This window comes from Pelobates fuscus, chromosome 2, assembly GCF_036172605.1.
Source record: "Pelobates fuscus isolate aPelFus1 chromosome 2, aPelFus1.pri, whole genome shotgun sequence".
Classification (NCBI taxonomy): Eukaryota; Metazoa; Chordata; class Amphibia; order Anura; family Pelobatidae; genus Pelobates; species Pelobates fuscus.
Window position 1 is genome coordinate 27,566,006 of NC_086318.1, and position 72,089 is coordinate 27,638,094.

Genomic DNA, 72,089 nt, shown 5'->3' on the forward strand with positions numbered 1-72,089 from the left:
AACATTTTCATTGAAAAAAATAACAACAACTCATGCTGTCTTCCACTGCTTTTAACGTTTGTCCAATATTGCTCTGGGTTCCATGTTTTTTGTTGTTTTTTTGTGGGAAAAATGTGGAATTTTGTGCTTTTGGCTTCTTGGCTAACACGTGCTTGGCCCCTCCCATATTGAAAATGCACGGTCCTGGAGTGGGTTTGAACTTACAAGCTTATGCAGGATGATATGTGTTTGAAATAATTCAAGACATGTCCCCGTGGACAAAGGATACAAGCAGTGTCCTTCTAATTTTTTCTTTGACCGATGCCAATTTCCAATGGGTAGTGTTCCCGCTCACTTCTCAAAAAGTTTGTGGTGACGTTTCAAATTGAAACCATTGTCACAGAAAAGTGTTTGCCTCACCCTTTAGACATGGTTTTGAGAAGCATCTCTATCTTGGGTTAATAGGCATAGAGCCACTGTTTTTCAGTTTGATTACTACAGGCTTATTTTCAACTTCTTAGAGAAAAAGCTACTGCGACCGTGTCATCTTGTACACAGTGAACTCACGTCCCTGGGTGGGCTTGAACCACCAACCTTTCAGTTAACAGCCGAACGCGCTAACCGATTGCGCCACAGAGACAGCTCTTGATGTCCACAGAGTTGAGGGATTTTTGTCTCTCGATATCTTCCCACTTATACAGTTCCCACTTTAACACTGCTTCCGGTAAGAAGTAGAGACAGCTGTGAGGATGACTACATTTTAAGCATCAGCAGAGTGGCGCAGCGGAAGCGTGCTGGGCCCATAACCCAGAGGTCGATGGATCGAAACCATCCTCTGCTAAACTGTTTTGCTTGGGTTTTGTTTAATCTTTGAGATTTAACTGGCAGTCAAATGTCAAACCCATTTTTGAGAGAAATTTGCTCTTTTGTGTTTTCCATTCTCTTTCTTTTCTTACCATTCTTATCTCAGCTTTTCTTGGTTTTGAGTCAAAGGGTGGTCGTTGGCTAGTTTCAAGAGATTTTGCATTTTTCCACTCTTTCAACATGTCTTTGTGATTAAACAGATTTTAGACTGTTTTCATGGAAATCTTCTTTTGTCCTCTTTTGACGTATTTAATGATTTCTTTATTTTTCTCTTCAATCTGCAGTTGGGGTGTGCATGTAAGGGTTTTTCGCAGGAAAGGTAAAGATTATTTCACATTTTTTACTTTTTTCACTCTTTTCTTTTTGGTCTGTGTATGCTTTGCCCATTTCATGTTTGGAATGAATCATTCTAGAGTGGGGTTGAAACACTAAACTTTTGGTGCCTGTCACTTGATCATAAGATTGATGCTGTCATGTTTTAAAGTTAATTGCTTGTATGTGGACTCTAAGCTTCAAGTAAAATTGCATTGTCTCATGATTTCACATGTTTGCTTGAATGGTCAAATTTCAAAACATTTTCATTGAAAAAAATAACAACAACTCATGCTGTCTTCCACTGCTTTTAACGTTTGTCCAATATTGCTCTGGGTTCCATGTTTTTTGCTGTTTTTTTGTGGGAAAAATGTGGAATTTTGTGCTTTTGGCTTCTTGGCTAACACGTGCTTGGCCCCTCCCATATTGAAAATGCACGGTCCTGGAGTGGGTTTGAACTTACAAGCTTATGCAGGATGATATGTGTTTGAAATAATTCAAGACATGTCCCCGTGGACAAAGGATACAAGCAGTGTCCTTCTCATCTTTTCTTTGACCGATGCCAATTTCCAATGGGTAGTGTTCCCGCTCACTTCTCAAAAAGTTTGTGGTGACGTTTCAAATTGAAACCATTGTCACAGAAAAGTGTTTGCCTCACCCTTTAGACATGGTTTTGAGAAGCATCTCTATCTTGGGTTAATAGGCATAGAGCCACTGTTTTTCAGTTTGATTACTACAGGCTTATTTTCAACTTCTTAGAGAAAAAGCTACTGCGACCGTGTCATCTTGTACACAGTGAACTCACGTCCCTGGGTGGGCTTGAACCACCAACCTTTCAGTTAACAGCCGAACGCGCTAACCGATTGCGCCACAGAGACAGCTCTTGATGTCCACAGAGTTGAGGGATTTTTGTCTCTCGATATCTTCCCACTTATACAGTTCCCACTTTAACACTGCTTCCGGTAAGAAGTAGAGACAGCTGTGAGGATGACTACATTTTAAGCATCAGCAGAGTGGCGCAGCGGAAGCGTGCTGGGCCCATAACCCAGAGGTCGATGGATCGAAACCATCCTCTGCTAAACTGTTTTGCTTGGGTTTTGTTTAATCTTTGAGATTTAACTGGCAGTCAAATGTCAAACCCATTTTTGAGAGAAATTTGCTCTTTTGTGTTTTCCATTCTCTTTCTTTTCTTACCATTCTTATCTCAGCTTTTCTTGGTTTTGAGTCAAAGGGTGGTCGTTGGCTAGTTTCAAGAGATTTTGCATTTTTCCACTCTTTCAACATGTCTTTGTGATTAAACAGATTTTAGACTGTTTTCATGGAAATCTTCTTTTGTCCTCTTTTGACGTATTTAATGATTTCTTTATTTTTCTCTTCAATCTGCAGTTGGGGTGTGCATGTAAGGGTTTTTCGCAGGAAAGGTAAAGATTATTTCACATTTTTTACTTTTTTCACTCTTTTCTTTTTGGTCTGTGTATGCTTTGCCCATTTCATGTTTGGAATGAATCATTCTAGAGTGGGGTTGAAACACTAAACTTTTGGTGCCTGTCACTTGATCATAAGATTGATGCTGTCATGTTTTAAAGTTAATTGCTTGTATGTGGACTCTAAGCTTCAAGTAAAATTGCATTGTCTCATGATTTCACATGTTTGCTTGAATGGTCAAATTTCAAAACATTTTCATTGAAAAAAATAACAACAACTCATGCTGTCTTCCACTGCTTTTAACGTTTGTCCAATATTGCTCTGGGTTCCATGTTTTTTGCTGTTTTTTTGTGGGAAAAATGTGGAATTTTGTGCTTTTGGCTTCTTGGCTAACACGTGCTTGGCCCCTCCCATATTGAAAATGCACGGTCCTGGAGTGGGTTTGAACTTACAAGCTTATGCAGGATGATATGTGTTTGAAATAATTCAAGACATGTCCCCGTGGACAAAGGATACAAGCAGTGTCCTTCTCATCTTTTCTTTGACCGATCCCAATTTCCAATGGGTAGTGTTCCCGCTCACTTCTCAAAAAGTTTGTGGTGACGTTTCAAATTGAAACCATTGTCACAGAAAAGTGTTGGCCTCACCCTTTAGACATGGTTTTGAGAAGCATCTCTACTTGGGTTAATCAGCATAGAGCCACTGTTTTTCAGTTTGATTACTACAGGCTTATTTTCAACTTCTTAGATAAAAAGCTACTGCGACCGTGTCATCACATTGAACCACCAACCTTTCGGTTAACAGCCGAACGCGCAATCGGTTAGCGCCACAGAGACAGCTCTTGATGTCTGCAGAGTTGAGGGATTTTTGTCCCTTGATATCTCCCCACTTATACAGTTCCCACTTCAACACTGCTTCCAGTAAGAAGTAGAGACAGCTGTGAGGATGACTACATTTTAAGTATCAGCAGAGTGGCGCAGCGGAAGCGTGCTGGGCCCATAACCCAGAGGTAGATGGATCGAAACCATCCTCTGCTAAACTGTTTTGCTTGGGTTTTGTTTAATCTTTGAGATTTAACTGGCAGTCAAATGTCAAACCCATTTTTGAGAGAAATTTGCTCTTTTGTGTTTTCCATTCTCTTTCTTTTCTTACCATTCTTATCTCAGCTTTTCTTGGTTTTGAGTCAAAGGGTGGTCGTTGGCTAGTTTCAAGAGATTTTGCATTTTTCCACTCTTTCAACATGTCTTTGTGATTAAACAGATTTTAGACTGTTTTCATGGAAATCTTCTTTTGTCCTCTTTTGACGTATTTAATGATTTCTTTATTTTTCTCTTCAATCTGCAGTTGGGGTGTGCATGTAAGGGTTTTTCGCAGGAAAGGTAAAGATTATTTCACATTTTTTACCTTTTTCACTCTTTTCTTTTTGGTCTGTGTATGCTTTGCCCATTTCATGTTTGGAATGAATCATTCTAGAGTGGGGTTGAAACACTAAACTTTTGGTGCCTGTCACTTGATCATAAGATTGATGCTGTCATGTTTTAAAGTTAATTGCTTGTATGTGGACTCTAAGCTTCAAGTAAAATTGCATTGTCTCATGATTTCACATGTTTGCTTGAATGGTCAAATTTCAAAACATTTTCATTGAAAAAAATAACAACAACTCATGCTGTCTTCCACTGCTTTTAACGTTTGTCCAATATTGCTCTGGGTTCCATGTTTTTTGTTGTTTTTTTGTGGGAAAAATGTGGAATTTTGTGCATCTCTACTTGGGTTAATCAGCATAGAGCCACTGTTTTTCAGTTTGATTACTACAGGCTTATTTTCAACTTCTTAGAGAAAAAGCTACTGCGACCGTGTCATCACAGTGAACTCACGAACCTGGGTGGGCTTGAACCACCAACCTTTCGGTTAACAGCCGAACGCGCTAACCGATTGCGCCACAGAGACGGCTCTTGATGTCCACAGAGTTGAGGGATTCTTGTCTCTCGATATCTCCCCACTTATACAGTTCCCACTTTAACACTGCTTCCGGTAAGAAGTAGAGACAGCTGTGAGGATGACTACATTTTAAGTATCAGCAGAGTGGCGCAGCGGAAGCGTGCTGGGCCCATAACCCAGAGGTCGATGGATCGAAACCATCCTCTGCTAAACTGTTTTGCTTGGGTTTTGTTTAATCTTTGAGATTTAACTGGCAGTCAAATGTCAAACCCATTTTTTAGAGAAATTTGCTCTTTTGTGTTTTCCATTCTCTTTCTTTTCTTACCATTCTTATCTCAGCTTTTCTTGGTTTTGAGTCAAAGGGTGGTCGTTGGCTAGTTTCAAGAGATTTTGCATTTTTCCACTCTTTCAACATGTCTTTGTGATTAAACAGATTTTAGACTGTTTTCATGGAAATCTTCTTTTGTCCTCTTTTGACGTATTTAATGATTTATTTATTTTTCTCTTCAATCTGCAGTTGGGGTGTGCATGTAAGGGTTTTTCGCAGGAAAGGTAAAGATTATTTCACATTTTTTACCTTTTTCACTCTTTTCTTTTTGGTCTGTGTATGCTTTGCCCATTTCATGTTTGGAATGAATCATTCTAGAGTGGGGTTGAAACACTAAACTTTTGGTGCCTGTCACTTGATCATAAGATTGATGCTGTCATGTTTTAAAGTTAATTGCTTGTATGTGGACTCTAAGCTTCAAGTAAAATTGCATTGTCTCATGATTTCACATGTTTGCTTGAATGGTCAAATTTCAAAACATTTTCATTGAAAAAAATAACAACAACTCATGCTGTCTTCCACTGCTTTTAACGTTTGTCCAATATTGCTCTGGGTTCCATGTTTTTTGCTGTTTTTTTGTGGGAAAAATGTGGAATTTTGTGCTTTTGGCTTCTTGGCTAACACGTGCTTGGCCCCTCCCATATTGAAAATGCACGGTCCTGGAGTGGGTTTGAACTTACAAGCTTATGCAGGATGATATGTGTTTGAAATAATTCAAGACATGTCCCCGTGGACAAAGGATACAAGCAGTGTCCTTCTCATCTTTTCTTTGACCGATGCCAATTTCCAATGGGTAGTGTTCCCGCTCACTTCTCAAAAAGTTTGTGGTGACGTTTCAAATTGAAACCATTGTCACAGAAAAGTGTTTGCCTCACCCTTTAGACATGGTTTTGAGAAGCATCTCTATCTTGGGTTAATAGGCATAGAGCCACTGTTTTTCAGTTTGATTACTACAGGCTTATTTTCAACTTCTTAGAGAAAAAGCTACTGCGCGACCGTGTCATCTTGTACACAGTGAACTCACGTCCCTGGGTGGGCTTGAACCACCAACCTTTCAGTTAACAGCCGAACGCGCTAACCGATTGCGCCACAGAGACAGCTCTTGATGTCCACAGAGTTGAGGGATTTTTGTCTCTCGATATCTTCCCACTTATACAGTTCCCACTTTAACACTGCTTCCGGTAAGAAGTAGAGACAGCTGTGAGGATGACTACATTTTAAGCATCAGCAGAGTGGCGCAGCGGAAGCGTGCTGGGCCCATAACCCAGAGGTCGATGGATCGAAACCATCCTCTGCTAAACTGTTTTGCTTGGGTTTTGTTTAATCTTTGAGATTTAACTGGCAGTCAAATGTCAAACCCATTTTTGAGAGAAATTTGCTCTTTTGTGTTTTCCATTCTCTTTCTTTTCTTACCATTCTTATCTCAGCTTTTCTTGGTTTTGAGTCAAAGGGTGGTCGTTGGCTAGTTTCAAGAGATTTTGCATTTTTCCACTCTTTCAACATGTCTTTGTGATTAAACAGATTTTAGACTGTTTTCATGGAAATCTTCTTTTGTCCTCTTTTGACGTATTTAATGATTTCTTTATTTTTCTCTTCAATCTGCAGTTGGGGTGTGCATGTAAGGGTTTTTCGCAGGAAAGGTAAAGATTATTTCACATTTTTTACTTTTTTCACTCTTTTCTTTTTGGTCTGTGTATGCTTTGCCCATTTCATGTTTGGAATGAATCATTCTAGAGTGGGGTTGAAACACTAAACTTTTGGTGCCTGTCACTTGATCATAAGATTGATGCTGTCATGTTTTAAAGTTAATTGCTTGTATGTGGACTCTAAGCTTCAAGTAAAATTGCATTGTCTCATGATTTCACATGTTTGCTTGAATGGTCAAATTTCAAAACATTTTCATTGAAAAAAATAACAACAACTCATGCTGTCTTCCACTGCTTTTAACGTTTGTCCAATATTGCTCTGGGTTCCATGTTTTTTGCTGTTTTTTTGTGGGAAAAATGTGGAATTTTGTGCTTTTGGCTTCTTGGCTAACACGTGCTTGGCCCCTCCCATATTGAAAATGCACGGTCCTGGAGTGGGTTTGAACTTACAAGCTTATGCAGGATGATATGTGTTTGAAATAATTCAAGACATGTCCCCGTGGACAAAGGATACAAGCAGTGTCCTTCTCATCTTTTCTTTGACCGATCCCAATTTCCAATGGGTAGTGTTCCCGCTCACTTCTCAAAAAGTTTGTGGTGACGTTTCAAATTGAAACCATTGTCACAGAAAAGTGTTGGCCTCACCCTTTAGACATGGTTTTGAGAAGCATCTCTACTTGGGTTAATCAGCATAGAGCCACTGTTTTTCAGTTTGATTACTACAGGCTTATTTTCAACTTCTTAGATAAAAAGCTACTGCGACCGTGTCATCACATTGAACCACCAACCTTTCGGTTAACAGCCGAACGCGCAATCGGTTAGCGCCACAGAGACAGCTCTTGATGTCTGCAGAGTTGAGGGATTTTTGTCCCTTGATATCTCCCCACTTATACAGTTCCCACTTCAACACTGCTTCCAGTAAGAAGTAGAGACAGCTGTGAGGATGACTACATTTTAAGTATCAGCAGAGTGGCGCAGCGGAAGCGTGCTGGGCCCATAACCCAGAGGTAGATGGATCGAAACCATCCTCTGCTAAACTGTTTTGCTTGGGTTTTGTTTAATCTTTGAGATTTAACTGGCAGTCAAATGTCAAACCCATTTTTGAGAGAAATTTGCTCTTTTGTGTTTTCCATTCTCTTTCTTTTCTTACCATTCTTATCTCAGCTTTTCTTGGTTTTGAGTCAAAGGGTGGTCGTTGGCTAGTTTCAAGAGATTTTGCATTTTTCCACTCTTTCAACATGTCTTTGTGATTAAACAGATTTTAGACTGTTTTCATGGAAATCTTCTTTTGTCCTCTTTTGACGTATTTAATGATTTCTTTATTTTTCTCTTCAATCTGCAGTTGGGGTGTGCATGTAAGGGTTTTTCGCAGGAAAGGTAAAGATTATTTCACATTTTTTACCTTTTTCACTCTTTTCTTTTTGGTCTGTGTATGCTTTGCCCATTTCATGTTTGGAATGAATCATTCTAGAGTGGGGTTGAAACACTAAACTTTTGGTGCCTGTCACTTGATCATAAGATTGATGCTGTCATGTTTTAAAGTTAATTGCTTGTATGTGGACTCTAAGCTTCAAGTAAAATTGCATTGTCTCATGATTTCACATGTTTGCTTGAATGGTCAAATTTCAAAACATTTTCATTGAAAAAAATAACAACAACTCATGCTGTCTTCCACTGCTTTTAACGTTTGTCCAATATTGCTCTGGGTTCCATGTTTTTTGTTGTTTTTTTGTGGGAAAAATGTGGAATTTTGTGCATCTCTACTTGGGTTAATCAGCATAGAGCCACTGTTTTTCAGTTTGATTACTACAGGCTTATTTTCAACTTCTTAGAGAAAAAGCTACTGCGACCGTGTCATCACAGTGAACTCACGAACCTGGGTGGGCTTGAACCACCAACCTTTCGGTTAACAGCCGAACGCGCTAACCGATTGCGCCACAGAGACGGCTCTTGATGTCCACAGAGTTGAGGGATTCTTGTCTCTCGATATCTCCCCACTTATACAGTTCCCACTTTAACACTGCTTCCGGTAAGAAGTAGAGACAGCTGTGAGGATGACTACATTTTAAGTATCAGCAGAGTGGCGCAGCGGAAGCGTGCTGGGCCCATAACCCAGAGGTCGATGGATCGAAACCATCCTCTGCTAAACTGTTTTGCTTGGGTTTTGTTTAATCTTTGAGATTTAACTGGCAGTCAAATGTCAAACCCATTTTTTAGAGAAATTTGCTCTTTTGTGTTTTCCATTCTCTTTCTTTTCTTACCATTCTTATCTCAGCTTTTCTTGGTTTTGAGTCAAAGGGTGGTCGTTGGCTAGTTTCAAGAGATTTTGCATTTTTCCACTCTTTCAACATGTCTTTGTGATTAAACAGATTTTAGACTGTTTTCATGGAAATCTTCTTTTGTCCTCTTTTGACGTATTTAATGATTTATTTATTTTTCTCTTCAATCTGCAGTTGGGGTGTGCATGTAAGGGTTTTTCGCAGGAAAGGTAAAGATTATTTCACATTTTTTACCTTTTTCACTCTTTTCTTTTTGGTCTGTGTATGCTTTGCCCATTTCATGTTTGGAATGAATCATTCTAGAGTGGGGTTGAAACACTAAACTTTTGGTGCCTGTCACTTGATCATAAGATTGATGCTGTCATGTTTTAAAGTTAATTGCTTGTATGTGGACTCTAAGCTTCAAGTAAAATTGCATTGTCTCATGATTTCACATGTTTGCTTGAATGGTCAAATTTCAAAACATTTTCATTGAAAAAAATAACAACAACTCATGCTGTCTTCCACTGCTTTTAACGTTTGTCCAATATTGCTCTTGGTTCCATGTTTTTTGTTGTTTTTTTGTGGGAAAAATGTGGAATTTTGTGCTTTTGGCTTCTTGGCTAACACGTGCTTGGCCCCTCCCATATTGAAAATGCACGGTCCTGGAGTGGGTTTGAACTTACAAGCTTATGCAGGATGATATGTGTTTGAAATAATTCAAGACATGTCCCCGTGGACAAAGGATACAAGCAGTGTCCTTCTAATCTTTTCTTTGACCGATGCCAATTTCCAATGGGTAGTGTTCCCGCTCACTTCTCAAAAAGTTTGTGGTGACGTATCAAATGGAAACCATTGTCACAGAAAAGTGTTTGCCTCACCCTTTAGACATGGTTTTGAGAAGCATCTCTATCTTGGGTTAATAGGCATAGAGCCACTGTTTTTCAGTTTGATTACTACAGGCTTATTTTCAACTTCTTAGAGAAAAAGCTACTGCGACCGTGTCATCTTGTACACAGTGATCTCACGTCCCTGGGTGGGCTTGAACCACCAACTTTTCGGTTAACAGCCGAACGCGCTAACCGATTGCGCCACAGAGACAGCTCTCGATGTCCACAGAGTTAGCTCTCGATGTCCACATAGTTGAGGGATTTTTGTCTCTCGATATCTTCCCACTTATACAGTTCCCACTTTAACACTGCTTCCGGTAAGAAGTAGAGACAGCTGTGAGGATGACTACATTTTAAGCATCAGCAGAGTGGCGCAGCGGAAGCGTGCTGGGCCCATAACCCAGAGGTCGATGGATCGAAACCATCCTCTGCTAAACTGTTTTGCTTGGGTTTTGTTTAATCTTTGAGATTTAACTGGCAGTCAAATGTCAAACCCATTTTTTAGAGAAATTTGCTCTTTTGTGTTTTCCATTCTCTTTCTTTTCTTACCATTCTTATCTCAGCTTTTCTTGGTTTTGAGTCAAAGGGTGGTCGTTGGCTAGTTTCAAGAGATTTTGCATTTTTCCACTCTTTCAACATGTCTTTGTGATTAAACAGATTTTAGACTGTTTTCATGGAAATCTTCTTTTGTCCTCTTTTGACGTATTTAATGATTTCTTTATTTTTCTCTTCAATCTGCAGTTGGGGTGTGCATGTAAGGGTTTTTCGCAGGAAAGGTAAAGATTATTTCACATTTTTTACCTTTTTCACTCTTTTCTTTTTGGTCTGTGTATGCTTTGCCCATTTCATGTTTGGAATGAATCATTCTAGAGTGGGGTTGAAACACTAAACTTTTGGTGCCTGTCACTTGATCATAAGATTGATGCTGTCATGTTTTAAAGTTAATTGCTTGTATGTGGACTCTAAGCTTCAAGTAAAATTGCATTGTCTCATGATTTCACATGTTTGCTTGAATGGTCAAATTTCTAAACATTTTCATTGAAAAAAATAACAACAACTCATGCTGTCTTCCACTGCTTTTAACGTTTGTCCAATATTGCTCTGGGTTCCATGTTTTTTGTTGTTTTTTTGTGGGAAAAATGTGGAATTTTGTGCATCTCTACTTGGGTTAATCAGCATAGAGCCACTTTTTTTCAGTTTGATTACTACAGGCTTATTTTCAACTTCTTAGAGAAAAAGCTACTGCGACCGTGTCATCACAGTGAACTCACGAACCTGGGTGGGCTTGAACCACCAACCTTTCGGTTAACAGCCGAACGCACTAACCGATTGCGCCACAGAGACTGCTCTTGATGTCCACAGAGTTGAGGGATTTTTGTCTCTCGATATCTCCCCACTTATACAGTTCCCACTTTAACACTGCTTCCGGTAAGAAGTAGAGACAGCTGTGAGGATGACTACATTTTAAGTATCAGCAGAGTGGCGCAGCGGAAGCGTGCTGGGCCCATAACCCAGAGGTCGATGGATCGAAACCATCCTCTGCTAAACTGTTTTGCTTGGGTTTTGTTTAATCTTTGAGATTTAACTGGCAGTCAAATGTCAAACCCATTTTTTAGAGAAATTTGCTCTTTTGTGTTTTCCATTCTCTTTCTTTTCTTACCATTCTTATCTCAGCTTTTCTTGGTTTTGAGTCAAAGGGTGGTCGTTGGCTAGTTTCAAGAGATTTTGCATTTTTCCACTCTTTCAACATGTCTTTGTGATTAAACAGATTTTAGACTGTTTTCATGGAAATCTTCTTTTGTCCTCTTTTGACGTATTTAATGATTTCTTTATTTTTCTCTTCAATCTGCAGTTGGGGTGTGCATGTAAGGGTTTTTCGCAGGAAAGGTAAAGATTATTTCACATTTTTTACCTTTTTCACTCTTTTTTTTTTGGTCTGTGTATGCTTTGCCCATTTCATGTTTGGAATGAATCATTCTAGAGTGGGGTTGAAACACTAAACTTTTGGTGCCTGTCACTTGATCATAAGATTGATGCTGTCATGTTTTAAAGTTAATTGCTTGTATGTGGACTCTAAGCTTCAAGTAAAATTGCATTGTCTCATGATTTCACATGTTTGCTTGAATGGTCAAATTTCTAAACATTTTCATTGAAAAAAATAACAACAACTCATGCTGTCTTCCACTGCTTTTAACGTTTGTCCAATATTGCTCTGGGTTCCATGTTTTTTGTTGTTTTTTTGTGGGAAAAATGTGGAATTTTGTGCATCTCTACTTGGGTTAATCAGCATAGAGCCACTGTTTTTCAGTTTGATTACTACAGGCTTATTTTCAAATTCTTAGAGAAAAAGCTACTGCGACCGTGTCATCACAGTGAACTCACGAACCTGGGTGGGCTTGAACCACCAACCTTTCGGTTAACAGCCGAACGCGCTAACCGATTGCGCCACAGAGACTGCTCTTGATGTCCACAGAGTTGAGGGATTTTTGTCTCTCGATATCTCCCCACTTATACAGTTCCCACTTTAACACTGCTTCCGGTAAGAAGTAGAGACAGCTGTGAGGATGACTACATTTTAAGTATCAGCAGAGTGGCGCAGCGGAAGCGTGCTGGGCCCATAACCCAGAGGTCGATGGATCGAAACCATCCTCTGCTAAACTGTTTTGCTTGGGTTTTGTTTAATCTTTGAGATTTAACTGGCAGTCAAATGTCAAACCCATTTTTTAGAGAAATTTGCTCTTTTGTGTTTTCCATTCTCTTTCTTTTCTTACCATTCTTATCTCAGCTTTTCTTGGTTTTGAGTCAAAGGGTGGTCGTTGGCTAGTTTCAAGAGATTTTGCATTTTTCCACTCTTTCAACATGTCTTTGTGATTAAACAGATTTTAGACTGTTTTCATGGAAATCTTCTTTTGTCCTCTTTTGACGTATTTAATGATTTCTTTATTTTTCTCTTCAATCTGCAGTTGGGGTGTGCATGTAAGGGTTTTTCGCAGGAAAGGTAAAGATTATTTCACATTTTTTACCTTTTTCACTCTTTTCTTTTTGGTCTGTGTATGCTTTGCCCATTTCATGTTTGGAATGAATCATTCTAGAGTGGGGTTGAAACACTAAACTTTTGGTGCCTGTCACTTGATCATAAGATTGATGCTGTCATGTTTTAAAGTTAATTGCTTGTATGTGGACTCTAAGCTTCAAGTAAAATTGCATTGTCTCATGATTTCACATGTTTGCTTGAATGGTCAAATTTCAAAACATTTTCATTGAAAAAAATAACAACAACTCATGCTGTCTTCCACTGCTTTTAACGTTTGTCCAATATTGCTCTGGGTTCCATGTTTTTTGTTGTTTTTTTGTGGGAAAAATGTGGAATTTTGTGCTTTTGGCTTCTTGGCTAACACGTGCTTGGCCCCTCCCATATTGAAAATGCACGGTCCTGGAGTGGGTTTGAACTTACAAGCTTATGCAGGATGATATGTGTTTGAAATAATTCAAGACATGTCCCCGTGGACAAAGGATACAAGCAGTGTCCTTCTAATCTTTTCTTTGACCGATGCCAATTTCCAATGGGTAGTGTTCCCGCTCACTTCTCAAAAAGTTTGTGGTGACGTTTCAAATGGAAACCATTGTCACAGAAAAGTGTTTGCCTCACCCTTTAGACATGGTTTTGAGAAGCATCTCTATCTTGGGTTAATAGGCATAGAGCCACTGTTTTTCAGTTTGATTACTACAGGCTTATTTTCAACTTCTTAGAGAAAAAGCTACTGCGACCGTGTCATCTTGTACACAGTGATCTCACGTCCCTGGGTGGGCTTGAACCACCAACTTTTCGGTTAACAGCCGAACGCGCTAACTGATTGCGCCACAGAGACAGCTCTCGATGTCCACAGAGTTAGCTCTCGATGTCCACATAGTTGAGGGATTTTTGTCTCTCGATATCTCCCCACTTATACAGTTCCCACTTTAACACTGCTTCCGGTAAGAAGTAGAGACAGCTGTGAGGATGACTACATTTTAAGTATCAGCAGAGTGGCGCAGCGGAAGCGTGCTGGGCCCATAACCCAGAGGTCGATGGATCGAAACCATCCTCTGCTAAACTGTTTTGCTTGGGTTTTGTTTAATCTTTGAGATTTAACTGGCAGTCAAATGTCAAACCCATTTTTGGGAGAAATTTGCTCTTTTGTGTTTTCCATTCTCTTTCTTTTCTTACCATTCTTATCTCAGCTTTTCTTGGTTTTGAGTCAAAGGGTGGTCGTTGGTTAGTTTCAAGAGATTTTGCATTTTTCCACTCTTTCAACATGTCTTTGTGATTAAACAGATTTTAGACTGTTTTCATGGAAATCTTCTTTTGTCCTCTTTTGACGTATTTAATGATTTCTTTATTTTTCTCTTCAATCTGCAGTTGGGGTGTGCATGTAAGGGTTTTTCGCAGGAAAGGTAAAGATTATTTCACATTTTTTACCTTTTTCACTCTTTTCTTTTTGGTCTGTGTATGCTTTGCCCATTTCATGTTTGGAATGAATCATTCTAGAGTGGGGTTGAAACACTAAACTTTTGGTGCCTGTCACTTGATCATAAGATTGATGCTGTCATGTTTTAAAGTTAATTGCTTGTATGTGGACTCTAAGCTTCAAGTAAAATTGCATTGTCTCATGATTTCACATGTTTGCTTGAATGGTCAAATTTCAAAACATTTTCATTGAAAAAAATAACAACAACTCATGCTGTCTTCCACTGCTTTTAACGTTTGTCCAATATTGCTCTGGGTTCCATGTTTTTTGTTGTTTTTTTGTGGGAAAAATGTGGAATTTTGTGCTTTTGGCTTCTTGGCTAACACGTGCTTGGCCCCTCCCATATTGAAAATGCACGGTCCTGGAGTGGGTTTGAACTTACAAGCTTATGCAGGATGATATGTGTTTGAAATAATTCAAGACATGTCCCCGTGGACAAAGGATACAAGCAGTGTCCTTCTAATCTTTTCTTTGACCGATGCCAATTTCCAATGGGTAGTGTTCCCGCTCACTTCTCAAAAAGTTTGTGGTGACGTTTCAAATTGAAACCATTGTCACAGAAAAGTGTTTGCCTCACCCTTTAGACATGGTTTTGAGAAGCATCTCTACTTGGGTTAATCAGCATAGAACCACTGTTTTTCAGTTTGATTACTACAGGCTTATTTTCAACTTCTTAGAGAAAAAGCTACTGCGACCGTGTCATCTTGTACACAGTGAACTCACGTCCCTGGGTGGGCTTGAACTACCAACCTTTCGGTTAACAGCCGAACGCGCTAACCGATTGCGCCACAGAGACTGCTCTTGATGTCCACAGAGTTGAGGGATTTTTGTCTCTCGATATCTTCCCACTTATACAGTTCCCACTTTAACACTGCTTCCGGTAAGAAGTAGAGACAGCTGTGAGGATGACTACATTTTAAGCATCAGCAGAGTGGCGCAGCGGAAGCGTGCTGGGCCCATAACCCAGAGGTCGATGGATCGAAACCATCCTCTGCTAAACTGTTTTGCTTGGGTTTTGTTTAATCTTTGAGATTTAACTGGCAGTCAAATGTCAAACCCATTTTTGAGAGAAATTTGCTCTTTTGTGTTTTCCATTCTCTTTCTTTTCTTACCATTCTTATCTCAGCTTTTCTTGGTTTTGAGTCAAAGGGTGGTCGTTGGCTAGTTTCAAGAGATTTTGTATTTTTCCACTCTTTCAACATGTCTTTGTGATTAAACAGATTTTAGACTGTTTTCATGGAAATCTTCTTTTGTCCTCTTTTGACGTATTTAATGATTTCTTTATTTTTCTCTTCAATCTGCAGTTGGGGTGTGCATGTAAGGGTTTTTCGCAGGAAAGGTAAAGATTATTTCACATTTTTTACCTTTTTCACTCTTTTCTTTTTGGTCTGTGTATGCTTTGCCCATTTCATGTTTGGAATGAATCATTCTAGAGTGGGGTTGAAACACTAAACTTTTGGTGCCTGTCACTTGATCATAAGATTGATGCTGTCATGTTTTAAAGTTAATTGCTTGTATGTGGACTCTAAGCTTCAAGTAAAATTGCATTGTCTCATGATTTCACATGTTTGCTTGAATGGTCAAATTTCAAAACATTTTCATTGAAAAAAATAACAACAACTCATGCTGTCTTCCACTGCTTTTAACGTTTGTCCAATATTGCTCTGGGTTCCATGTTTTTTGTTGTTTTTTTGTGGGAAAAATGTGGAATTTTGTGCTTTTGGCTTCTTGGCTAACACGTGCTTGGCCCCTCCCATATTGAAAATGCACGGTCCTGGAGTGGGTTTGAACTTACAAGCTTATGCAGGATGATATGTGTTTGAAATAATTCAAGACATGTCCCCGTGGACAAAGGATACAAGCAGTGTCCTTCTAATCTTTTCTTTGACCGATCCCAATTTCCAATGGGTAGTGTTCCCGCTCACTTCTCAAAAAGTTTGTGGTGACGTTTCAAATTGAAACCATTGTCACAGAAAAGTGTTGGCCTCACCCTTTAGACATGGTTTTGAGAAGCATCTCTACTTGGGTTAATCAGCATAGAGCCACTGTTTTTCAGTTTGATTACTACAGGCTTATTTTCAACTTCTTAGATAAAAAGCTACTGCGACCGTGTCATCACAGTGAACTCACGAACCTGGGTGGGCTTGAACCACCAACCTTTCGGTTAACAGCCGAACGCGCAATCGGTTAGCGCCACAGAGACAGCCCATGATGTCTGCAGAGTTGAGGGATTTTTGTCCCTTGATATCTCCCCACTTATACAGTTCCCACTTCAACACTGCTTCCAGTAAGAAGTAGAGACAGCTGTGAGGATGACTACATTTTAAGTATCAGCAGAGTGGCGCAGCGGAAGCGTGCTGGGCCCATAACCCAGAGGTAGATGGATCGAAACCATCCTCTGCTAAACTGTTTTGCTTGGGTTTTGTTTAATCTTTGAGATTTAACTGGCAGTCAAATGTCAAACCCATTTTTGAGAGAAATTTGCTCTTTTGTGTTTTCCATTCTCTTTCTTTTCTTACCATTCTTATCTCAGCTTTTCTTGGTTTTGAGTCAAAGGGTGGTCGTTGGCTAGTTTCAAGAGATTTTGCATTTTTCCACTCTTTCAACATGTCTTTGTGATTAAACAGATTTTAGACTGTTTTCATGGAAATCTTCTTTTGTCCTCTTTTGACGTATTTAATGATTTCTTTATTTTTCTCTTCAATCTGCAGTTGGGGTGTGCATGTAAGGGTTTTTCGCAGGAAAGGTAAAGATTATTTCACATTTTTTACCTTTTTCACTCTTTTCTTTTTGGTCTGTGTATGCTTTGCCCATTTCATGTTTGGAATGAATCATTCTAGAGTGGGGTTGAAACACTAAACTTTTGGTGCCTGTCACTTGATCATAAGATTGATGCTGTCATGTTTTAAAGTTAATTGCTTGTATGTGGACTCTAAGCTTCAAGTAAAATTGCATTGTCTCATGATTTCACATGTTTGCTTGAATGGTCAAATTTCAAAACATTTTCATTGAAAAAAATAACAACAACTCATGCTGTCTTCCACTGCTTTTAACGTTTGTCCAATATTGCTCTGGGTTCCATGTTTTTTGTTGTTTTTTTGTGGGAAAAATGTGGAATTTTGTGCTTTTGGCTTCTTGGCTAACACGTGCTTGGCCACTCCCATATTGAAAATGCACGGTCCTGGAGTGGGTTTGAACTTACAAGCTTATGCACGATGATATGTGTTTGAAATAATTCAAGACATGTCCCCGTGGACAAAGGATACAAGCAGTGTCCTTCTAATGTTTTCTTTGACCGATCCCAATTTCCAATGGGTAGTGTTCCCGCTCACTTCTCAAAAAGTTTGTGGTGACGTTTCAAATTGAAACCATTGTCACAGAAAAGTGTTTGCATCACTGTTTAGACATGGTTTTGAGAAGCATCTCTACTTGGGTTAATAAGCATAGAGCCACTGTTTTTCAGTTTGATTACTACAGGCTTATTTTCAACTTCTTAGAGAAAAAGCTACTGCAACCGTGTCATCTTGTACACAGTGAACTCACGTTTCAGTTAACAGCCGAACGCGCTAACCGATTGCGCCACAGAGACAGCTCTTGATGTCCACAGAGTTGAGGGATTTTTGTCTCTCGATATCTTCCCACTTATACAGTTCCCACTTTAACACTGCTTCCGGTAAGAAGTAGAGACAGCTGTGAGGATGACTACATTTTAAGTATCAGCAGAGTGGCGCAGCGGAAGCGTGCTGGGCCCATAACCCAGAGGTCGATGGATCGAAACCATCCTCTGTTAAACTGTTTTGCTTGGGTTTTGTTTAATCTTTGAGATTTAACTGGCAGTCAAGTGTCAAACCCATTTTTGAGAGAAATTTGCTCTTTTGTGTTTTCCATTCTCTTTCTTTTCTTACCATTCTTATCTCAGCTTTTCTTGGTTTTGAGTCAAAGGGTGGTCGTTGGCTAGTTTCAAGAGATTTTGCATTTTTCCACTCTTTCAACATGTCTTTGTGATTAAACAGATTTTAGACTGTTTTCATGGAAATCTTCTTTTGTCCTCTTTTGACGTATTTAATGATTTCTTTATTTTTCTCTTCAATCTGCAGTTGGGGTGTGCATGTAAGGGTTTTTCGCAGGAAAGGTAAAGATTATTTCACATTTTTTACCTTTTTCACTCTTTTCTTTTTGGTCTGTGTATGCTTTGCCCATTTCATGTTTGGAATGAATCATTCTAGAGTGGGGTTGAAACACTAAACTTTTGGTGCCTGTCACTTGATCATAAGATTGATGCTGTCATGTTTTAAAGTTAATTGCTTGTATGTGGACTCTAAGCTTCAAGTAAAATTGCATTGTCTCATGATTTCACATGTTTGCTTGAATGGTCAAATTTCAAAACATTTTCATTGAAAAAAAATAACAACAACTCATGCTGTCTTCCACTGCTTTTAACGTTTGTCCAATATTGCTCTGGGTTCCATGTTTTTTGTTGTTTTTTTGTGGGAAAAATGTGGAATTTTGTGCTTTTGGCTTCTTGGCTAACACGTGCTTGGCCCCTCCCATATTGAAAATGCACGGTCCTGGAGTGGGTTTGAACTTACAAGCTTATGCAGGATGATATGTGTTTGAAATAATTCAAGACATTTCCCCGTGGACAAAGGATACAGCATTGTCCTTCTAATCTTTTCTTTGACCGATCCCAATTTCCAATGGGTAGTGTTCCCGCTCACTTCTCAAAAAGTTTGTGGTGACGTTTCAAATTGAAACCATTGTCACAGAAAAGTGTTTGCCTCACCCTTTAGACATGGTTTTGAGAAGCATCTCTACTTGGGTTAATCAGCATAGAGCCACTGTTTTTCAGTTTGATTACTACAGGTTTATTTTCAACTTCTTAGTGAAAAAGCTACTGCGACCGTGTCATCACAGTGAACTCACGAACCTGGGTGGGCTTGAACCACCAACCTTTCGGTTAACAGCCGAACGCGCTAACCGATTGCGCCACAGAGACTGCTCTTGATGTCCACAGAGTTGAGGGATTTTTGTCTCTCGATATCTCCCCACTTATACAGTTCCCACTTTAACACTGCTTCCGGTAAGAAGTAGAGACAGCTGTGAGGATGACTACATTTTAAGTATCAGCAGAGTGGCGCAGCGGAAGCGTGCTGGGCCCATAACCCAGAGGTCGATGGATCGAAACCATCCTCTGCTAAACTGTTTTGCTTGGGTTTTGTTTAATCTTTGAGATTTAACTGGCAGTCAAATGTCAAACCCATTTTTGGGAGAAATTTGCTCTTTTGTGTTTTCCATTCTCTTTCTTTTCTTACCATTCTTATCTCAGCTTTTCTTGGTTTTGAGTCAAAGGGTGGTCGTTGGCTAGTTTCAAGAGATTTTGCATTTTTCCACTCTTTCAACATGTCTTTGTGATTAAACAGATTTTAGACTGTTTTCATGGAAATCTTCTTTTGTCCTCTTTTGACGTATTTAATGATTTCTTTATTTTTCTCTTCAATCTGCAGTTGGGGTGTGCATGTAAGGGTTTTTCGCAGGAAAGGTAAAGATTATTTCACATTTTTTACCTTTTTCACTCTTTTCTTTTTGGTCTGTGTATGCTTTGCCCATTTCATGTTTGGAATGAATCATTCTAGAGTGGGGTTGAAACACTAAACTTTTGGTGCCTGTCACTTGATCATAAGATTGATGCTGTCATGTTTTAAAGTTAATTGCTTGTATGTGGACTCTAAGCTTCAAGTAAAATTGCATTGTCTCATGATTTCACATGTTTGCTTGAATGGTCAAATTTCAAAACATTTTCATTGAAAAAAATAACAACAACTCATGCTGTCTTCCACTGCTTTTAACGTTTGTCCAATATTGCTCTGGGTTCCATGTTTTTTGTTGTTTTTTTGTGGGAAAAATGTGGAATTTTGTGCTTTTGGCTTCTTGGCTAACACGTGCTTGGCCCCTCCCATATTGAAAATGCACGGTCCTGGAGTGGGTTTGAACTTACAAGCTTATGCAGGATGATATGTGTTTGAAATAATTCAAGACATGTCCCCGTGGACAAAGGATACAAGCAGTGTCCTTCTAATCTTTTCTTTGACCGATGCCAATTTCCAATGGGTAGTGTTCCCGCTCACTTCTCAAAAAGTTTGTGGTGACGTTTCAAATTGAAACCATTGTCACAGAAAAGTGTTTGCCTCACCCTTTAGACATGGTTTTGAGAAGCATCTCTACTTGGGTTAATCAGCATAGAACCACTGTTTTTCAGTTTGATTACTACAGGCTTATTTTCAACTTCTTAGAGAAAAAGCTACTGCGACCGTGTCATCTTGTACACAGTGAACTCACGTCCCTGGGTGGGCTTGAACTACCAACCTTTCGGTTAACAGCCGAACGCGCTAACCGATTGCGCCACAGAGACTGCTCTTGATGTCCACAGAGTTGAGGGATTTTTGTCTCTCGATATCTTCCCACTTATACAGTTCCCACTTTAACACTGCTTCCGGTAAGAAGTAGAGACAGCTGTGAGGATGACTACATTTTAAGCATCAGCAGAGTGGCGCAGCGGAAGCGTGCTGGGCCCATAACCCAGAGGTCGATGGATCGAAACCATCCTCTGCTAAACTGTTTTGCTTGGGTTTTGTTTAATCTTTGAGATTTAACTGGCAGTCAAATGTCAAACCCATTTTTGAGAGAAATTTGCTCTTTTGTGTTTTCCATTCTCTTTCTTTTCTTACCATTCTTATCTCAGCTTTTCTTGGTTTTGAGTCAAAGGGTGGTCGTTGGCTAGTTTCAAGAGATTTTGTATTTTTCCACTCTTTCAACATGTCTTTGTGATTAAACAGATTTTAGACTGTTTTCATGGAAATCTTCTTTTGTCCTCTTTTGACGTATTTAATGATTTCTTTATTTTTCTCTTCAATCTGCAGTTGGGGTGTGCATGTAAGGGTTTTTCGCAGGAAAGGTAAAGATTATTTCACATTTTTTACCTTTTTCACTCTTTTCTTTTTGGTCTGTGTATGCTTTGCCCATTTCATGTTTGGAATGAATCATTCTAGAGTGGGGTTGAAACACTAAACTTTTGGTGCCTGTCACTTGATCATAAGATTGATGCTGTCATGTTTTAAAGTTAATTGCTTGTATGTGGACTCTAAGCTTCAAGTAAAATTGCATTGTCTCATGATTTCACATGTTTGCTTGAATGGTCAAATTTCAAAACATTTTCATTGAAAAAAATAACAACAACTCATGCTGTCTTCCACTGCTTTTAACGTTTGTCCAATATTGCTCTGGGTTCCATGTTTTTTGTTGTTTTTTTGTGGGAAAAATGTGGAATTTTGTGCTTTTGGCTTCTTGGCTAACACGTGCTTGGCCCCTCCCATATTGAAAATGCACGGTCCTGGAGTGGGTTTGAACTTACAAGCTTATGCAGGATGATATGTGTTTGAAATAATTCAAGACATGTCCCCGTGGACAAAGGATACAAGCAGTGTCCTTCTAATCTTTTCTTTGACCGATCCCAATTTCCAATGGGTAGTGTTCCCGCTCACTTCTCAAAAAGTTTGTGGTGACGTTTCAAATTGAAACCATTGTCACAGAAAAGTGTTGGTCTCACCCTTTAGACATGGTTTTGAGAAGCATCTCTACTTGGGTTAATCAGCATAGAGCCACTGTTTTTCAGTTTGATTACTACAGGCTTATTTTCAACTTCTTAGATAAAAAGCTACTGCGACCGTGTCATCACAGTGAACTCACGAACCTGGGTGGGCTTGAACCACCAACCTTTCGGTTAACAGCCGAACGCGCAATCGGTTAGCGCCACAGAGACAGCTCTTGATGTCTGCAGAGTTGAGGGATTTTTGTCCCTTGATATCTCCCCACTTATACAGTTCCCACTTCAACACTGCTTCCAGTAAGAAGTAGAGACAGCTGTGAGGATGACTACATTTTAAGCATCAGCAGAGTGGCGCAGCGGAAGCGTGCTGGGCCCATAACCCAGAGGTCGATGGATCGAAACCATCCTCTGCTAAACTGTTTTGCTTGGGTTTTGTTTAATCTTTGAGATTTAACTGGCAGTCAAATGTCAAACCCATTTTTGAGAGAAATTTGCTCTTTTGTGTTTTCCATTCTCTTTCTTTTCTTACCATTCTTATCTCAGCTTTTCTTGGTTTTGAGTCAAAGGGTGGTCGTTGGCTAGTTTCAAGAGATTTTGTATTTTTCCACTCTTTCAACATGTCTTTGTGATTAAACAGATTTTAGACTGTTTTCATGGAAATCTTCTTTTGTCCTCTTTTGACGTATTTAATGATTTCTTTATTTTTCTCTTCAATCTGCAGTTGGGGTGTGCATGTAAGGGTTTTTCGCAGGAAAGGTAAAGATTATTTCACATTTTTTACCTTTTTCACTCTTTTCTTTTTGGTCTGTGTATGCTTTGCCCATTTCATGTTTGGAATGAATCATTCTAGAGTGGGGTTGAAACACTAAACTTTTGGTGCCTGTCACTTGATCATAAGATTGATGCTGTCATGTTTTAAAGTTAATTGCTTGTATGTGGACTCTAAGCTTCAAGTAAAATTGCATTGTCTCATGATTTCACATGTTTGCTTGAATGGTCAAATTTCAAAACATTTTCATTGAAAAAAATAACAACAACTCATGCTGTCTTCCACTGCTTTTAACGTTTGTCCAATATTGCTCTGGGTTCCATGTTTTTTGTTGTTTTTTTGTGGGAAAAATGTGGAATTTTGTGCTTTTGGCTTCTTGGCTAACACGTGCTTGGCCCCTCCCATATTGAAAATGCACGGTCCTGGAGTGGGTTTGAACTTACAAGCTTATGCACGATGATATGTGTTTGAAATAATTCAAGACATGTCCCCGTGGACAAAGGATACAAGCAGTGTCCTTCTAATGTTTTCTTTGACCGATCCCAATTTCCAATGGGTAGTGTTCCCGCTCACTTCTCAAAAAGTTTGTGGTGACGTTTCAAATTGAAACCATTGTCACAGAAAAGTGTTTGCCTCACTGTTTAGACATGGTTTTGAGAAGCATCTCTACTTGGGTTAATCAGCATAGAGCCACTGTTTTTCAGTTTGATTACTACAGGCTTATTTTCAACTTCTTAGAGAAAAAGCTACTGCAACCGTGTCATCTTGTACACAGTGAACTCACGTTTCAGTTAACAGCCGAACGCGCTAACCGATTGCGCCACAGAGACAGCTCTTGATGTCCACAGAGTTGAGGGATTTTTGTCTCTCGATATCTTCCCACTTATACAGTTCCCACTTTAACAATGCTTCCGGTAAGAAGTAGAGACAGCTGTGAGGATGACTACATTTTAAGTATCAGCAGAGTGGCGCAGCGGAAGCGTGCTGGGCCCATAACCCAGAGGTCGATGGATCGAAATCATCCTCTGTTAAACTGTTTTGCTTGGGTTTTGTTTAATCTTTGAGATTTAACTGGCAGTCAAGTGTCAAACCCATTTTTGAGAGAAATTTGCTCTTTTGTGTTTTCCATTCTCTTTCTTTTCTTACCATTCTTATCTCAGCTTTTCTTGGTTTTGAGTCAAAGGGTGGTCGTTGGCTAGTTTCAAGAGATTTTGCATTTTTCCACTCTTTCAACATGTCTTTGTGATTAAACAGATTTTAGACTGTTTTCATGGAAATCTTCTTTTGTCCTCTTTTGACGTATTTAATGATTTCTTTATTTTTCTCTTCAATCTGCAGTTGGGGTGTGCATGTAAGGGTTTTTCGCAGGAAAGGTAAAGATTATTTCACATTTTTTACCTTTTTCACTCTTTTCTTTTTGGTCTGTGTATGCTTTGCCCATTTCATGTTTGGAATGAATCATTCTAGAGTGGGGTTGAAACACTAAACTTTTGGTGCCTGTCACTTGATCATAAGATTGATGCTGTCATGTTTTAAAGTTAATTGCTTGTATGTGGACTCTAAGCTTCAAGTAAAATTGCATTGTCTCATGATTTCACATGTTTGCTTGAATGGTCAAATTTCAAAACATTTTCATTGAAAAAAAATAACAACAACTCATGCTGTCTTCCACTGCTTTTAACGTTTGTCCAATATTGCTCTGGGTTCCATGTTTTTTGTTGTTTTTTTGTGGGAAAAATGTGGAATTTTGTGCTTTTGGCTTCTTGGCTAACACGTGCTTGGCCCCTCCCATATTGAAAATGCACGGTCCTGGAGTGGGTTTGAACTTACAAGCTTATGCAGGATGATATGTGTTTGAAATAATTCAAGACATTTCCCCGTGGACAAAGGATACAGCATTGTCCTTCTAATCTTTTCTTTGACCGATCCCAATTTCCAATGGGTAGTGTTCCCGCTCACTTCTCAAAAAGTTTGTGGTGACGTTTCAAATTGAAACCATTGTCACAGAAAAGTGTTTGCCTCACCCTTTAGACATGGTTTTGAGAAGCATCTCTACTTGGGTTAATCAGCATAGAGCCACTGTTTTTCAGTTTGATTACTACAGGTTTATTTTCAACTTCTTAGTGAAAAAGCTACTGCGACCGTGTCATCACAGTGAACTCACGAACCTGGGTGGGCTTGAACCACCAACCTTTCGGTTAACAGCCGAACGCGCTAACCGATTGCGCCACAGAGACTGCTCTTGATGTCCACAGAGTTGAGGGATTTTTGTCTCTCGATATCTCCCCACTTATACAGTTCCCACTTTAACACTGCTTCCGGTAAGAAGTAGAGACAGCTGTGAGGATGACTACATTTTAAGTATCAGCAGAGTGGCGCAGCGGAAGCGTGCTGGGCCCATAACCCAGAGGTCGATGGATCGAAACCATCCTCTGCTAAACTGTTTTGCTTGGGTTTTGTTTAATCTTTGAGATTTAACTGGCAGTCAAATGTCAAACCCATTTTTGGGAGAAATTTGCTCTTTTGTGTTTTCCATTCTCTTTCTTTTCTTACCATTCTTATCTCAGCTTTTCTTGGTTTTGAGTCAAAGGGTGGTCGTTGGCTAGTTTCAAGAGATTTTGCATTTTTCCACTCTTTCAACATGTCTTTGTGATTAAACAGATTTTAGACTGTTTTCATGGAAATCTTCTTTTGTCCTCTTTTGACGTATTTAATGATTTCTTTATTTTTCTCTTCAATCTGCAGTTGGGGTGTGCATGTAAGGGTTTTTCGCAGGAAAGGTAAAGATTATTTCACATTTTTTACCTTTTTCACTCTTTTCTTTTTGGTCTGTGTATGCTTTGCCCATTTCATGTTTGGAATGAATCATTCTAGAGTGGGGTTGAAACACTAAACTTTTGGTGCCTGTCACTTGATCATAAGATTGATGCTGTCATGTTTTAAAGTTAATTGCTTGTATGTGGACTCTAAGCTTCAAGTAAAATTGCATTGTCTCATGATTTCACATGTTTGCTTGAATGGTCAAATTTCAAAACATTTTCATTGAAAAAAATAACAACAACTCATGCTGTCTTCCACTGCTTTTAACGTTTGTCCAATATTGCTCTGGGTTCCATGTTTTTTGTTGTTTTTTTGTGGGAAAAATGTGGAATTTTGTGCTTTTGGCTTCTTGGCTAACACGTGCTTGGCCCCTCCCATATTGAAAATGCACGGTCCTGGAGTGGGTTTGAACTTACAAGCTTATGCAGGATGATATGTGTTTGAAATAATTCAAGACATGTCCCCGTGGACAAAGGATACAAGCAGTGTCCTTCTAATCTTTTCTTTGACCGATGCCAATTTCCAATGGGTAGTGTTCCCGCTCACTTCTCAAAAAGTTTGTGGTGACGTTTCAAATTGAAACCATTGTCACAGAAAAGTGTTTGCCTCACCCTTTAGACATGGTTTTGAGAAGCATCTCTACTTGGGTTAATCAGCATAGAACCACTGTTTTTCAGTTTGATTACTACAGGCTTATTTTCAACTTCTTAGAGAAAAAGCTACTGCGACCGTGTCATCTTGTACACAGTGAACTGGGTGGGCTTGAACCACCAACCTTTCGGTTAACAGCCGAACGCGCTAACCGATTGCGCCACAGAGACAGCTCTTGATGTCCACAGAGTTGAGGGATTTTTGTCTCTCGATATCTTCCCACTTATACAGTTCCCACTTTAACAATGCTTCCGGTAAGAAGTAGAGACAGCTGTGAGGATGACTACATTTTAAGTATCAGCAGAGTGGCGCAGCGGAAGCGTGCTGGGCCCATAACCCAGAGGTCGATGGATCGAAATCATCCTCTGTTAAACTGTTTTGCTTGGGTTTTGTTTAATCTTTGAGATTTAACTGGCAGTCAAGTGTCAAACCCATTTTTGAGAGAAATTTGCTCTTTTGTGTTTTCCATTCTCTTTCTTTTCTTACCATTCTTATCTCAGCTTTTCTTGGTTTTGAGTCAAAGGGTGGTCGTTGGCTAGTTTCAAGAGATTTTGCATTTTTCCACTCTTTCAACATGTCTTTGTGATTAAACAGATTTTAGACTGTTTTCATGGAAATCTTCTTTTGTCCTCTTTTGACGTATTTAATGATTTCTTTATTTTTCTCTTCAATCTGCAGTTGGGGTGTGCATGTAAGGGTTTTTCGCAGGAAAGGTAAAGATTATTTAAATTTTTTTACCTTTTTCACTCTTTTCTTTTTGGTCTGTGTATGCTTTGCCCATTTCATGTTTGGAATGAATCATTCTAGAGTGGGGTTGAAACACTAAACTTTTGGTGCCTGTCACTTGATCATAAGATTGATGTTGTCATGTTTTAAAGTTAATTGCTTGTATGTGGACTCTAAGCTTCAAGTAAAATTGCATTGTCTCATGATTTCACATGTTTGCTTGAATGGTCAAATTTCAAAACATTTTCATTGAAAAAAATAACAACAACTCATGCTGTCTTCCACTGCTTTTAACGTTTGTCCAATATTGCTCTGGGTTCCATGTTTTTTGTTGTTTTTTTGTGGGAAAAATGTGGAATTTTGTGCTTTTGGCTTCTTGGCTAACACGTGCTTGGCCCCGTGGACAAAGGATACAAGCAGTGTCCTTCTAATGTTTTCTTTGACCGATCCCAATTTCCAATGGGTAGTGTTCCCGCTCACTTCTCAAAAAGTTTGTGGTGACGTTTCAAATTGAAACCATTGTCACAGAAAAGTGTTTGCCTCACCCTTTAGACATGGTTTTGAGAAGCATCTCTACTTGGGTTAATTCAGCATAGAGCCACTGTTTTTCAGTTTGATTACTACAGGTGATGTGGGATTATTTAAAAAACCTTATTGTACTTGTATTCAATTATTGCACTAACTCCATTTTAACTTTATACTGTGACAATCCTCCATTTTGTCCTCCTAACCTGACTTGTTCAATCTTCCATTTTGTCCTCATAACCTAACTTGTTCATTTTAAAATCACCTTACATGACAGAATTTCCCAGCACATCTAATACAATAGAACAAAGACTGTATTTTCTATAAAGACATGATTAACACAGGAATTGCTGACTTTCCCTTAGATTTGCAACATAGTATAATTTGAAGGCCATGCGAACACAGTAGTAATGAAATGTTCTATTCATAAGAGACCTTGCACCTGGCCACGAGGCCTGAGATCACCGACCGTGTAAAATGACGCTCAAGACCCCTTGTCCCCCACCCGTGTCCAGAACAATCCCACCTCTTGGTGGGTGGACACGGGATTAACCACTTAGTCTTTTGAGCCAATTAATAATATTGATAGGTGGACACTAATCCCGACACTTGACAATTAATCCAATTAATCATGTTTATTTACTGATATTCTAATAATCAATGATGACGTAAAATGTCTCTTAAAAGGACCTGCGCGTCCACTTTTTAATCACTTGCCAATAAATTTTCTCGAAGTTATTTTAACCTGAACCTTGTGTGTCAGACTTAATTACTTCAGCGTATATACGCAATTTATTTTATTGATTTGGACAGGAACAGATAGACATTTAAACATTTTGGTTTACTGCTAAAAAGTACCATAACAACTTGGCTGCCCAACGTGGGGCATCGGGCTATGTCCGGCCGGTGAGCCGTCCTAAGGAAGACAAGGGTGGACGGAGGAATCCAGGGGGAAGGAAGGGAGATTGATCACCTCCAGATACACGGTAGAGACTTCTGCAGAGCCACCGGTACGTTCCGGCCCCTTTGATTGACCCGTCCACGTGTCTGTGACTGCTTCCCGGGAGGACATCAAAGACAGGTAATATCTTGCCCGGTGTCTCGTTACTCATTTGTTTACCTGCATTTTAGTCTATCTGTTGCCTGGGTGTGTTTGAATTGTGTTTGAATTGTTTGCCTGTTTCCCCATTTTGAGATAAAGGGGGGGTGGACCTGCAGGGGATTTGCCTGGGGTTCTGTCTTGCTTGTTTTTCCCCTTTTTGGGATAAAGGGGGGGTGGACCTGAGGGGATTTGCCTGGGTCTTCTGTTTTGTCTGTTTATCTGTTTGTATTTTACCTCTTTTGGGATAAAGGGGGGTGGACCTGAGGGGATTTGCCTGGGTCTTCTGTTGCCTGTTTTACCCCTTTTAGGAACCACGGTGCTGTGGTTGTAGGGAAAAAGGGGGGTTGACCTGTGGATGTGTTCCTGGGGGTCATCTTTTCCTGTTTAACTCTTTTAGGAGCCTCGTGGCTGGGGCTGTAGGGAAAAAGAGGTGTGTTGGATCTGTGGAGATTGTGTAGACTCATAGTTTCCTGGGGATCCTTCTTGTGTCACTTTGATAGCCTTGCTAGCTTCTCTGTGCACGTTACTCTGCTTGCAGAGTGGTGGTACCCTCCAGCTTTGAGCGCTGAGCTGGAGCTATTCCAATTTTTATTTTGTGGTGTGTGAATTCGGGCAGGCATTGCTGTCTTCATCACCACGGAGTAGTGGGACTTATAAAGTGGGTTTTTATAGGGGCACTACAAGGGTGAGGGTAGCGCAGACACCATTAGTGGGCTGCTGTGACGAGGGAGGCATATGGATTTCGGACCGGTGTTAGCTGTTATCCTTGGCCGTTGGTAGTAAGATACTACGGGATTGAGGGAGGTGACTTTGGAGTAAGCACACGAGTAAAGGAAAGGAATTACTGTTGATTTTATTTGAACTGTGATGCATGCACTGTATTTCAACTGTATTGTTGTCTTGGTTGTTTAATGAGGAGTCTCATGTACTCCTGTGTCTGTCTCTAAGGATTTTTCCTTGCCTTTCATCTTTTTCTACACTTTCTATATTATTATACTATCCACTCCCATTCCTCTTAAAAGAGAAGTGATTGGTCACACACTCCTCACCTCGCTCCAATCCGTGTCTACCACTCCGGGTAGGCGGATTCAGTGACTAGTCTACGTTTTGGGAAGACGCACCTGAGAAAGTCCCACGATTCTCAGGTGGCAGTCGAGCATTGTAGACGTTCCTGTTCAATTTTCCTTCTCTCTCTCTATATCTAGGACGCTGGTATAGGGGTAAAGGGACTATGGGACAGGATTTAGATAAGCCCAGTAAGGGCTGGTTAGCATGTGATTTAGTAGAGAACAGAGAGGGTGAAGAGATGGTTAAAGGTGTTGAAAAGATTGCAAAAGTATGTAAAATTGCTGTACCGACATGTGGAAGATTGCAACCAGAAAGTTGGCGCAAGTTACTAGCAGAAATGAAAGGCAAGCTTACAGATAATGATTTATTAAAGACTGCTGAAGCATGGTACAGAGTAGCGAAGGCTATTCAGTTAGAAGGTTGGGTTGAGGAAGAGATAAATCACAAGGGTGTGAAATTGTTTGTGTATCATAAAAATTGTGTTGCTGGGGTCTTCCCTCAGCCAGCGCCCCAAAATGGCGCCCAGGGGATGTCTATCCCCAAGGTTCAGTCAGCCATAGGTGATAGCCAGCTGACTATGTTCCCCACTCCCAATCCTCCCGAATCCCATCTCACCACCTCCCCTGTCTGCCCGGTCCTGAATTCTGATGGATCTTTCTTTACCCCTTCCCCTTCTCTAACAGTCCCATCATCCCCAGCCATCCCCACGCTCCCTTCCATGCCTAATCCTAACATCTCATCTGCCACCTCCTCCCTGCAATCCCTCTCCATGGTTAATCCCCTTCCATCAGCACCCGCCCAACTAACTACCCCTCCCTCCCTTGCTGCTACTCCTCTTTCTGCATCCATCCCCACTAATCCCGTCCTGTCTCCTCCCATAACCAGCTCCGCCCCAGTCCAATATCCTACCTCCTTAACCGTACCTGCCCACCCTACTCTTTTGCCCTCCCCTGCCTGGCCCTACCCCTTCCCATATCCCATGGCCCTGCCCTACCCCGGTTACCCTCCCTTTCCCCAAACCACTCCCCAGGTTCCGGTCATGCCCAGTCCGGCTCAGTCCGTCCCGGAAGTGCCCATATCAAACATGGCCGCCACTTCTTCCCTTAATCCTAATGCAACTCCTTTCCCCGCCTCCAATATGGCGGCCCCCAGTTCAGCCCTGATGCCGGTAATCCCCGGTGACTACCTGTCTCCAGGTTATGACTCACTAGCCACCCCTGCATCTGGGGCTCATTCCCAACCACCGATCCTTTCACCTCATGCGGGCCCTGCACCGCGCAAAAGAGCCAATATCATAGAATTCGATGATGACGAGATGGACAGGGTGTCCCATGTCTCATCGGAGCTTGCCGCGGGAGCCCCAACTCATCGTTCTATCGATGACCCCTTTGGCCACAAGGGTCGGGGAGAACGGGCCCCTCCTAAATATGTTGCTTTCAATCCCACTCAAGCTAGTGCTCTAATGAAATCACTCCCTGACCCAGAAAAACAGCCTATGCCCTTCTACCGAGGGATAGTTCAAATTCAAAAGACTTATTCCGCCGCATGGCGTGATCTACTGAGCATTTGTGCTATTAAAGCAGGGGATGCATATTGGCCAAACATGGCCCGACACCTAAGTACAGATTTGCTCAGCAGTGATGTTGATTACCCCTCCGGAGTAACTTTTTGCGCCCAATTAAGAGAATGGGCTAAGGACAAACTTGCAGATCAGGCTGCTGGCCTTACTGATGTTATTCAAGATAAAGGAGAATCAGTGGAAAGGTTTCATGCAAGACTGTATCAAATGTTTACAGATTTGGGGTTTGATCTTACTGACAAGATTCATTCACAAATGCTGTCAGGTGCGTTTGTCCAAGGTGTTAAAGACTCTATACGCAAGGGAATCATTGCTGCACGCCCTGAATATAAGGTTGTTCCCCTGGATACCCTACTTTTAGTTGCTAGGGGCTTAGAATCTGCCCAGACCCCCAGAAGGCCAAGCTCTGCCCCTCTTATGGTATCACGCAGTACCCCTGTCCCCAGGGGCACCAGACCAGAGGATGGTTTCTGCTTTAATTGTAAAGCCAAGGGACATTTTAAAAGTGACTGTCCAGAACCCAAGAGAGAGCCAAGAAAGCCATCCAGGCCTGCCCCGGCCCCTAAGGCCGAAAAAGAGGTTCCGATAATTGAGGAACCCGATGATTAGGAAATTGGCAAGCCTGTGTCTGTAACCCCTGTAATGGCAGTGTCTACAGGGGATAAAGGGGGGCCACTTGCCACAGTGACTTTGCCCATTGAAGGCCACCCTACCACCTTTCTAGTTGACACAGGTGCAGCCCGTAGTGTTCTCCGTGAACAAGACCTGCCAGATCCATCCTTTCTGTCAAATATTGATGTCTCTTGTGTCGGAGTGGATGGCCAGCCAAGACATAGCCCTTTAACAACTCCACTCCGAGTTGGCTCCAGCCTGCTAGCTCGCTTTGTGGTATCCTCCACATGCCCAATTAACCTGTTAGGTGCTGATGTTCTCTCACGCCTGCAAGCATCCATTACCTTCACCCCGGATGGGCAGGTAGAAATGTCCACACCTCTATCTGAATCAGACACCTCAGCCTTGTGCTCCTTGCCTCTAATGCTGCATTTAGAAAAGCCCCGTGAGAAAGCAGCAGAATTAAGGTCCAATTTCCCAGAGGCATTAAAAACACAGGTGCCCGCCAAGTTATGGTCCTCAGGCCCAGAGGACATAGGTCACCTAAATGTTCCCCCTGTGGTGGTAAAGCTTATTCCAGGGGCTAAATTACCAAGAAAACCACAATATCCATTAAAACCAGCACAGGCTGCTGCCATTTCTACCCACATCAAGGCACTCTTGGAGAAGGGTGCCCTAGTGAAATGCAAATCTGAATGCAACACCCCATTATTCCCTGTGAAAAAGAAAACTCCAAAAGGTGAGCCAGAGAAGTACAGGATGGTTCAGGATCTCCGTGCTGTTAATGAAGCTACCGTCCTGGACACCCCTCTTGTACCAAATCCCCATACTCTGCTCTCTGGAGTCCCACCATCTGCAAAATTTTTCACAGTCATTGACCTAGCAAATGCCTTTTTCAGTGTTCCACTGGACCCATCCTGCCAATACCTGTTTGCTTTCACCCATGAGATGCAACAGTATACCTGGACTGTCATGCCCCAAGGGGCACAAAATTCACCAAGTCAATTTGCAAAGGCCATGGCCACCATCCTTGACCCATGGCAAGCCGAGCACCCAGAAGTTGTTCTGCTTCAGTATGTGGATGATTTGCTGCTCTGTGGAGATGATATACCCACTACTGAAAAGTGCTCAATTAGCCTGCTTTGTTATTTGGCAGAACAAGGATGCAAAGCTTCACTCATCAAGCTACAGTTCTGCCAACCCTCAGTAATTTTCCTTGGACATTGCCTATCTCAAGGTACCAGACATCTTACCCGGGACCGGGTAAGAGCCGTACTGGATATTCCGACTCCAAGAACTTCAAAATCTCTCCATGCCTTCCTAGGCCTCATTTCCTACTGCAGAGCATGGATCCCAGAAGCCTCCCTGCTCATGCAACCCCTCTATGACGCACTTAAGTCTGACCCTTTCTGTTTAACTAATGAAGCTCTGGACAATTTCAATGCTCTCAAACGTGCCATTGCTTCTGCTCCTGCCTTGGGCCTACCTGATTACTCCAAACCTTTCAAATTATTTGTCTCTGAAAGACAAGGCCACGCAACAGGAGTTCTCACCCAAACTAATGACTTAAGAGGCCGCCAGAGGCCTATTGGATATTTCTCATGTCAACTGGACATTGTGGCCAGAGGGACTCCTTCCTGTCTCAGGGCTGTTTTTGCTGCAAGAGAGCTCATAGAAAGAACCTCAGACCTGGTCCTTGGCCACCCCCTGGTTGTTTTGGCCCCTCATGACATTTCTGCCATCATCAACCAAGTCCAGCTCAAGCACGTGTCTCCAGCCAGACACCTACGCCTCCAGTGCCATCTTCTTCTACCTGACAACATTTCCATCCAAAGATGTCAAGTTCTTAACCCATCCACTCTTCTTCCACTCCCTGAGGGGGGTATCTATTATGGATTTATCACAGATGAAACCTACATTTACCTGCTTTGTGGATGTATCAAGAAAGTCATGCATCCACATTTGACATTTTATGAAGGTGAAAAGCCTCTCTGTGAAGGCCCAGATCACGCCTTCTGTACCATGTGGTACAAACCAGACATTACTCCCGAGCCTTGCTATGAAGATGAGCTCTACCATTGGACTGATGTTAAGCTCACTGCTCAAGATTTCTATTGTGACTCTGAAGGCAATAGCATGGTCTTGGTCCAACTACCTCAACAACTTAACTACCTCTACCGCCATTGGGATACTGCTATCCCACATATTCCTGTTACCAAATTGAAGACAAAGTCATGGAATGATCTTGGGCCTATGGCAAAGTTATGGGCCACCATGGATGAAGAACAGCTACAGGAAAATGGTATTGTCAAATACCCAACAACTGACCTTCTGGAAGCATGGCCACGCCACTTCCTAGAAAAAGAATTTCAAGATCTGGTCATAGTGAATGATTATGACCCCGAAACACCTCATGACTGTTTTGAACAGATGAAAATGGAGACAGTGCACCTACCAACCGTGCACGAGAATCCATTACCAGATCCGGATTTTACCCTGTTTGTGGACGGTTCAAGATATGCTGATGAAGAAGGAAGATACCATACAGGATATGCCGTAACCACAACAGATGAAGTTATCAAATCATCATCCTTACCACCAACAATGTCTGCGCAAGAAGCTGAATTACAGGCTCTGACTTCAGCATGCAAAATTTCCGAAGGAAAACGTGCCAATATCTATACAGATTCAAGATATGCTCTAGGCGTGGCACATGACTTCGGCCTAATCTGGAAGACAAGAGGATTTCTTACCACCGCCGGTACGCCAGTCAAGCATAGTACTGCAATCAAGGAGCTAATGGATGCCCTCCTACTCCCTAAAGAAGTGGCCGTCTTGAAGGTAAAGGCCCATGGGAAGTTGGATACAGATGAAGCAATGGGCAACCATTTGGCTGATCAGGCTGCTAAGCTAGCAGCCAGGGATTTGCAGGAAGTGGATGAAGACGTGTCCGGACAAGAAGAAGAAGAAGAAGTCCCTATTTTTGCTCTGCAAACTCTTCCTACTGATTTGCGAATTTTGCGAGAACAGCAAGCTGCAGTCACTCCTGAAGAAATCCAGAAATGGAAAAAGAAAGGAGCTGTCCAAAAGGACGGAGTATATTACAACAACTTCAAATTCTGTCTCCCCAAAAATTTATATCCAGCAGTTGTCCAATGGGCACATGGGCCTGCACACTTGTCAAAGGAATTAATGGCCGCCCTCATACAGAAGTATTATGAAGCACCCGGAATCACAACATTGATCAGCAGCTTCTGTAAGGCCTGTGTCATTTGTGCAAAATGCAATCCAGGGAGACCAATCAAGGTGCCTGCAAAACACCTGGCAAAGCCCATGTACCCCTTCCAGCGAATTCAAATTGACCACATCCAGATGCCCAAGAGTGGGCCCCATGAATATGCACTAGTCATAGTGGACATGTTCTCAGGATGGCCAGAGGCCTACCCAGTGGCCAATATCACTGCGAAAACAACCGCAAGACGCCTACTTACAGAGATAGTATGTAGGTTCGGACTCCCAGAAGTCATTAAAAGTGATCAAGGCCCAGCCTTTACAGCAACAGTGACTAAAGAAATTTGGACTGCTCTAGGGGTGACCCTAGCCTTCCACACCCCTTACCACCCACAAAGTAGTGGTAAAGTAGAGCGCATGAATGGCACTCTAAAGGCCAGAATGTTAAAAATGTCACAAGAAACAAAGATGCCCTGGCCAGAAAGCCTGTCAATAGCTTTATTTAGTGTTAGGCACACACCTAGAGGGAAGCATTCACTGTCCCCATATGAGATTCTATTTGGGACAGCACCCAGACTAGGTTGTTATTATCTGCAGCAGTTACAACTCCAATCAGATGTTTTAGTAGATTATGTAACTGAACTTGCAAGTGCCTTGAACAAAATACATGCCCAAGTTTTCTCTTCAATTCCAGATCCCGAATTGGATACAGGTACCCATAACCTGCTTCCCGGAGATTGGGTTCTGGTCAAGAAGTTTGTGCGGAAAAATACCCTGGAACCAAGATTTGACGGTCCATTCCAAGTTCTCCTGATTACCGCAACCTCCGTCAAACTGGCCGGTAGGCCAAATTGGATCCACGCTTCCCACTGCAAGAAATCTCCAGCCCCTGAGGAAGCAGATACCGCACAAGCATGTACCTCTGGTACACCTTCTTCTTAATTAGCCTTATAAAGGCCCAACAAGTAGCCATCACCAAAGATATTAGTGGGTATACCTTCTGGTACAATTCATCATGCACCCATGTGGCTACTTACACCTTTGACTATTGTGATATTGTAGAATGCCCGTTCCCCACATCACAAATCCAGAGTATTTACAGAGATATCCCTCATTCAAAAGATCCATATGTTTGTGTAGTTGACAAACAATGGGGGCACAATTGTAATCACTGGGGGGCGGCGGGATGGAATGCCGGGCCTGCCTGGGGTTACAAACCAAAAAGTGCCCTATCTAAAGTAGATGATCAAGGTAGATCCCTTCTCCAGAGAATGACTTTGAGAAAGCCTGGGGGGGGTACACCAATGAAATTAATCCTTAACATTGAGCATCCAAGCCCAACGGATGCAGACCAGTATGTGATGGGAATGTATTGGAAAAAGGGTTCCTACCGTAAATTAGGGCATTTCTTCTTAAAAGATATGTGCAACTCTTCTAAGTGGCAAGGGGCCACCCATATGGTCCCTAACCCATTAAAACCTCACATCCAGACCTTTCAAGACATGATGGCCATTGCTAACCCCACCTTTGAAGATACCATGGCCGCTGAAACAGGTTTTAATGATGTAAATTTATGGTTAGAATGGATGAAATATAATGCTAATAAGCATAATAAGACTGCATGCTATGTGTGTGGTGGTGCCCGGCCTCACCTGGGTACTGTACCTCTAATCCTGCCAGTAGATATAGAGGAATGTGTTTTAAGCCTTTTTGCCTATCACTATGATTTTAACAGGTCCATATGTATTGCATGGACAAAGGAGTATCCTCTCCTAACCAAGGATGTCAAACCTCCAGATGGTATTACCGTGTATAAAGGTAATTACACTTGTTATGCTAATTATGATGGAATTGGTAAATTCTTGGGTAACTTCTCTAAGGGGTATTGTGCTACCTACAGGAGTGTCTCTATGAACTTGTTGCAGTTTCACACCAGGTCATTAGGGGATATCTACTGGTTGTGTGGGGATTTACAGCTAAGATCCAGAATGGACAAGGAATGGTGGGGGGAGTGTACTTTGGCTAAAGCTATTATGCCTATACATATCATCTCTGACACACACCTCGTCACCCATGAGTCCAGGCACACTAAGGTTAAGCGTGACGCCCCAGTGAAAGGAAGTTTTGATCCTCATGTTTATATTGATGCCATTGGGTGCCTAGGGGGGTGCCCAATGAATTTAAAGCGAGAGATGAAGTTACTGCGGGATTTGAATCACTTTTTGCCATAGTTACCACAAACAAGAATTTAAATTGGATAAATTACATTTATTATAATCAACAGCGTTTTGTTAATTATACCAGAGACGCCCTCCAGGGATTGGCCGAACAATTGCAGGCCACATCCCAAATGGCTTTCCAGAATAGAATGGCCCTAGATATGATCTTAGCCGAAAAAGGAGGGGTTTGTAAAATTTTGCCCGACACCTTGACATGTTGTACCTATATCCCAGAAAACACAGGCCCTAATGGTAAAGTTACATTAGCCATAGAAAAATTAAATGACCTGTCTATAGAGTTGAAAAGGAATTCTGGGATACAAGATCCCTGGGAAAGATGGTTTGGTTGGATGACAGGATGGCAAAAGGCTTTAATGCATATTGGTATGGCTATACTAATTTGTCTTTTTCTCTTTGCTCTTCTCTTTTGTTGTATCCTCCCATGTCTGAGAAAATCCCTCCTGAAGACTGTTGACCAAGCGGCACCCACTTTCACCCATCTTGAAGTTGATGACCAAGATTTCCAAGACATCAACTCACCCTGTCTGCCGCTGCAAACAATCCCTTTTGTTGATAAAGTGCAGGAATTCTAGGAAGGGACTAGCCCAGGGACAGCATCTGTCAGTGAATGGTAAAGACCCCGTGTGGAGAAGTGGTGGGTTAGCTGCCATGGGATACCCGTGGGTGTGAAGTGTTCGAGAGCCATACTGACGGATGAGTTAGCCTATTAGGGTCAGATCTAGGGACAGCCTTGCACTTTGCATTAACACCTAGCTAGCGGCCACGGGGTTTCTGTGCCTTTGGGTTAACACGTCTTCCTGGTACTAACTTAATAAAGTTTTATCTCTTAGAATCTAACATTTCATAGGGGGGACTGATGTGGGATTATTTAAAAAACCTTATTGTACTTGTATTCAATTATTGCACTAACTCCATTTTAACTTTATACTGTGACAATCCTCCATTTTGTCCTCCTAACCTGACTTGTTCAATCTTCCATTTTGTCCTCATAACCTAACTTGTTCATTTTAAAATCACCTTACATGACAGAATTTCCCAGCACATCTAATACAATAGAACAAAGACTGTATTTTCTATAAAGACATGATTAACACAGGAATTGCTGACTTTCCCTTAGATTTGCAACATAGTATAATTTGAAGGCCATGCGAACACAGTAGTAATGAAATGTTCTATTCATAAGAGACCTTGCACCTGGCCACGAGGCCTGAGATCACCGACCGTGTAAAATGACGCTCAAGACCCCTTGTCCCCCACCCGTGTCCAGAACAATCCCACCTCTTGGTGGGTGGACACGGGATTAACCACTTAGTCTTTTGAGCCAATTAATAATATTGATAGGTGGACACTAATCCCGACACTTGACAATTAATCCAATTAATCATGTTTATTTACTGATATTCTAATAATCAATGATGACGTAAAATGTCTCTTAAAAGGACCTGCGCGTCCACTTTTTAATCACTTGCCAATAAATTTTCTCGAAGTTATTTTAACCTGAACCTTGTGTGTCAGACTTAATTACTTCAGCGTATATACGCAATTTATTTTATTGATTTGGACAGGAACAGATAGACATTTAAACATTTTGGTTTACTGCTAAAAAGTACCATAACACAGGCTTATTTTCAACTTCTTAGAGAAAAAGCTACTGCGACCGTGTCATCTTGTACTCAGTGAACTCACGTCCCTGGGTGGGCTTGAACCACCAACCTTTCGGTTAACCGCCGAACGCGCTAACCGATTGCGCCACAGAGACAGCTCTTGATGTCCACAGAGTTGAGGGATTTTTGTCTCTCGATATCTCCCCACTTATACAGTTCCCACTTTAACACTGCTTCCGGTAAGAAATAGAGACAGCTGTGAGGATGACTACATTTTAAACATCAGCAGAGTGGCGCAGCGGAAGCGTGCTGGGCCCATAACCCAGAGGTCGATGGATCGAAACCATCCTCTGCTAAACTGTTTTGCTTGGGTTTTGTTTAATCTTTGAGATTTAACTGGCAGTCAAATGTCAAACCCATTTTTGAGAGAAATTTGCTCTTTTGTGTTTTCCATTCTCTTTCTTTTCTTACCATTCTTATCTCAGCTTTTCTTGGTTTTGAGTCAAAGGGTGGTCGTTGGCTAGTTTCAAGAGATTTTGCATTTTTCCACTCTTTCAACATGTCTTTGTGATTAAACAGATTTTAGACTGTTTTCATGGAAATCTTCTTTTGTCCTCTTTTGACGTATTTAATGATTTCTTTATTTTTCTCTTCAATCTGCAGTTGGGGTGTGCATGTAAGGGTTTTTCGCAGGAAAGGTAAAGATTATTTCACATTTTTTACCTTTTTCACTCTTTTCTTTTTGGTCTGTGTATGCTTTGCCCATTTCATGTTTGGAATGAATCATTCTAGAGTGGGGTTGAAACACTAAACTTTTGGTGCCTGTCACTTGATCATAAGATTGATGCTGTCATGTTTTAAAGTTAATTGCTTGTATGTGGACTCTAAGCTTCAAGTAAAATTGCATTGTCTCATGATTTCACATGTTTGCTTGAATGGTCAAATTTCAAAACATTTTCATTGAAAAAAATAACAACAACTCATGCTGTCTTCCACTGCTTTTAACGTTTGTCCAATATTGCTCTGGGTTCCATGTTTTTTGTTGTTTTTTTGTGGGAAAAATGTGGAATTTTGTGCTTTTGGCTTCTTGGCTAACACGTGCTTGGCCCCGTGGACAAAGGATACAAGCAGTGTCCTTCTAATCTTTTCTTTGACCGATCCCAATTTCCAATGGGTAGTGTTCCCGCTCACTTCTCAAAAAGTTTGTGGTGACGTTTCAAATTGAAACCATTGTCACAGAAAAGTGTTTGCCTCACCCTTTAGACATGGTTTTGAGAAGCATCTCTACTTGGGTTAATCAGCATAGAGCCACTGTTTTTCAGTTTGATTACTACAGGCTTATTTTCAACTTCTTAGAGAAAAAGCTACTGCAACCGTGTCATCTTGCACACAGTGAACCACCAACCTTTCGGTTAACAGCCGAACGCGCTAACCGATTGCGCCACAGAGACTGCTCTTGATGTCCACAGAGTTGAGGGATTTTTGTCTCTCGATATCTCCCCACTTATACAGTTCCCACTTTAACACTGCTTCCGGTAAGAAGTAGAGACAGCTGTGAGGATGACTACATTTTAAGTATCAGCAGAGTGGCGCAGCGGAAGCGTGCTGGGCCCATAACCCAGAGGTCGATGGATCGAAACCATCCTCTGCTAAACTGTTTTGCTTGGGTTTTGTTTAATCTTTGAGATTTAACTGGCAGTCAAATGTCAAACCCATTTTTGGGAGAAATTTGCTCTTTTGTGTTTTCCATTCTCTTTCTTTTCTTACCATTCTTATCTCAGCTTTTCTTGGTTTTGAGTCAAAGGGTGGTCGTTGGTTAGTTTCAAGAGATTTTGCATTTTTCCACTCTTTCAACATGTCTTTGTGATTAAACAGATTTTAGACTGTTTTCATGGAAATCTTCTTTTGTCCTCTTTTGACGTATTTAATGATTTATTTATTTTTCTCTTCAATCTGCAGTTGGGGTGTGCATGTAAGGGTTTTCGCAGGAAAGGTAAAGATTATTTCACATTTTTTTACCTTTTTCACTCTTTTCTTTTTGGTCTGTGTATGCTTTGCCCATTTCATGTTTGGAATGAATCATTCTAGAGTGGGGTTGAAACACTAAACTTTTGGTGCCTGTCACTTGATCATAAGATTGATGCTGTCATGTTTTAAAGTTAATTGCTTGTATGTGGACTCTAAGCTTCAAGTAAAATTGCATTGTCTCATGATTTCACATGTTTGCTTGAATGGTCAAATTTCAAAACATTTTCATTGAAAAAAATAACAACAACTATTGCTGTCTTCCACTGCTTTTAACGTTTGTCCAATATTGCTCTGGGTTCCATGTTTTTTGTTGTTTTTTTGTGGGAAAAATGTGGAATTTTGTGCTTTTGGCTTCTTGGCTAACACGTGCTTGGCCCCTCCCATATTGAAAATGCACGGTCCTGGAGTGGGTTTGAACTTACAAGCTTATGCAGGATGATATGTGTTTGAAACAATTCAAGACATGTCCCCGAGGACAAAGGATACAAGCAGTGTCCTTCTAATGTTTTCTTTGACCGATCCCAATTTCCAATGGGTAGTGTTCCCGCTCACTTCTCAAAAAGTTTGTGGTGACGTTTCAAATTGAAACCATTGTCACAGAAAAGTGTTTGCCTCACCCTTTAGACATGGTTTTGAGAAGCAACTCTACTTGGGTTAATCAGCATAGAGCCACTGTTTTTCAGTTTGATTACTACAGGCTTATTTTCAACTTCTTAGAGAAAAAGCTACTGCGACCCTGGGTGGGCTTGAACCACCAACCTTTCGGTTAACAGCCGAACGCGCTAACCGATTGCACCACAGTGACAGCTCTTGATGTCCACAGAGTTGAGGGATTTTTGTCTCTGGATATCTTCCCACTTATACAGTTCCCACTTTAACACTGCTTCCAGTAAGAAGTAGAGACAGCTGTGAGGATGACTACATTTTAAGTATCAGCAGAGTGGCGCAGCGGAAGCGTGCTGGGCCCATAACTCAGAGGTCGATGGATCGAAACCATCCTCTGCTAAACTGTTTTGCTTGGGTTTTGTTTAATCTTTGAGATTTAACTGGCAGTCAAGTGTCAAACCCATTTTTTAGAGAAATTTGCTCTTTTGTGTTTTCCATTCTCTTTCTTTTCTTACCATTCTTATCTCAGCTTTTCTTGGTTTTGAGTCAAAGGGTGGTCGTTGGCTAGTTTCAAGAGATTTTGCATTTTTCCACTCTTTCAACATGTCTTTGTGATTAAACAGATTTTAGACTGTTTTCATGGAAATCTTCTTTTGTCCTCTTTTGACGTATTTAATGATTTCTTTATTTTTCTCTTCAATCTGCAGTTGGGGTGTGCATGTAAGGGTTTTTCGCAGGAAAGGTAAAGATTATTTCACATTTTTTACCTTTTTCACTCTTTTCTTTTTGGTCTGTGTATGCTTTGCCCATTTCATGTTTGGAATGAATCATTCTAGAGTGGGGTTGAAACACTAAACTTTTGGTGCCTGTCACTTGATCATAAGATTGATGCTGTCATGTTTTAAAGTTAATTGCTTGTATGTGGACTCTAAGCTTCAAGTAAAATTGCATTGTCTCATGATTTCACATGTTTGCTTGAATGGTCAAATTTCAAAACATTTTCATTGAAAAAAATAACAACAACTCATGCTGTCTTCCACTGCTTTTAACGTTTGTCCAATATTGCTCTGGGTTCCATGTTTTTTGTTGTTTTTTTGTGGGAAAAATGTGGAATTTTGTGCTTTTGGCTTCTTGGCTAACACGTGCTTGGCCCCGTGGACAAAGGATACAAGCAGTGTCCTTCTAATCTTTTCTTTGACCGATCCCAATTTCCAATGGGTAGTGTTCCCGCTCACTTCTCAAAAAGTTTGTGGTGACGTTTCAAATTGAAACCATTGTCACAGAAAAGTGTTTGCCTCACCCTTTAGACATGGTTTTGAGAAGCATCTCTACTTGGGTTAATCAGCATAGAGCCACTGTTTTTCAGTTTGATTACTACAGGCTTATTTTCAACTTCTTAGAGAAAAAGCTACTGCGACCGTGTCATCTTGTACACAGTGAACTCACGTCCCTGGGTGGGCTTGAACCACCAACCTTTTCGGTTAACAGCCGAACGCGCTAACCGATTGCGCCACAGAGACAGCTCTTGAGGTCCACAGAGTTGAGGGATTTTTGTCTCTCGATATCTTCCCACTTATACAGTTCCCACTTTAACACTGCTTCCGGTAAGAAGTAGAGACAGCTGTGAGGATGACTACATTTTAAGTATCAGCAGAGTGGCGCAACGGAAGCGTGCTGGGCCTATAACCCAGAGGTCGATGGATCGAAACCATCCTCTGCTAAACTGTTTTGCTTGGGTTTTGTTTAATCTTTGAGATTTAACTGGCAGTCAAATGTCAAACCCATTTTTTAGAGAAATTTGCTCTTTTGTGTTTTCCATTCTCTTTCTTTTCTTACCATTCTTATCTCAGCTTTTCTTGGTTTTGAGTCAAAGGGTGGTCGTTGGTTAGTTTCAAGAGATTTTGCATTTTTCCACTCTTTCAACATGTCTTTGTGATTAAACAGATTTTAGACTGTTTTCATGGAAATCTTCTTTTGTCCTCTTTTGACGTATTTAATGATTTCTTTATTTTTCTCTTCAATCTGCAGTTGGGGTGTGCATGTAAGGGTTTTTCGCAGGAAAGGTAAAGATTATTTCACATTTTTCACCTTTTTCACTCTTTTCTTTTTGGTCTGTGTATGCTTTGCCCATTTCATGTTTGGAATGAATCATTCTAGAGTGGGGTTGAAACACTAAACTTTTGGTGCCTGTCACTTGATCATAAGATTGATGCTGTCATGTTTTAAAGTTAATTGCTTGTATGTGGACTCTAAGCTTCAAGTAAAATTGCATTGTCTCATGATTTCACATGTTTGCTTGAATGGTCAAATTTCAAAACATTTTCATTGAAAGAAATAACAACAACTCATGCTGTATTCCACTGCTTTTAACGTTTGTCCAATATTGCTCTGGGTTCCATGTTTTTTGTTGTTTTTTGTGGGGAAAAATGTGGAATTTTGTGCTTTTGGCTTCTTGGCTAACACGTGCTTGGCCCCTCCCATATTGAAAATGCACGGTCCTGGAGTGGGTTTGAACTTACAAGCTTATGCAGGATGATATGTGTTTGAAATAATTCAAGACATGTCCCCGTGGACAAAGGATACAAGCAGTGTCCTTCTAATCTTTTCTTTGACCGATCCCAATTTCCAATGGGTAGTGTTCCCGCTCACTTCTCAAAAAGTTTGTGGTGACGTTTCAAATTGAAACCATTGTCACAGAAAAGTGTTTGCCTCACCCTTTAGACATGGTTTTGAGAAGCATCTCTACTTGGGTTAATCAGCATAGAGCCACTGTTTTTCAGTTTGATTACTACAGGCTTATTTTCAACTTCTTAGAGAAAAAGCTACTGCGACCGTGTCATCTTGTACACAGTGAACTCACGTCCCTGGGTGGGCTTGAACCACCAACCTTTCGGTTAACAGCTGAACGCGCTAACCGATTGCGCCACAGAGACAGCTCTTGATGTCCACAGAGTTGAGGGATTTTTGTCTCTCGATATCTCCCCACTTATACAGTTCCCACTTTAACACTGCTTCCGGTAAGAAGTAGAGACAGCTGTGAGGATGACTACATTTTAAGTATCAGCAGAGTGGCGCAGCGGAAGCGTGCTGGGCCCATAACCCAGATGTCGATGGATTGAAACCATCCTCTGCTAAACTGTTTTGCTTGGGTTTTGTTTAATCTTTGAGATTTAACTGGCAGTCAAATGTCAAACCCATTTTTGAGAGAAATTTGCTCTTTTGTGTTTTCCATTCTCTTTTTTTTCTTACCATTCTTATCTCAGCTTTTCTTGGTTTTGAGTCAAAGGGTGGTCGTTGGCTAGTTTCAAGAGATTTTGCATTTTTCCACTCTTTCAACATGTCTTTGTGATTAAACAGATTTTAGACTGTTTTCATGGAAATCTTCTTTTGTCCTCTTTTGACGTATTTAATGATTTCTTTATTTTTCTCTTCAATCTGCAGTTGGGGTGTGCATGTAAGGGTTTTTCGCAGGAAAGGTAAAGATTATTTCACATTTTTTACCTTTTTCACTCTTTTCTTTTTGGTCTGTGTATGCTTTGCCCATTTCATGTTTGGAATGAATCATTCTAGAGTGGGGTTGAAACACTAAACTTTTGGTGCCTTTCACTTGATCATAAGATTGATGCTGTCATGTTTTAAAGTTAATTGCTTGTATGTGGACTCTAAGCTTCAAGTAAAATTGCATTGTCTCATGATTTCACATGTTTGCTTGAATGGTCAAATTTCAAAACATTTTCATTGAAAAAAATAACAACAACTCATGCTGTCTTCCACTGCTTTTAACGTTTGTCCAATATTGCTCTGGGTTCCATGTTTTTTGTTGTTTTTTTGTGGGAAAAATGTGGAATTTTGTGCTTTTGGCTTCTTGGCTAACACGTGCTTGGCCCCTCCCATATTGAAAATGCACGGTCCTGGAGTGGGTTTGAACTTACAAGCTTATGCAGGATGATATGTGTTTGAAATAATTCAAGACATGTCCCCGTGGACAAAGGATACAAGCAGTGTCCTTCTAATCTTTTCTTTGACCGATGCCAATTTCCAATGGGTAGTGTTCCCGCTCACTTCTCAAAAAGTTTGTGGTGACGTTTCAAATTGAAACCATTGTCACAGAAAAGTGTTTGCCTCACCCTTTAGACATGGTTTTGAGAAGCATCTCTACTTGGGTTAATCAGCATAGAGCCACTGTTTTTCAGTTTGATTACTACAGGCTTATTTTCAACTTCTTAGAGAAAAAGCTACTGCGACCGTGTCATCTTGTACACAGTGAACTCACGTCCCTGGGTGGGCTTGAACCACCAACCTTTCGGTTAACAGCCGAACGCGCTAACCGATTGCGCCACAGAGACAGCTCTTGATGTCTTTTTTCAACTTCTTAGAGAAAAAGCTACTGCGACCGTGTCATCTTGTACACAGTGAACTCACGTCCCTGGGTGGGCTTGTACCACCAACCTTTCGGTTAACAGCCGAACGCGCTAACCGATTGCGCCACAGAGACAGCTCTTGATGTCCACAGAGTTGAGGGATTTTTGTCTCTCGATATCTCCCCACTTATACAGTTCCCACTTTAACACTGCTTCCGGTAAGAAGTAGAGACAGCTGTGAGGATGACTACATTTTAAGTATCAGCAGAGTGGCGCAACGGAAGCGTGCTGGGCCTATAACCCAGAGGTCGATGGATCGAAACCATCCTCTGCTAAACTGTTTTGCTTGGGTTTTGTTTAATCTTTGAGATTTAACTGGCAGTCAAATGTCAAACCCATTTTTTAGAGAAATTTGCTCTTTTGTGTTTTCCATTCTCTTTCTTTTCTTACCATTCTTATCTCAGCTTTTCTTGGTTTTGAGTCAAAGGGTGGTCGTTGGTTAGTTTCAAGAGATTTTGCATTTTTCCACTCTTTCAACATGTCTTTGTGATTAAACAGATTTTAGACTGTTTTCATGGAAATCTTCTTTTGTCCTCTTTTGACGTATTTAATGATTTCTTTATTTTTCTCTTCAATCTGCAGTTGGGGTGTGCATGTAAGGGTTTTTCGCAGGAAAGGTAAAGATTATTTCACATTTTTCACCTTTTTCACTCTTTTCTTTTTGGTCTGTGTATGCTTTGCCCATTTCATGTTTGGAATGAATCATTCTAGAGTGGGGTTGAAACACTAAACTTTTGGTGCCTGTCACTTGATCATAAGATTGATGCTGTCATGTTTTAAAGTTAATTGCTTGTATGTGGACTCTAAGCTTCAAGTAAAATTGCATTGTCTCATGATTTCACATGTTTGCTTGAATGGTCAAATTTCAAAACATTTTCATTGAAAGAAATAACAACAACTCATGCTGTCTTCCACTGCTTTTAACGTTTGTCCAATATTGCTCTGGGTTCCATGTTTTTTGTTGTTTTTTTGTGGGGAAAAATGTGGAATTTTGTGCTTTTGGCTTCTTGGCTAACACGTGCTTGGCCCCTCCCATATTGAAAATGCACGGTCCTGGAGTGGGTTTGAACTTACAAGCTTATGCAGGATGATATGTGTTTGAAATAATTCAAGACATGTCCCCGTGGACAAAGGATACAAGCAGTGTCCTTCTAATCTTTTCTTTGACCGATGCCAATTTCCAATGGGTAGTGTTCCCGCTCACTTCTCAAAAAGTTTGTGGTGACGTTTCAAATTGAAACCATTGTCACAGAAAAGTGTTTGCCTCACCCTTTAGACATGGTTTTGAGAAGCATCTCTACTTGGGTTAATCAGCATAGAGCCACTGTTTTTCAGTTTGATTACTACAGGCTTATTTTCAACTTCTTAGAGAAAAAGCTACTGCGACCGTGTCATCTTGTACACAGTGAACTCACGTCCCTGGGTGGGCTTGAACCACCAACCTTTCGGTTAACAGCCGAACGCGCTAACCGATTGCGCCACAGAGACAGCTCTTGATGTCTTTTTTCAACTTCTTAGAGAAAAAGCTACTGCGACCGTGTCATCTTGTACACAGTGAACTCACGTCCCTGGGTGGGCTTGTACCACCAACCTTTCGGTTAACAGCCGAACGCGCTAACCGATTGCGCCACAGAGACAGCTCTTGATGTCCACAGAGTTGAGGGATTTTTGTCTCTCGATATCTCCCCACTTATACAGTTCCCACTTTAACACTGCTTCCGGTAAGAAGTAGAGACAGCTGTGAGGATGACTACATTTTAAGTATCAGCAGAGTGGCGCAGCGGAAGCGTGCTGGGCTCATAACCCAGAGGTCGATGGATTGAAACCATCATCTGCTAAACTGTTTTGCTTGGGTTTTGTTTAATCTTTGAGATTTAACTGGCAGTCAAATGTCAAACCCATTTTTTAGAGAAATTTGCTCTTTTGTGTTTTCCATTCTCTTTCTTTTCTTACCATTCTTATCTCAGCTTTTCTTGGTTTTGAGTCAAAGGGTGGTCGTTGGCTAGTTTCAAGAGATTTTGCATTTTTCCACTCTTTCAACATGTCTTTGTGATTAAACAGATTTTAGACTGTTTTCATGGAAATCTTCTTTTGTCCTCTTTTGACGTATTTAATGATTTCTTTATTTTTCTCTTCAATCTGCAGTTGGGGTGTGCATGTAAGGGTTTTTCGCAGGAAAGGTAAAGATTATTTCACATTTTTTACCTTTTTCACTCTTTTCTTTTTGGTCTGTGTATGCTTTGCCCATTTCATGTTTGGAATGAATCATTCTAGAGTGGGGTTGAAACACTAAACTTTTGGTGCCTGTCACTTGATCATAAGATTGATGCTGTCATGTTTTAAAGTTAATTGCTTGTATGTGGACTCTAAGCTTCAAGTAAAATTGCATTGTCTCATGATTTCACATGTTTGCTTGAATGGTCAAATTTCAAAACATTTTCATTGAAAAAAATAACAACAACTCATGCTGTCTTCCACTGCTTTTAACGTTTGTCCAATATTGCTCTGGGTTCCATGTTTTTTGTTGTTTTTTTGTGGGGAAAAATGTGGAATTTTGTGCTTTTGGCTTCTTGGCTAACACGTGCTTGGCCCCTCCCATATTGAAAATGCACGGTCCTGGAGTGGGTTTGAACTTACAAGCTTATGCAGGATGATATGTGTTTGAAATAATTCAAGACATGTCCCCGTGGACAAAGGATACAAGCAGTGTCCTTCTAATCTTTTCTTTGACCGATGCCAATTTCCAATGGGTAGTGTTCCCGCTCACTTCTCAAAAAGTTTGTGGTGACGTTTCAAATTGAAACCATTGTCACAGAAAAGTGTTTGCCTCACCCTTTAGACATGGTTTTGAGAAGCATCTCTACTTGGGTTAATCAGCATAGAGCCACTGTTTTTCAGTTTGATTACTACAGGCTTATTTTCAACTTCTTAGAGAAAAAGCTACTGCGACCGTGTCATCTTGTACACAGTGAACTCACGTCCCTGGGTGGGCTTGAACCACCAACCTTTCGGTTAACAGCCGAACGCGCTAACCGATTGCGCCACAGAGACAGCTCTTGATGTCTTTTTTCAACTTCTTAGAGAAAAAGCTACTGCGACCGTGTCATCTTGTACACAGTGAACTCACGTCCCTGGGTGGGCTTGTACCACCAACCTTTCGGTTAACAGCCGAACGCGCTAACCGATTGCGCCACAGAGACAGCTCTTGATGTCCACAGAGTTGAGGGATTTTTGTCTCTCGATATCTCCCCACTTATACAGTTCCCACTTTAACACTGCTTCCGGTAAGAAGTAGAGACAGCTGTGAGGATGACTACATTTTAAGTATCAGCAGAGTGGCGCAGCGGAAGCGTGCTGGGCTCATAACCCAGAGGTCGATGGATTGAAACCATCCTCTGCTAAACTGTTTTGCTTGGGTTTTGTTTAATCTTTGAGATTTAACTGGCAGTCAAATGTCAAACCCATTTTTGAGAGAAATTTGCTCTTTTGTGTTTTCCATTCTCTTTCTTTTCTTACCATTCTTATCTCAGCTTTTCTTGGTTTTGAGTCAAAGGGTGGTCGTTGGCTAGTTTCAAGAGATTTTGCATTTTTCCACTCTTTCAACATGTCTTTGTGATTAAACAGATTTTAGACTGTTTTCATGGAAATCTTCTTTTGTCCTCTTTTGACGTATTTAATGATTTCTTTATTTTTCTCTTCAATCTGCAGTTGGGGTGTGCATGTAAGGGTTTTTCGCAGGAAAGGTAAAGATTATTTCACATTTTTTACCTTTTTCACTCTTTTCTTTTTGGTCTGTGTATGCTTTGCCCATTTCATGTTTGGAATGAATCATTCTAGAGTGGGGTTGAAACACTAAACTTTTGGTGCCTGTCACTTGATCATAAGATTGATGCTGTCATGTTTTAAAGTTAATTGCTTGTATGTGGACTCTAAGCTTCAAGTAAAATTGCATTGTCTCATGATTTCACATGTTTGCTTGAATGGTCAAATTTCAAAACATTTTCATTGAAAAAAATAACAACAACTCATGCTGTCTTCCACTGCTTTTAACGTTTGTCCAATATTGCTCTGGGTTCCATGTTTTTTGTTGTTTTTTTGTGGGAAAAATGTGGAATTTTGTGCTTTTGGCTTCTTGGCTAACACGTGCTTGGCCCCTCCCATATTGAAAATGCACGGTCCTGGAGTGGGTTTGAACTTACAAGCTTATGCAGGATGATATGTGTTTGAAATAATTCAAGACATGTCCCCGTGGACAAAGGATACAAGCAGTGTCCTTCTAATCTTTTCTTTGACCGATGCCAATTTCCAATGGGAAGTGTTCCCGCTCACTTCTCAAAAAGTTTGTGGTGACGTTTCAAATTGAAACCATTGTCACAGAAAAGTGTTTGCCTCACCCTTTAGACATGGTTTTGAGAAGCATCTCTACTTGGGTTAATCAGCATAGAGCCACTGTTTTTCAGTTTGATTACTACAGGCTTATTTTCAACTTCTTAGAGAAAAAGCTACTGCGACCGTGTCATCTTGTACACAGTGAACTCACGTCCCTGGGTGGGCTTGTACCACCAACCTTTCGGTTAACAGCCGAACGCGCTAACCGATTGCGCCACAGAGACAGCTCTTGATGTCCACAGAGTTGAGGGATTTTTGTCTCTCGATATCTCCCCACTTATACAGTTCCCACTTTAACACTGCTTCCGGTAAGAAGTAGAGACAGCTGTGAGGATGACTACATTTTAAGTATCAGCAGAGTGGTGCAACGGAAGCGTGCTGGGCCTATAACCCAGAGGTCGATGGATCGAAACCATCCTCTGCTAAACTGTTTTGCTTGGGTTTTGTTTAATCTTTGAGATTTAACTGGCAGTCAAATGTCAAACCCATTTTTTAGAGAAATTTGCTCTTTTGTGTTTTCCATTCTCTTTCTTTTCTTACCATTCTTATCTCAGCTTTTCTTGGTTTTGAGTCAAAGGGTGGTCGTTGGTTAGTTTCAAGAGATTTTGCATTTTTCCACTCTTTCAACATGTCTTTGTGATTAAACAGATTTTAGACTGTTTTCATGGAAATCTTCTTTTGTCCTCTTTTGACGTATTTAATGATTTCTTTATTTTTCTCTTCAATCTGCAGTTGGGGTGTGCATGTAAGGGTTTTTCGCAGGAAAGGTAAAGATTATTTCACATTTTTCACCTTTTTCACTCTTTTCTTTTTGGTCTGTGTATGCTTTGCCCATTTCATGTTTGGAATGAATCATTCTAGAGTGGGGTTGAAACACTAAACTTTTGGTGCCTGTCACTTGATCATAAGATTGATGCTGTCATGTTTTAAAGTTAATTGCTTGTATGTGGACTCTAAGCTTCAAGTAAAATTGCATTGTCTCATGATTTCACATGTTTGCTTGAATGGTCAAATTTCAAAACATTTTCATTGAAAGAAATAACAACAACTCATGCTGTCTTCCACTGCTTTTAACGTTTGTCCAATATTGCTCTGGGTTCCATGTTTTTTGTTGTTTTTTTGTGGGGAAAAATGTGGAATTTTGTGCTTTTGGCTTCTTGGCTAACACGTGCTTGGCCCCTCCCATATTGAAAATGCACGGTCCTGGAGTGGGTTTGAACTTACAAGCTTATGCAGGATGATATGTGTTTGAAATAATTCAAGACATGTCCCCGTGGACAAAGGATACAAGCAGTGTCCTTCTAATCTTTTCTTTGACCGATGCCAATTTCCAATGGGTAGTGTTCCCGCTCACTTCTCAAAAAGTTTGTGGTGACGTTTCAAATTGAAACCATTGTCACAGAAAAGTGTTTGCCTCACCCTTTAGACATGGTTTTGAGAAGCATCTCTACTTGGGTTAATCAGCATAGAGCCACTGTTTTTCAGTTTGATTACTACAGGCTTATTTTCAACTTCTTAGAGAAAAAGCTACTGCGACCGTGTCATCTTGTACACAGTGAACTCACGTCCCTGGGTGGGCTTGAACCACCAACCTTTCGGTTAACAGCCGAACGCGCTAACCGATTGCGCCACAGAGACAGCTCTTGATGTCTTTTTTCAACTTCTTAGAGAAAAAGCTACTGCGACCGTGTCATCTTGTACACAGTGAACTCACGTCCCTGGGTGGGCTTGTACCACCAACCTTTCGGTTAACAGCCGAACGCGCTAACCGATTGCGCCACAGAGACAGCTCTTGATGTCCACAGAGTTGAGGGATTTTTGTCTCTCGATATCTCCCCACTTATACAGTTCCCACTTTAACACTGCTTCCGGTAAGAAGTAGAGACAGCTGTGAGGATGACTACATTTTAAGTATCAGCAGAGTGGCGCAGCGGAAGCGTGCTGGGCTCATAACCCAGAGGTCGATGGATTGAAACCATCCTCTGCTAAACTGTTTTGCTTGGGTTTTGTTTAATCTTTGAGATTTAACTGGCAGTCAAATGTCAAACCCATTTTTTAGAGAAATTTGCTCTTTTGTGTTTTCCATTCTCTTTCTTTTCTTACCATTCTTATCTCAGCTTTTCTTGGTTTTGAGTCAAAGGGTGGTCGTTGGCTAGTTTCAAGAGATTTTGCATTTTTCCACTCTTTCAACATGTCTTTGTGATTAAACAGATTTTAGACTGTTTTCATGGAAATCTTCTTTTGTCCTCTTTTGACGTATTTAATGATTTCTTTATTTTTCTCTTCAATCTGCAGTTGGGGTGTGCATGTAAGGGTTTTTCGCAGGAAAGGTAAAGATTATTTCACATTTTTTACCTTTTTCACTCTTTTCTTTTTGGTCTGTGTATGCTTTGCCCATTTCATGTTTGGAATGAATCATTCTAGAGTGGGGTTGAAACACTAAACTTTTGGTGCCTGTCACTTGATCATAAGATTGATGCTGTCATGTTTTAAAGTTAATTGCTTGTATGTGGACTCTAAGCTTCAAGTAAAATTGCATTGTCTCATGATTTCACATGTTTGCTTGAATGGTCAAATTTCAAAACATTTTCATTGAAAAAAATAACAACAACTCATGCTGTCTTCCACTGCTTTTAACGTTTGTCCAATATTGCTCTGGGTTCCATGTTTTTTGTTGTTTTTTTGTGGGAAAAATGTGGAATTTTGTGCTTTTGGCTTCTTGGCTAACACGTGCTTGGCCCCTCCCATATTGAAAATGCACGGTCCTGGAGTGGGTTTGAACTTACAAGCTTATGCAGGATGATATGTGTTTGAAATAATTCAAGACATGTCCCCGTGGACAAAGGATACAAGCAGTGTCCTTCTAATCTTTTCTTTGACCGATGCCAATTTCCAATGGGAAGTGTTCCCGCTCACTTCTCAAAAAGTTTGTGGTGACGTTTCAAATTGAAACCATTGTCACAGAAAAGTGTTTGCCTCACCCTTTAGACATGGTTTTGAGAAGCATCTCTACTTGGGTTAATCAGCATAGAGCCACTGTTTTTCAGTTTGATTACTACAGGCTTATTTTCAACTTCTTAGAGAAAAAGCTACTGCGACCGTGTCATCTTGTACACAGTGAACTCACGTCCCTGGGTGGGCTTGAACCACCAACCTTTCGGTTAACAGCCGAACGCGCTAACCGATTGCGCCACAGAGACAGCTCTTGATGTCTTTTTTCAACTTCTTAGAGAAAAAGCTACTGCGACCGTGTCATCTTGTACACAGTGAACTCACGTCCCTGGGTGGGCTTGTACCACCAACCTTTCGGTTAACAGCCGAACGCGCTAACCGATTGCGCCACAGAGACAGCTCTTGATGTCCACAGAGTTGAGGGATTTTTGTCTCTCGATATCTCCCCACTTATACAGTTCCCACTTTAACACTGCTTCCGGTAAGAAGTAGAGACAGCTGTGAGGATGACTACATTTTAAGTATCAGCAGAGTGGCGCAACGGAAGCGTGCTGGGCCTATAACCCAGAGGTCGATGGATCGAAACCATCCTCTGCTAAACTGTTTTGCTTGGGTTTTGTTTAATCTTTGAGATTTAACTGGCAGTCAAATGTCAAACCCATTTTTTAGAGAAATTTGCTCTTTTGTGTTTTCCATTCTCTTTCTTTTCTTACCATTCTTATCTCAGCTTTTCTTGGTTTTGAGTCAAAGGGTGGTCGTTGGTTAGTTTCAAGAGATTTTGCATTTTTCCACTCTTTCAACATGTCTTTGTGATTAAACAGATTTTAGACTGTTTTCATGGAAATCTTCTTTTGTCCTCTTTTGACGTATTTAATGATTTCTTTATTTTTCTCTTCAATCTGCAGTTGGGGTGTGCATGTAAGGGTTTTTCGCAGGAAAGGTAAAGATTATTTCACATTTTTCACCTTTTTCACTCTTTTCTTTTTGGTCTGTGTATGCTTTGCCCATTTCATGTTTGGAATGAATCATTCTAGAGTGGGGTTGAAACACTAAACTTTTGGTGCCTGTCACTTGATCATAAGATTGATGCTGTCATGTTTTAAAGTTAATTGCTTGTATGTGGACTCTAAGCTTCAAGTAAAATTGCATTGTCTCATGATTTCACATGTTTGCTTGAATGGTCAAATTTCAAAACATTTTCATTGAAAGAAATAACAACAACTCATGCTGTCTTCCACTGCTTTTAACGTTTGTCCAATATTGCTCTGGGTTCCATGTTTTTTGTTGTTTTTTTGTGGGGAAAAATTTGGAATTTTGTGCTTTTGGCTTCTTGGCTAACACGTGCTTGGCCCCTCCCATATTGAAAATGCACGGTCCTGGAGTGGGTTTGAACTTACAAGCTTATGCAGGATGATATGTGTTTGAAATAATTCAAGACATGTCCCCGTGGACAAAGGATACAAGCAGTGTCCTTCTAATCTTTTCTTTGACCGATCCCAATTTCCAATGGGTAGTGTTCCCGCTCACTTCTCAAAAAGTTTGTGGTGACGTTTCAAATTGAAACCATTGTCACAGAAAAGTGTTTGCCTCACCCTTTAGACATGGTTTTGAGAAGCATCTCTACTTGGGTTAATCAGCATAGAGCCACTGTTTTTCAGTTTGATTACTACAGGCTTATTTTCAACTTCTTAGAGAAAAAGCTACTGCGACCGTGTCATCTTGCACACAGTGAACTCACGTCCCTGGGTGGGCTTGAACCTTTCGGTTAACAGCTGAACGCGCTAACCGATTGCGCCACAGAGACAGCTCTTGATGTCCACAGAGTTGAGGGATTTTTGTCTCTCAATATCTCCCCACTTATACAGTTCCCACTTTAACACTGCTTCCGGTAAGAAGTAGAGACAGCTGTGAGGATGACTACATTTTAAGCATCAGCAGAGTGGCGCAGCGGAAGCGTGCTGGGCCCATAACCCAGAGGTCGATGGATCGAAACCATCCTCTGCTAAACTGTTTTGCTTGGGTTTTGTTTAATCTTTGAGATTTAACTGGCAGTCAAATTTCAAACCCATTTTTGAGAGAAATTTGCTCTTTTGTGTTTTCCATTATCTTTCTTTTCTTACCATTCTTATCTCAGCTTTTCTTGGTTTTGAGTCAAAGGGTGGTCGTTGGCTAGTTTCAAGAGATTTTGCATTTTTCCACTCTTTCAACATGTCTTTGTGATTAAACAGATTTTAGACTGTTTTCATGGAAATCTTCTTTTGTCCTCTTTTGACGTATTTAATGATTTCTTTATTTTTCTCTTCAATCTGCAGTTGGGGTGTGCATGTAAGGGTTTTTCGCAGGAAAGGTAAAGATTATTTCACATTTTTTACCTTTTTCACTCTTTTCTTTTTGGTCTGTGTATGCTTTGCCCATTTCATGTTTGGAATGAATCATTCTAGAGTGGGGTTGAAACACTAAACTTTTGGTGCCTGTCACTTGATCATAAGATTGATGCTGTCATGTTTTAAAGTTAATTGCTTGTATGTGGACTCTAAGCTTCAAGTAAAATTGCATTGTCTCATGATTTCACATGTTTGCTTGAATGGTCAAATTTCAAAACATTTTCATTGAAAAAAATAACAACAACTCATGCTGTCTTCCACTGCTTTTAACGTTTGTCCAATATTGCTCTGGGTTCCATGTTTTTTGTTGTTTTTTGTGGGAAAAATGTGGAATTTTGTGCTTTTGGCTTCTTGGCTAACACGTGCTTGGCCCCTCCCATATTGAAAATGCACGGTCCTGGAGTGGGTTTGAACTTACAAGCTTATGCAGGATGATATGTGTTTGAAATAATTCAAGACATGTCCCCGAGGACAAAAGATACAAGCAGTGTCCTTCTAATCTTTTCTTTGACCGATCCCAATTTCCAATGGGTAGTGTTCCCGCTCACTTCTCAAAAAGTTTGTGGTGACGTTTCAAATTGAAACCATTGTCACAGAAAAGTGTTTGCCTCACCCTTTAGACATGGTTTTGAGAAGCATCTCTACTTAAGTTAATCAGCATAGAGCCACTGTTTTTCAGTTTGATTACTACAGGCTTATTTTCAACTTCTTAGAGAAAAAGCTACTGCGACCGTGTCATCTTGTACACAGTGAACTCACGTCCCTGGGTGGGCTTGAACCTTTCGGGTAACAGCTGAACGCGCTAACCGATTGCGCCACAGAGACAGCTCTTGATGTCCACAGAGTTGAGGGATTTTTGTCTCTCGATATCTCCCCACTTATACAGTTCCCACTTTAACACTGCTTTCGGTAAGAAGTAGAGACAGCTGTGAGGATGACTACATTTTAAGCATCAGCAGAGTGGCGCAGCGGAAGCGTGCTGGGCCCATAACCCAGAGGTCGATGGATCGAAACCATCCTCTGCTAAACTGTTTTGCTTGGGTTTTGTTTAATCTTTGAGATTTAACTGGCAGTCAAATTTCAAATCCATTTTTGAGAGAAATTTGCTCTTTTGTGTTTTCCATTCTCTTTCTTTTCTTACCATTCTTATCTCAGCTTTTCTTGGTTTTGAGTCAAAGGGTGGTCGTTGGCTAGTTTCAAGAGATTTTGCATTTTTCCACTCTTTCAACATGTCTTTGTGATTAAACAGATTTTAGACTGTTTTCATGGAAATCTTCTTTTGTCCTCTTTTGACGTATTTAATGATTTCTTTATTTTTCTCTTCAATCTGCAGTTGGGGTGTGCATGTAAGGGTTTTTCGCAGGAAAGGTAAAGATTATTTCACATTTTTTACCTTTTTCACTCTTTTTTTTTTGGTCTGTGTATGCTTTGCCCATTTCATGTTTGGAATGAATCATTCTAGAGTGGGGTTGAAACACTAAACTTTTGGTGCCTGTCACTTGATCATAAGATTGATGCTGTCATGTTTTAAAGTTAATTGCTTGTATGTGGACTCTAAGCTTCAAGTAAAATTGCATTGTCTCATGATTTCACATGTTTGCTTGAATGGTCAAATTTCAAAACATTTTCATTGAAAAAAATAACAACAACTCATGCTGTCTTCCACTGCTTTTAACGTTTGTCCAATATTGCTCTGGGTTCCATGTTTTTTGTTGTTTTTTTGTGGGAAAAATGTGGAATTTTGTGCTTTTGGCTTCTTGGCTAACACGTGCTTGGCCCCTCCCATATTGAAAATGCACGGTCCTGGAGTGGGTTTGAACTTACAAGCTTATGCAGGATGATATGTGTTTGAAACAATTCAAGACATGTCCCCAAGGACAAAGGATACAAGCAGTGTCCTTCTAATCTTTTCTTTGACCGATCCCAATTTCCAATGGGTAGTGTTCCCGCTCACTTCTCAAAAAGTTTGTGGTGACGTTTCAAATTGAAACCATTGTCACAGAAAAGTATTTGCCTCACCCTTTAGACATGGTTTTGAGAAGCATCTCTACTTGGGTTAATCAGCATAGAGCCACTGTTTTTCAGTTTGATTACTACAGGCTTATTTTCAACTTCTTAGAGAAAAAGCTACTGCGACCGTGTCATCTTGCACACAGTGAACTCACGTCCCTGGGTGGGCTTGAACCTTTCGGTTAACAGCTGAACGCGCTAACCGATTGCGCCACAGAGACAGCTCTTGATGTCCACAGAGTTGAGGGATTTTTGTCTGTCAATATCTCCCCACTTATACAGTTCCCACTTTAACACTGCTTCCGGTAAGAAGTAGAGACAGCTGTGAGGATGACTACATTTTAAGCATCAGCAGAGTGGCGCAGCGGAAGCGTGCTGGGCCCATAACCCAGAGGTCGATGGATCGAAACCATCCTCTGCTAAACTGTTTTGCTTGGGTTTTGTTTAATCTTTGAGATTTAACTGGCAGTCAAATTTCAAACCCATTTTTGAGAGAAATTTGCTCTTTTGTGTTTTCCATTATCTTTCTTTTCTTACCATTCTTATCTCAGCTTTTCTTGGTTTTGAGTCAAAGGGTGGTCGTTGGCTAGTTTCAAGAGATTTTGCATTTTTCCACTCTTTCAACATGTCTTTGTGATTAAACAGATTTTAGACTGTTTTCATGGAAATCTTCTTTTGTCCTCTTTTGACGTATTTAATGATTTCTTTATTTTTCTCTTCAATCTGCAGTTGGGGTGTGCATGTAAGGGTTTTTCGCAGGAAAGGTAAAGATTATTTCACATTTTTTACCTTTTTCACTCTTTTCTTTTTGGTCTGTGTATGCTTTGCCCATTTCATGTTTGGAATGAATCATTCTAGAGTGGGGTTGAAACACTAAACTTTTGGTGCCTGTCACTTGATCATAAGATTGATGCTGTCATGTTTTAAAGTTAATTGCTTGTATGTGGACTCTAAGCTTCAAGTAAAATTGCATTGTCTCATGATTTCACATGTTTGCTTGAATGGTCAAATTTCAAAACATTTTCATTGAAAAAAATAACAACAACTCATGCTGTCTTCCACTGCTTTTAACGTTTGTCCAATATTGCTCTGGGTTCCATGTTTTTTGTTGTTTTTTGTGGGAAAAATGTGGAATTTTGTGCTTTTGGCTTCTTGGCTAACACGTGCTTGGCCCCTCCCATATTGAAAATGCACGGTCCTGGAGTGGGTTTGAACTTACAAGCTTATGCAGGATGATATGTGTTTGAAATAATTCAAGACATGTCCCCGAGGACAAAAGATACAAGCAGTGTCCTTCTAATCTTTTCTTTGACCGATCCCAATTTCCAATGGGTAGTGTTCCCGCTCACTTCTCAAAAAGTTTGTGGTGACGTTTCAAATTGAAACCATTGTCACAGAAAAGTGTTTGCCTCACCCTTTAGACATGGTTTTGAGAAGCATCTCTACTTAAGTTAATCAGCATAGAGCCACTGTTTTTCAGTTTGATTACTACAGGCTTATTTTCAACTTCTTAGAGAAAAAGCTACTGCGACCGTGTCATCTTGCACACAGTGAACTCACGTCCCTGGGTGGGCTTGAACCTTTCGGTTAACAGCTGAACGCGCTAACCGATTGCGCCACAGAGACAGCTCTTGATGTCCACAGAGTTGAGGGATTTTTGTCTGTCAATATCTCCCCACTTATACAGTTCCCACTTTAACACTGCTTCCGGTAAGAAGTAGAGACAGCTGTGAGGATGACTACATTTTAAGCATCAGCAGAGTGGCGCAGCGGAAGCGTGCTGGGCCCATAACCCAGAGGTCGATGGATCGAAACCATCCTCTGCTAAACTGTTTTGCTTGGGTTTTGTTTAATCTTTGAGATTTAACTGGCAGTCAAATTTCAAACCCATTTTTGAGAGAAATTTGCTCTTTTGTGTTTTCCATTATCTTTCTTTTCTTACCATTCTTATCTCAGCTTTTCTTGGTTTTGAGTCAAAGGGTGGTCGTTGGCTAGTTTCAAGAGATTTTGCATTTTTCCACTCTTTCAACATGTCTTTGTGATTAAACAGATTTTAGACTGTTTTCATGGAAATCTTCTTTTGTCCTCTTTTGACGTATTTAATGATTTCTTTATTTTTCTCTTCAATCTGCAGTTGGGGTGTGCATGTAAGGGTTTTTCGCAGGAAAGGTAAAGATTATTTCACATTTTTTACCTTTTTCACTCTTTTCTTTTTGGTCTGTGTATGCTTTGCCCATTTCATGTTTGGAATGAATCATTCTAGAGTGGGGTTGAAACACTAAACTTTTGGTGCCTGTCACTTGATCATAAGATTGATGCTGTCATGTTTTAAAGTTAATTGCTTGTATGTGGACTCTAAGCTTCAAGTAAAATTGCATTGTCTCATGATTTCACATGTTTGCTTGAATGGTCAAATTTCAAAACATTTTCATTGAAAAAAATAACAACAACTCATGCTGTCTTCCACTGCTTTTAACGTTTGTCCAATATTGCTCTGGGTTCCATGTTTTTTGTTGTTTTTTGTGGGAAAAATGTGGAATTTTGTGCTTTTGGCTTCTTGGCTAACACGTGCTTGGCCCCTCCCATATTGAAAATGCACGGTCCTGGATTGGGTTTGAACTTACAAGCTTATGCAGGATGATATGTGTTTGAAATAATTCAAGACATGTCCCCGAGGACAAAAGATACAAGCAGTGTCCTTCTAATCTTTTCTTTGACCGATCCCAATTTCCAATGGGTAGTGTTCCCGCTCACTTCTCAAAAAGTTTGTGGTGACGTTTCAAATTGAAACCATTGTCACAGAAAAGTGTTTGCCTCACCCTTTAGACATGGTTTTGAGAAGCATCTCTACTTAAGTTAATCAGCATAGAGCCACTGTTTTTCAGTTTGATTACTACAGGCTTATTTTCAACTTCTTAGAGAAAAAGCTACTGCGACCATGTCATCTTGTACACAGTGAACTCACGTCCCTGGGTGGGCTTGAACCTTTCGGGTAACAGCTGAACGCGCTAACCGATTGCGCCACAGAGACAGCTCTTGATGTCCACAGAGTTGAGGGATTTTTGTCTCTCGATATCTCCCCACTTATACAGTTCCCACTTTAACACTGCTTTCGGTAAGAAGTAGAGACAGCTGTGAGGATGACTACATTTTAAGCATCAGCAGAGTGGCGCAGCGGAAGCGTGCTGGGCCCATAACCCAGAGGTCGATGGATCGAAACCATCCTCTGCTAAACTGTTTTGCTTGGGTTTTGTTTAATCTTTGAGATTTAACTGGCAGTCAAATTTCAAATCCATTTTTGAGAGAAATTTGCTCTTTTGTGTTTTCCATTCTCTTTCTTTTCTTACCATTCTTATCTCAGCTTTTCTTGGTTTTGAGTCAAAGGGTGGTCGTTGGCTAGTTTCAAGAGATTTTGCATTTTTCCACTCTTTCAACATGTCTTTGTGATTAAACAGATTTTAGACTGTTTTCATGGAAATCTTCTTTTGTCCTCTTTTGACGTATTTAATGATTTATTTATTTTTCTCTTCAATCTGCAGTTGGGGTGTGCATGTAAGGGTTTTTCGCAGGAAAGGTAAAGATTATTTCACATTTTTTACCTTTTTCACTCTTTTCTTTTTGGTCTGTGTATGCTTTGCACATTTCATGTTTGGAATGAATCATTCTAGAGTGGGGTTGAAACACTAAACTTTTGGTGCCTGTCACTTGATCATAAGATTGATGCTGTCATGTTTTAAAGTTAATTGCTTGTATGTGGACTCTAAGCTTCAAGTAAAATTGCATTGTCTCATGATTTCACATGTTTGCTTGAATGGTCAAATTTCAAAACATTTTCATTGTAAAAAATAACAACAACTCATGCTGTCTTCCACTGCTTTTAACGTTTGTCCAATATTGCTCTGGGTTCCATGTTTTTTGTTGTTTTTTTGTGGGAAAATGTGGAATTTTGTGCTTTTGGCTTCTTGGCTAACACGTGCTTGGCCCCTCCCATATTGAAAATGCACGGTCCTGGAATGGGTTTGAACTTACAAGCTTATGCAGGATGATATGTGTTTGAAATAATTCAAGACATGTCCCCGTGGACAAAAGATACAAGCAGTGTCCTTCTAATCTTTTCTTTGACCGATCCCAATTTCCAATGGGTAGTGTTCCCGCTCACTTCTCAAAAAGTTTGTGGTGACGTTTCAAATTGAAACCATTGTCACAGAAAAGTGCTTGCCTCACCCTTTAGACATGGTTTTGAGAAGCATCTCTACTTGGGTTATTCAGCATAGAGCCACTGTTTTTCAGTTTGATTACTACAGGCTTATTTTCAACTTCTTAGAGAAAAAGCTACTGCAACCGTGTCATCTTGTACACAGTGAACTCACATCCCTGGGTGGGCTTGAACCACCAACCTTTCGGTTAACAGCCGAACGTGCTAACTGATTGCGCCACAGAGACAGCTCTTGATGTCCACAGAGTTGAGGGATTTTTGTCTCTCGATATCTCCCCACTTATACAGTTCCCACTTTAACACTGCTTCCGGTAAGAAGTAGAGACAGCTGTGAGGATGACTACATGTTATGCATCAGCAGAGTGGCGCAGCGGACGCGTGCTGGGCCCATAAGCCAGAGGTCTATGGATCGAAACCATCCTCTGCTAAACTGTTTTGCTTGGGTTTTGTTTAATCTTTGAGATTTAACTGGCAGTCAAATGTCAAACCCATTTTTGAGAGAAATTTGCTCTTTTGTGTTTTCCCTTCTCTTTCTTTTCTTACCATTCTTATCTCAGATTTTCTTGGTTTTGAGTCAAAGGGTGGTCGTTGGCTAGTTTCAAGAGATTTTGCATTTTTCCACTCTTTCAACATGTCTTTCAACATGTCTTTGTGATTAAACATATTTTAGACTGTTTTCATGGAAATCTTCGTTTGTCCTCTTTTGACGTATTTAATGATTTCTTTATTTTTCTCTTCAATCTGCAGTTGGGGTGTGCATGTAAGGGTTTTTCGCAGGAAAGGTAAAGATTATTTCACATTTTTTACCTTTTTCACTCTTTTCTTTTTGGTCTGTGTATGCTTTGCCCATTTCATGTTTGGAATGAATCATTCTAGAGTGGGGTTGAAACTAGTGATGTACCGAACTGTCGCGGCGGGCGGACACATGCGCAGTTCGATCCGCCCCCTATTCGTCATCTTTGGGCAAACTTTGACCCTGTGCCTCTCAGTCAGCAGACACATTACAGCCAATCAGCAGCACTCCCTCCCTTCCACACCCTCCAACCTCCCTCCCAGCATCCATTTTAGATTCATTCGGAAGATGCATGCTTAGTGAGAGGAGGGAAAGTTTAGCTGCTGCTGATTACATAGGGAAATTGATAGCTAGGCTAGGGTATTCAGTGTCCACTACAATCCTGAAGGACTCATCTGATCTCTGCTGTAAGGACAGCACCCCAAAAAGCCCTTTTTAGGGCTATAACATCAGGCTGCTTTTTTTTTTTTTTCCTGTGTAATGTAATTGCAGGTGCCTGCCTGCCAGCCTGTGTGTCAGGCTCACAGCATATAATGTGCCCACTTGCCCAGTGCCACCACTCATATCTGTTTTAACAATCGGTTAAGCTTTACATTTAAAATAAAAAAAAAAATTTCACTGTAATAGAAGAGCAGTTGCCTGCCTGCCAGCTTCTGTGTGAGGTTGGATGCCTTGCCCATTTGCACAGTCAATGCCACCACTCATATCTGTTTTAACAATTGGTTAAGCTTTAGATTTAAAATAAATAATTTTTTTTCACTGTAATAGAAGAGCAGTTGCCTGCCTGCCAGCTTCTGTGTGAGGTTGGATGCCTTGCCCATTTGCACAGTCAGTGCCACCACTCATATCTGTTTTAACAATTGGTTAAGCTTTAGATTTTAAATAAATCATTTTTTTCACTGTAATAGAAGAGCAGTTGCCTGCCTGCCAGCTTCTGTGTGAGGTTGGATGCCTTGCCCATTTGCACAGTCAGTGCCCCCACTCATATCTGTTTTAACAATTGGTTAAGCTTTAGATTTAAAATAAATATTTTTTTTTCACTGTAATAGAAGAGCAGTTGCCTGCCTGCCAGCTTCTGTGTGAGGTTGGATGCCTTGCCCATTTGCACAGTCAGTGCCACCACTCATATCTGTTTTAACAATCAGTTAAGCTTTAGATTTAAAAGAAATAATTTTTTTTCACTGTAATAGAAGAGCAGTTGCCTGCCTGCCAGCTTCTGTGTGAGGTTGGATGCCTTGCCCATTTGCACAGTCAGTGCCACCACTCATATCTGTTTTAACAATCGGTTAAGCTTTAGATTTTAAATAAATATTTTTTTTCACTGTAATAGAAGAGCAGTTGCCTGCCTGCCAGCTTCTGTGTGAGGTTGGATGCCTTGCCCATTTGCACAGTCAGTGCCACCACTCATATCTGTTTTAACAATTGGTTAAGCTTTAGTGTGTGTCAGTGTAATGAATGCAGAGTGTGTGTTAGTGTAGTGGATGCAGAGTGTGTGTTAGTGTGTAATGAATGCAGAGTGTGTGTTAGTGTAGTGAATGCAGAGTGCGTGTTAGTGTAATGAATGCAGAGTGTGTGTCAGTGTAGTGAGTGCAGAGTGTGTGTTAGTGTAGTGAATGCAGAGTGTGTGTCAGTGTAGTGAATGCAGAGTATGTGTGTGTTTACTAGTGTATGCATGTAATGTAATAATGTAAATGTAATACATGTTTCTCCCCCCCTCCCTGCATCTTACCTGGTTCAGGGAGGGTGGAGATTTCATCCCTGGTGGTCTGGTGGCATTGTGGGGCCCCCCGGCTCCCTATACTTACAGATGGGGCCCAGCAGACTGCAGCTGTACATTACAGCTCTTCCCTCTCTCTAACTCCCGCGAGCGTGGCGTGCGTGCCTCGCGGAGCGTTGCCATGGTAACCCGTGGCAACGCTCTAACGGCCGCACGTCTCGCGGGAGTTAGACAGAGGGGAGAGCTCTAATGTACAGCTGCAGTCTGCTCTGCCCCCTCTGCAAGTATAGGGAGCCGGGGGTCCACGGCTGCACATATATATAGCGATCATCGCTATATATATATGTGCAGAGAGGCAATGTGGGGACCAGGACTGCAAAAGCAGTCCGGGCCCCCCAAAACCGCCGGGCCCATGACAACCATCATGGTTGTCACCCCCTGATGGCAGCCCTGAGTGGAAGCGGTGTGTGTTTTTTGTGTAGTGTTTTTTGTGTAGTGGATGTAGTGTGTATGTGGGGAGAAAAAGGCTTTGATTAAAAATTGAATTTAATAAATGTAATTTTATCCCCCCACATAACTCTTACCTGTGGACAGAGAGGTAGGGCATTACAATCCACGGTGGTCTGGTTGCATTGTGCAGGCTGCCAGGTGCTGTATAGTGAAGAGGGGGCTCAGGCTCAGTCATCACCATTTTGAGCTTTCGACTGCTCCTCTCTCCAATTCATGAGTTGGAGAGAGGAGTTGCCAGAAACTGAAGATAGCATTTACTGGGCTCCCTCTTTACTATGCAGGCAGCCAGGGGCTTGCAATGGCACATACATATAACGATAATCACTATATATGTGCACATTGGGAATGTGGGGCCCCCGGGCATGCTGGGCAGCCCTTGCACCATACAGCCTTATCTCCCGGAATCTTACAGAGTATCCCCAAGCAATCTGAGTCACCCAGGAACACCGGGCCTATGACAACTGTCACAGTTGTCACAATCTGATAGTGGATAGTAGACAATCTAATAGTACCTTGTAAAAGTGGAAGAAGGAATAACAACCGGTGAATGGACATCATAGTCATGGGCACCCAAGGCTCATTGATGCAGGTGGGGAGTGAAGGCTAACTCGTCTGGTCCGATCACACAAAAGACCTAGTGTAGCTCAAATTTCTGAAAAATGTAATGCTGACCGGTGAATCGACATCATAGTCATGTGCACCCAAGGCTCTTTGATGCAGGTTTCTGAAAAAATTCTGAAAAATGTAATGCTGACCATGCTAGAAAGGTGTCAGAACACACAGTGCATCACAGTTTGCTGCATATGGGGCTGTGTAGCTACAGACCAGTAAAAGTACCCATGATAACCCCTGTCCACAGCCGAAAGCATCTTCTATGGGTACGTGAGTGCCTGAACTGGATCATGGAGAAACGGAAGAAGGTTGCCTGGTGTGATAAATGACATTTTCTTTTAGATAATGTAGATGGCTGGGTGTGTGTGTGTGTGTGTGTCATTTACCTGCGGAAGAGATGCCAGCAGGATGCACTACAGGAAGAAAGCAGGTCAAGGGAGGCAGTCCTGCTTTAATGTTTAAAACAGTTTTTTTGATAGGAAAGCTTGGGTCTCAACATTCATGTAGACCTACATATAGACTGGTGCAGACCCCAATGGTGCTCCTTAATGGCAGTGGCCTCTTTCATATATATCATGTAAATGGTAAAATCTTTAAGGTATAGTGTAAAGATTTTGTGAAAAAATAGAATATTTATCAATATTTGTGATAAAAACTAGGGGGGGGAAATAAAAGAAAAAAGAAAAAAAAATCACCTTGCAATTCCACACAGGTTATTAAAAAAGGAATGTCTCTGAAAAAAATAGAAATAAATAAAAAAAGAAAAAGAAGGAATCAATGAAGAAAAAAGTTAAAAGAAATAAAAACAATGAAGTAAGGACAAAAATGGAAGGAATAAAGAAAAGAATGTGGCATGTGTGATTAATAGAGGCTGTAAGCTGTCAGATCAATACATTCAAATGCTTTTTTGGCCTATTAATTTGGCCCATGAAGGGACACTACATGCGTTGCATGTGCCAGGCAGGATACACTTTATGCGTCACCTCAGCTGTGGCACCATAATGTGGCCAATTGTGCTGCCTAAAGGTAGCATCAGGGCAGGGAGATCCTGTGGATCTCCCTGCAGGAGAATCTGCATAGCTCTAAAGACATAAGCAGACACCTGCAAGTTCATCCATGTTGGGTAAGAGCATCACCTGAGAGCATTTTCTTTAGGAGAAAACTGGATTTGCTGCTGGGGACTGGGGGATCGAAGTAAGTTGAAAAAATGCACTAAAGTGGGTTGACCATTTGATGACGCAACTGCACTACTAGTATCATAACACATAGAGAGATCTTTTTCTGGCAGATAAGAGGATATCCCATAGAACTACTCACACAAATACTATATCAAGTGAAAAGATACTTGTAATATTGTGGGTTATATTCACTAAACAAGTTCACGAACCAAATTCATTACAGATTTTTTGCTTTTGTAGCTGCACAAAACAACTTCCTCAGTTTAGCTTACTTGAATTTGTTTAGCTTCTTATAGTTTAAACTCAGCTGTCACCACTATTCAGGGTTTAGTAAATAGACCACTTTGATAAAGGGCAGAGTCAAGATTTATGAGTTGTCTGTAATTACCACCTTACCTGCTAGGCAATCGTATTCTGACTAGGGTAAGTATCAGCATGAAACCAATGTATTAGCTATTTAATGGAGTGCCCCTGGAGGAAGCAATTAATTCATGAAGGGCTGTGGGAGAGGTACCTAACCCAGTCCTTAAGAGGTTCTCAGGCCTTCAGTTTTACCAGGGTAATCTCACACACAATTAACCAATTAATTGGTGTGCTTATCTTAACAATACGTGAAGATTGCCATAGAAACGGCATGTAGCAGTCTTGCAGAATCCTTGTTTCTCTAGAACCAACAAGATCTGCTCGATAAGATTATTATATACTGTTACTCTTGGACTTTTTTTAATTTTTTTGGTTTTGTTTCCTTTTTTTGCTTTTATGGATATTGGCATCTTTATTAATAGTTCTTAGGTTTTTTTTTAACACTGTTGAGGTTTAAATAGTTGACCTCTGGTTCCTTTATTCAATATTGAAATACATACATAATGCCAATAGGTGATAGAACAAACTGCAAACTAACTAATAATATGGGTTCAGATATATGTAAATGTAACAAAAATAAAACATAGAGTTAGAATAACTATTCTACAAATATTATTGTGACTAGTTCTTCAAAGCTTTAGGATGATGACCATGGTTCAGAGGGATCTGGTCCAGCAAATTGTGTACATGATAAACTTAGAATTGATTGTCAAAATTAACAACTGCATACCAAAAATTGAAAAAATCCTAAAATCCTTAACTAGTTTTGTACATAAATGAGTTATTAACTCTAATTCTCACAATTCAATATTTAGGGAATAGATTCATTGGACGATGTAGTGTACATGAATAGAACACACCAGATATAAATATATATATATATATATACATATACAAAAAAACATTAAAAACCCACTTCTTCATAAAAGCGTATCAATTAAACTCTTAATAGCTCCCAACTGATTCCAACTGATTCCTCTTCTGCAACTGTCACTAGTCTAATACTATCCTTACCTTTTGTGTCATTTTACCCCACTCCCTCTAGCATGTAAGCTCATTGAGCAGGGTCCTCAACCCCTATGTTCCTGTGTGTCCAACTTGTCTGGTTACAACTTCTGTTCGTCCACCCATTGTAAAGCTCTATAAATAATATAATAATAATAATAATAATTATATATATATATATAACACACCAGATATCAGCATTTTTGTTAAATCTGTTAGTAATATATTTACCTCTTTATCTGATTTCTATGTTCCCATAACCTTGAAGCACACTAGTCAGTATTCACATCCTGAATATTATTTCAATGAGGACATCAAGGCAGTATTTTAGGGAAGACATGATTTTGCTCTCTTATGCATTGTGATTAAACGTCAACCTGTCAAACTGCTGTTGAGAGTGGGTCAGAACCAAATGGTATATAAATGCACCCATAAATTGTATACTCTCTAGATATCAGATTGTTCAGTCATAATAACGTGTTTGCATCTACATTTATATGTTTTACTTAGAGATATGTTTTGTCATGATAGTCTACTCCATTGTATAAATCTGCTCTTTAAAGATGCTTTTCCATTATGGAATATCCAACTTATTTAGTAACAACAGTGAAGAATGGAGTCATGAGAAGGACGTTGTTCTCTGACATAAGGCGTTCAAGGATCAGCATTCAAGGGTCAAACTGTGATCATAACAAGGAAAATTGTTGGACTTTACAAAGTTAAGTGTTGTGTAATGGTATTAATGTATTTTTGTGTATTATTAAAATATATTCTATTTTCCCTTATATGTGAGAAATAGGATGTGCTAACTATAAAGATAGATGGATAGATAGATAGATAGATAGATAGATACTGTTGATATTCTCTAAGATCTTTGTTGGGGCAGCAGATTTCATCCATCCCTAATGGTGAGTTTGTTCACTACAGTGTGAGTTGTTATAACAGGACAACCTGTAAAATTACGGAAACAGTAAAAATATTTGATAACTCCATTATTAAAGAAGTAATTTGTCAACTCACAACAATCTTGTGTATAATAAAACTCTTTAGCGGTTATGTATAAATATTGTCTAATTCTCTTTCACATGTGTGTTTTGTGTGCTTACGCCATTTTCGCATGAATAAAACTGATACTACACCTTTATACATCGGTGACTCTTATTCTGCTTTGTCAAAATACGACAAAACAATCCATCTTTCTGTCACTTTTTATTCATTTTTTTATCATATTTTATCTACTCTGGAAGAGTAGACCTCTGACTACCATCAGTAGTGTGAGTTTGTTTCAAAGTAAATTATCATATGATGTGTCTTTCAGAAACCTGCATTACTTTGTTTCTGCTGGAGTCTATCATGCTGATGGCATATCTAACTGTCTAGGTTTTCAGGATTCAGCACGAGAACAGACATTCAGACTTTAAATTTCTGTCTTCGCCAGTCGTAATTAAATTGCTATGTGAATGGGAGTAAATTAACCTGACCGGCAGGTCTGTGTTTATTATAATTATCAATTCCCTCTAGCCGGGGAAAATCACTATTGTCTAACTTTGTCTGGAAATCATATCTAACAGTTAGAAACAGTCTGAATATTTCAAACTGTGGTGAGTGGGTAGAACAAGAAAGACTACTTTTTACTGTGTGAGTTTCAGCATATATTATCTGAGTTATTCAGTTGTTATGAATTCTTAATTCATTTTGAAAAGCTCATTTAGAGGAAAAAAGTATTAACCATCTTATATGATTCCCCAAATGGATAATTCCAATGTTTTCCTTTTAAACTAGTCAGATTTCTACAACTTTAGGATCACATTCGGTACTCATCATTTTAGAACGGGATACTGTTCCAAAAATCTAAATATATTATTATTATTATTATTGCCATTTATATAGCGCCAACAGATTCCGTAGCGCTTTACAATATTATGAGAGGTGATTTTACTATAAATAGGACAATTACAAATAAACTTACAGGAACAATAGGTTGAAGAGGACCCTGCTCAAACGAGCTTATATTCTATATCAAAACATCATTTCAGGTTGACCAATAATGGTGCCAAAGTTACCTCTCCAGCAGCAACATTAAAAATCTCAGTATGTGCAGCATTTTAGTAAGAGAATAACCACTATGATCACTTCAAAACACTCGACCTATAGATCACAGACCTTTAATGTGGACTTTCCTAGTTCAGAATCTGCATAATGAGAACAGTGGATATAATGCTCAGATACATTCTTTGTGTGAATCAGAGGCTTTAACACTTGCTGTAAATTTGTATCTCACTGTCATAACTAAATATTCTCAAAATTATTGTATTGAATTTGACATTGCGCTTTTTGTTTATGCATTTTGAATAAATGTAATAAACTAAACTAACATATTTTATAAAACAAAATATGGCAAACACAAATCTAAAGTCTGATAATGATATTTATTAGGCTGAAAATTCAATATTGGAATTCATGATTCTCATTAGAATCATATTACATGTTAAATAATTAACATATTAACTTAAATGAGGTTGATAAAACAAGATCTAAGACATAGTTGTAAAGTGCGCAGAAGATGAGTAGACAGAATACTTATGTAAAATATTTTAAAAAATTGAACTTTTGTACATTTGTATAATATTTAAGAAATTACATATTACTATAACATTCAATATTACTAATTACATTATAAATACTGTTGTTTTTTTACAATATAGGATCTCTACAGTGGTAACTAGACTTAGAAACTAGCTCCTTGACCTTTAATTAAAACAATGTAAATTTAGCTACTAAAAGATTAAACGAAATTAAATGGTTTCAGTCTCATTGTGTATAGAGATAGGCGTGGCTTCCTAAAGGCGATACTTTTTCTGGACCACCCTCCTTGGGTGTATAAATACAGTTCTCTCTCCATGTGGAAGGAATAGAAAAACACAGAGAGAGAGAGACAGAGAGAAACCTTTCATATCATGATCATGGAGTTGACCAAGGTTCTAGTGCTGTTTGCAGCTGCTTGGACCATTTCCTTGACTTTGCCTGTACCAGTAAGTTCATGGCTTTAAGAAACTGAGTTTAATTTGTATGTTTGTTGTCCCAAGTTCTTAGTTTAACTTAGACTTTAAGCTGTCTGTGTGAATGGCTTTGGTGGGAATAGATAGACCTGGATGACTTTCTCCTAATACAAATAATATTAATGTGTATTTGTTTTTCCAACAGGTATATCAGAACATAGCTTATAGTAAGTATTACATTAATATCTATCTACTATTTTCCTGGGTGATGCTTCTCTCATTACTATTCACTCACTTACATGGTCCATTCACTCTCTCTCCTTTCACACACCCAAGTTAGCAAACAGCCTTTGCTACGCTTCCCAATGTGGCATCAAGCCCTAGTCTTCTCCCCTTTCTCCTGACAGACATGTTAACTCACTCAGATGCCACAGGGAGGGTTCCTTCCTTTGTTTTACACCCAAGGCTACACCCAGAGCAGGCTGAAGCAGTCCATCATCCACAAGGAACACAAGGAAGGCAGTCTTTTTTCTGGACTGAGAAGGGGTTGGCTAGATGGAGGTAGTAACTGACTTCTGCTTTCTTCTGCTCCTGGAAATTTGTCTGATAATAAGAAAGCTGGATGTGCTCTGACCTCTGCTTACCTCTGCTGGGGCCCTCACTGCTCTCCCTCTGTTGATGGAAGGCCAAGAGTGGGCCCCTAAACTCTAGTGGACCCCAGCACACTTACACCTGCTGCACCCCCGGTAGCTCCGCCCCTGCACACACAACTTTAACTAGTTTATTTTTAAACAGGCATCTTACCCATCACTTTCTCCTACCCTCTAACATGCTCTGTTTCCTCTTGTGTTTCTTTACTCTTTCCTCACAGATAGCAGGCTTGTTGAGCAAGACCTTCTTCACCTCTAGCCTCTGTTAATATTATGAATGTCTATTACTTATCAAATATCCCCATTCTATAATTGTCAAGTGTATGATTGTGCTATAGAAATCCTTACAATAAATCATAATAATAATATTTAGATCTATTCTATTAATATTGAATTTTAATCAAGGTTTAGATGTTGTTGTAATCTCTCATGATTCTTTTTGGTTATATGTCAAAACTTTAATTTGTTTCTTGTCTTCTCCAGAAAATACTATTGACCTAGAAAAGGAGAATCGAACTGTGTTTGAACGTATAGAAATGGCAAACAAAGGTTAGATATATATTATATTATATCCGGTG

At 40.3% G+C, this 72,089-nt stretch overlaps 1 protein-coding gene and 3 non-coding genes across 4 annotated transcripts in view; all 4 read left to right on the plus strand.

Moving 5' to 3' along the window:
* Positions 1–42,961: 42,961 nt before the first annotated feature.
* Positions 42,962–43,033, plus strand: TRNAI-UAU (transfer RNA isoleucine (anticodon UAU)). Its single transcript has one exon. It is a non-coding gene; the product is annotated as a tRNA-Ile (tRNA).
* A 2,903-nt stretch (positions 43,034–45,936) lies between these two features.
* TRNAI-UAU (transfer RNA isoleucine (anticodon UAU)) lies at positions 45,937–46,008 on the plus strand. The gene has a single exon. It is a non-coding gene; the product is annotated as a tRNA-Ile (tRNA).
* A 7,592-nt stretch (positions 46,009–53,600) lies between these two features.
* On the plus strand, positions 53,601–53,672 carry TRNAI-UAU (transfer RNA isoleucine (anticodon UAU)). Its single transcript has one exon. It is a non-coding gene; the product is annotated as a tRNA-Ile (tRNA).
* Positions 53,673–70,825: 17,153 nt separating this feature from the next.
* Positions 70,826–72,089, plus strand: part of LOC134586113 (astacin-like metalloendopeptidase) — a 6,941-nt gene continuing 5,677 nt past the window's right edge. Inside the window, exons 1-3 of the mRNA XM_063441623.1 lie at positions 70,826–70,894; positions 71,067–71,088; positions 71,995–72,060. Coding sequence (XP_063297693.1) covers positions 70,826–70,894; positions 71,067–71,088; positions 71,995–72,060 — 157 coding nt within the window. The remainder of the gene's footprint in view (positions 70,895–71,066; positions 71,089–71,994; positions 72,061–72,089) is intronic.